The 72089-nt window shown below is 40.8% G+C and overlaps 1 long non-coding RNA gene across 1 annotated transcript; it reads right to left on the minus strand.

Annotated features, from left to right (window-relative positions):
- Positions 1-426: 426 nt before the first annotated feature.
- Positions 427-32202, minus strand: LOC143434310 (uncharacterized). The gene is made up of 3 exons (XR_013103719.1): positions 32045-32202; positions 5759-5956; positions 427-3724 (listed from the first exon to the last, which is right to left on the minus strand). It is a non-coding gene; the product is annotated as an uncharacterized LOC143434310 (long non-coding RNA).
- Between the last annotated feature and the right edge of the window lie 39887 nt (positions 32203-72089).

Consider the following 72089-nt stretch of genomic DNA (forward strand, 5'->3'; position numbering starts at 1 on the left):
CCATGATAGTTAAGAACATACTTAAAGGTCCTCATTAAAACCAACAAAGTTCACTGAGACTTCATTCCTCTCCTATTTTCTGCAGCTACCAGAGGAATAACTGCCAGACACTTTTTTGTACATGCATGGCTTTTCCCAGTTCTTCTTGATTACTGTTGTTACCCATGGGAAATATCTCTATATATTTTTGTTTGAAGGAAGCCATCAGCCATGGAGCTGATAGACTTGGGTATCTTATCTCTGAGAGGGAACAATTTGAAGTGGCCTCAGAGCCAACTAGCCATTCCTGTCAATATTTTCAATTGTGAAAATGTCACAATGTTTTGCTATGACTTTTTGGAAATTGCTAAGGTATATTAAGGACTGTTTTGTTTTTTTTTTTTTTTTTTTTTTTTTTTTTTCACATCCAGGTCCCTGTGCACACAAAAGGAAAATTTAAAAGAAGCTCATGACATTCGTCACATGAATGCTAGCAAAAGAATGTGGGTGTTTTCAATTAATTTTGTCTTTTTTTCAACTATCTTATGGGAAACAGATGAGAGACTCACACCTCACTACCATAGAAAGAACATTGGGTGTGAAGTCAAAAGATATTGGGCTTGTGGCAATTTTCTTGCTATGAGAATGTGGGCAAATAGTTTAAACCCTTTTTACATTTAATGAATAAGGTGAAAATAATGTGGTTATATTAATATCAGATTATTGTGAGAGTGAATGGGGGAACAAAGAAAAAAGAAATCCATCCTGAAATATTGGCCATTGTCTAAATATTGATGTGTATTCATTACATGCCTTTGATTACAAGCCAGATAAATAATAGATAGATAAATAATCTATGGCTAAGTAGAGCTAGAATGAGTTTATTAGAAGGATCTTATAGACTCATTGAATTTTTGACGTGGTTTGAAGATGCTATGGATACAACAGGAAATTAGATTTCTATGGGATGGCGAGATGGTTCAGTGTATAAAGGCTCTTGTATCTAATCTTCACAACCCGAGTTTGATCCCTGGGACCCACAATGGTAGAAGGAGAGAAGTGATTTCCTCAAGTTGTTCTCTGACTTTACAGGTACTCCAAGGCATTCATAAACCTCTCTACACAGAATAAATAAGTAAGTAAGTAAATAAGTAGCTAGATAGATAGATGATAAATACAAAGATACATACATACATACATACATAATACATAAACAAGCAATAAATAAATGTAATAAAATTAAACTACATAGAAAAAAATTAGATAGCTTCAGAGATGGAGAAGCAAGCCATGCCAGTGGCCTGAGCAGGAACCATCATGAAGATGCATTGAGTTCTACTTGCATCCAATATCTTTAATGGTCTGATCAGCTTTAAGTACCAGAAGAAATGGAATCTTATGCTTGTCCCTTGGGTGTGGAATGACATGGTCCTTAGTTAATACTACTTTAATATCTCTTGCGAGCGAGCAGTGAATTCTCAAAGAAAGAGTGGTGACAGAAAAAAGAATAGATTCTGGATAGTGGAAAATTCAAGCGAGATATTGACACTCTTGACTGCCCGCTTATGTTACAAAACTGTTTCAAAGTTAATGACTTTGAGCCTCACAAGTCTGTATTATGATCTCCATATACTGACATGTTAAAACTCTAATCTCTAGAATGGGGAGAGTAGGAAGGTGATTCAGTCATGATGCTGGTAGTGTGTAGGTAAGTGTGGCTGGAGAAGCAGGGTTCCTCACGCCAGGCTGTGGGTAGTTGGCTGGGAACACTCTGGGTTCCTCCAGGCTGAAAGTTAGGCATGGCTGCTGTGGCTCACTAAAGGTATCTCCATGGCGCCTCACGGAGGGGACCCAATCACACCAAAAAGTCCATGGATTTTTACAGGCTTTAATGTCATGGTGGGTGGTAGATGGATCTGGATTCACTCTCCCCTCCCCAACCCCCCCCCAAAAAAAGAACAACAACAACAACAACAACAAAAACAAAACAGGGCAGACCTGAGTTAAATAAGGAGGGTGAGAGAGGGGAGGGGATGGGGAAGAATGATTAATTGGCTCCACCCTCTGGCCTTCAGGTACCTCATTAGTATGTAAATCTCTCTAGAGCCCTAGGCACTGTTCCATAGACCTCTCTGTGGGAGTGGTTGTTGGAGGGCTGAAGCTAAATGAAAAGAACCAGGGCCTGGGAGCAGAGCTGAACTCCTGCCTTCCTATAAAGGTGATAAAGGTTCCAAGCCCATGCTCGGTGAAGCACCCAGCTGCTTCTCACAGCCCACCGCCCCACAGTAGTGCTCTCACCAGTGGGATCAATGCCCTTTTGAGAGACAGCCAAGGGTTGGTTGCTTCTTGTGCCCTGTGAACACATAGCAAGAAGGCACCTCCTGTCAACCTGGAAGCAGTTATCACACCAAATCTTCCAGTTCCTTAAGCTTAGACTTTCAAGCCTCCAGAACTTGAGAAAGAGGAAATGACTTTTTAAACTTTTGCTTAAACTATCTCAATACATATATACATTGTTATATATCAGCTCCAATATACTAAGACAGTATCCTGAAATCAATACTTTTTATTTTCTCTGTTTAGGATATAACATACAGTTTTTTTTTTTGTTTTGTTTTGTTTTTTTTTGTTCAAAGCCAATGATGCTGACCTCTGCTTCTTGTAACTAAGAGAATGCCCTATCTTTCTTCTCTGGGAAAGGAAAGGATCACCCCCCTCATTTGACAACTCCCACAAATAGCAGCAATTACGACTCAGACCAAACCTGGTCAATTCTAACTGTGATACCTCAAGCAGAGGTGAGAAAGATGGAGATCTGATTCAGTTTTCCAGGTATCCTTGCTTGGGATTGCTGATATTTTTGGCTGTAGTTACTCTTGAAATCCAGCTTTTCTGGACACTTTGGGAAGTGCTTGGGGTCAGCAGTTGTGTAGTGTCCAGTGTACCAGTGAGCATGGTCATTGTTAAAACATGGTGTCATTCATCCAAAGTGCCCATCTTGCCAGGTTTTTTCCATTTATAGTACTATAGTACTACTTTTTAAAACATTAAAAATTTATACACACACACACACACACACACACACACACACCACACACACACACACAACTATACAAATACAACCTGCTCAGTCTGTTTAGTGTTACTTGTATGATTTCAGGGCTGACTGCTTGGTATTAAATAACCAGTTAGAAAGCCAGTCCCTTGGGAAGACTATTTCTCCCACTGTCACATTCTTTAGTTGCACCCAGTTCTTTGTTTAGGAGTGAGGCCTCATGAGATTTCCTGCTTCCATGTTAGCACGAGTATTGGTATTATACTTCAAGATCTTGCGTAGGCAGCCATGTTGTTAAGGTATGTTAGATAAAGCTTTCCTGCCATTTTCAGGAGGCAGAAATTTACAGCAGATTTACTGTTCTTCTGATTCTCAAAATCTTTCTATACACTTTTTGCATGAGGTTCCCTGAGCCTTCGGTTGTGTTGTAGATGGATCCATTATGGTTAGGTCCCTCAGATCCTCCCAGTCACTGCTGCTCCTGCACTACTCCTTTCTCTTGAGCTTTGCGTTCTTGTCCTGCTGGCAGATGCATTTCTTCTAATTAAAGACACTCAGTGGATATAAACTTGAGGTATGGTGATGCCAGATCTTCCCATCATGTAGAACCACCCGGAAATCTTTCCAAGGATGCCACAAATGATTTGTTTGGGAAATTGCCTTCCCAAATGTCAACTGGATCAGTGTTCGCTGTGAAATCAGAACACATGAGAGTAATCAGATCTGCTGAGAAGAGGACAGTTTGGAATTCTTACTTTCCAAAACATTTCACAATTTCACATGTGGTTTTTCCTGAGAATGCTCTATCATATGGTATCCTGATCCAGTTATAAAAACCCCAGGTCATATGCTACAACTCAGTCAGCCTGCAGTCCAACAAAAATTGTGCTCATTTATAATATATCTAAATTGTTTGGCATTGGCTTATCAATATGCCTTGGCTTATCAAACAGAAAGATTAACATCTAGTTTGTGCATTTGCTTTTACTTGAACCCAGATGTACTTGAAAAAATAATCAAGACATCTTGTTCAAATATTTTTGTTCACTTTTGGGTTATATTCTGGAAAAGGTAGGATAAAATCCCTCTAAAATCTTTTTTTGGTTTGACCTAATGAGTCAAATAAAAAACAGTTTTTCAACACAGCAAAAATATTTTTGGAGCATTGAAGGAAACTTGAAACTCTTGTCTTTTTTTTGTTTGTTGGCGTATTTTGGCAATCACCACAACTGTTTACATGGGGAACATGAGTCAACCTAATTGAACATGATGTCAACGTGTTTTGGAACAAAATCGTGTGGAGAATATGATGAGATTATGCTCTGGCACCAGAAACAAATATGTCAGAGCTGAAAGAGCTGAAAGGGTATTCAACTTTATCCTCTCATTTAAGAAATGAGAGAATTGGGAGCAAGCTGTTGAAACAACATGCCTGAGCAGATAGCTTGTCATTTGCAGAACTCTCATGAATGTGACCTTGTAATTGTCTCCTTCTCTTTCCTACCTTTTCATAGAGATGGGGGCATGTTTTCTCTAGCATATTCTTACATTAATACTGAATATATAAGAAAACAGGCATCCTCAACTTACTACCTAGAAATAGCATCTTGGTAATATACATTAATGGTGTGTGTGTGTGTGTGTGTGTGTGTGTGTGTGTGTGTGTATACTAAATATGTTTGGTTTGGTATGGGTTTTAACTTTTATTTATTCTTGAATGGTTTCATACATGAATTCAACATATCTTGGCCATATCCACCCACAACTTCCCCCTCCCAATCCTAGTTTTAGATTGCTGATTTTTTTGGCCATGGTGACTCTTGAAATCTAGTTGGTCTAGTTTTTCTGGGAACTTTGAGAAGTTGGCAGTTGGTCACTGTCTACTGTATGTCAGTGGGCATAGACCCTGAGAAAACATGCTGCCCTTCTTCCAAAGAGCCTATCTTGCCCATTTTTTCTCCTTATATTACTGCTTTTAAAAGCATTCTAAAAATGTAAATATAATTGCATGTTTTACCCCCAATCCCTTTTCTCCTTACAACCCCTCCAATGTCTCTCCCTCTTGCTCCCTTTCAAGTTCATGTCCTCCCTTACATATGTGTGTGTGTGTGTGTGTGTGTGTGTATATATATATATATATATGAAGTATATATGTGTACATAAATATACAAACACAACCTGCTTAGTCTGTTTAGTGTTACTTGTACATATATGATAACAGGGCTGACTGCTTTGTGTTAAATAACCAATAACACTCTTTAAATAACCCTGGATACTCTTAATATGCAGTCAGTTAACAGCACTGAAGCCATAACATGTCCAGATGACAGAATTCCACAGTTCTCTTCCTCTGCATCGGGTTCTTACATATTTTTTTTGTTCCTCCTTTCGAGATGGTCTTAGAGACTTTAGGTGAAGGGGACATGGTGTGGATGTGTCATTTAGGGCAGACCACTCAACAGACACTTGCCATCACTTTGACCAGTTGGGCATGTCTACATTGACTTATGACTGTAGAGGAAGCTTCTCCCCTAACCTTCAAGTATAAACATAAATATTTAGAAGGCAGTTTGACGACATGTCTATTTAGCAAAATGCTAGTAGGAGGTTTCCCTCTAGGAATAGGGAGCTCTCTAGTAATGAATTTTTGAAAGTTTCCCAGTACCAGGAAGTCATTCCCTCCTGTGGAGCAAACCTCACACCCAATAGAAAGCAGTTGCTTACCTCCATAATCTCTATGTGACTATTTTACTAAGGGGTGTATCTTGTCTTGCAGGTTAGTATTCCAGAGTTCAGGATTCAGCACACATGACTGCTGGTGACCCTTCTCCCTCAGTGGCCTGCTTAGTACCTTCTAGCACCATGAAGCTAGACATCAGAAGGGAAGTTTTCATGTCAATTCCAGCTTGATTTCAGTATTTCCTGTAACCAAAGTGCATTGTGTCTTCAGTAATAAGGTTTTACCATCTATTTTCAGTAGGCAACCAAGAACAAAGACAATAGCCCATGCTGCTTTCTGAGCCTCTCTAGCACCCTTAACCAAGGAAACATCCCACACACCTTGATACTGAGATTTTCATCTAATAACTCTTGGTTCTGAGTAGAATCCATTTCTATGGGAGGGAAATAGACATTTATAGAAACTTGAGATCTGGGAGAAGACATTGAATTTTTCTAAAGGGAAAACTGGGTCTCTTGGATAAAGATAGGGCAACAAGGTAACAATTTTCTCCAGTCCTGACATATTGAGGACAGAGAACATGAATTTTTGTGTGGAGTTTTTGTTTGTTTTGCTTGTTTGTTTGGGGTGGGTTTTTTTTTTTTTTTTTTTTTTTGGTTTTTTGAGACAGGGTTTTTCTGTGTAGCTCTGACTGTCCTGGAACTCACTCTGTAGAGTGACCAGGCTGGCCTCAAACTTAGAAATCTGCCTGCCTCTGCCTCCCAAGTGCTGGGATTAAAGGCGTGTCCCACCACTGCCCAGCTTGTGTGGAGTTTTGATTTTAATAAAATTCAGATCTCCAGGGTCAATGAATAGCAGGTGTCACATGGACTTGTGTTCTAACCTGGGTGTCTGTCACCTAAACTGTGTTCTCAAGATTGTGTCTCCATGGCTTTATCATTGTCCTCTATCAGAGTCCTTTATCAAAGTTTAATTTGCTTGTCTATTCCCATTCTTTTTGAATTCTTTGAATTCTTCAGACATCTTTATAATCATTCTTTTGATTTCTGTGCTTTGACATTTACCTAAGTGTTTTGTTTGTTCCTCTACTTACGGAATTGGTGATCTCTGGGGGAGATATACTCTTGTTTTTTCACATTGCTTGTGTTTTTGTGATGTGCCCTGGGCATTAGGATTTGGTTGTAAATTTTGACATGTTTTCTAAACACACCAGTAGGCAGCATGGAGAAGTTTTGGGGGAGACAAAATGAAGGGAAATGGGCTTCTTATCAGAAGCTTGGGGAGCTGAAAAGTATTCTTTCAGGTGTTCTCCTTGATAGCTTTGAAAAGTCTGGATCCGTAGTCATGTGGGCTGGGTGCCTAGAGAAAGTCTCTAATACAGAGAGAATGGGCTTAAGAGTGAGACTGGGTCATGGGCTTGGCATGCCTGGAAAGACTGTGACATATTCCTGGAGTCTGGGTCCTTATAAAAAATAGGTAGAGTTTTATGCCACCTAGGAAATACTTGGGAGTAGATTGACATGGGCACAAAGCAGGAGAGGGGCCTATCTGGTGGTAAAGTTAGTGTGAAGTCTCCAAAAAGTGGGTAGGGGACTTGGGGTGCCTGTGAAGACAAAGGAGTGGGGTCTCATTTGTGATGGGGGCAATGTGCAATCTTAGGCCCATTGCCTTATCTACAATAGAGATAAAGCAATTGCTGGTCTCATAATGTTGCTGTAAAATTACAATATTTATTGTAAAAACACACCACACCCTAGTCTGTGAGATGGGTAAATAAATATCCCTTGTTCTATTGCATGCTATCAAGAGGTATAGTCTATCTCTTTACTTTACGGCATCTGGAATAATCTTTAACTTTAATGTGATGTGTGAGTTCTAAGGTGTCAGCCTTTGTTTTTGTGAAGCCTTTTTTCTGGGACCACCATAAATGGAAACCAAGCAAGACTATTGAAAGATGACTGGCCACATAGAGAAGTGATCTGCTCCAGCCTACACGTTGCTGAAATGGCAAATTAGAATGATGCTGTCTTGAACCTTCCAGCTGAGGCAAACTTCCATCTGAGTACAGACACATGCACAGCCCAGAATATAAATCATACATGCATGCATAGGCATCTGGTAAGACTCAGTCTTCCTGTGTCTGTGTCCGTTTTCAATTTGGTTTTCCCTGGGAATGATTTCCTTTGGTGGTCTGCCTCATTATAAGCCCCTGTGTCTGTCTACTCCTTTTCCAGCCACATAACTGGGTACACCAAGGACACTTTTCTGCAGTGCTGGTGACCTTTGGTATGCAGACATTAGCAAGCGTCTGTGCCCTTCCAGAGTTCTACCCAGGGCCACTGCCCCACGGATGCTTAGAGCGTGCAATATCCTAACTCTTGTCTTCACAATATTCTAATAAGGAAACTATTTTTTTTTCCTTTTGCCTTCCATTTTATAAAAATTGTAACCTGTGCTGGTGAGAAGGCTCAGTAGGTAAAGACACCAAAGCTACCAAACCTGATGACCCAAGTTGGATTCCTGGGACCCATATAGTGGACGGAGAGAACAGAGTACGACAAGCAGCCCTCGGACCTCTGCACATGCCATTGCATGTGTGGGAATGTTCATGCACATACATACAAATAAATAAGTGTACTTAAACATGTTAAAAGTCACCAGTTGCTAATGATTTTGGAAGACTTGGGTCGTGTTAGAGGCAGAGTCGCTGCTCTGTCTGGTAGGTGCTCTTTTGGACTTTGTGTACTCACTTCCATGATGAGTGATATAGGAGCGTTTGACAATCACAACAGATCGGGATGTCCTCACCTTAGAGTCCTTGTTTCAGGATGAAGCATCTCAACTCTTATTCTTTTTTCTCTATTGCAAAATGGAATGTTTCAGGCTTTCATTTGATCTGATCCCCAAAGCAGCATCTTGGGTTGGAAGAACTATATTAACTGAAGGTTGTGTATAAAGTGCAAAGTAGCCCAAATAAGATGCAGTAAGGATCGATGGTCAGTAGTGGAGGCCATGCCATGCTTTTGACATCAGACTAGGAGGACAGCTAACCATGAGGGAAGTGGAAATCAAAATTTCAAGAAATACCAAGTTCCACGTGGCATGGGCAACAGGAAAATTATAACACGTGTTGGTACATGTGGAGAACGTAACATCCTTATGTACTGCTAGTGGGGGCTTAAAATGTAACAGCCACATCTAAAAACAGGAAAGCAATGGCAGCAATGCCTGTGTTTTCAACACTTGGGAAGGAGAGGTTTAGAGGACCACGTGTTCCAGCCCAGCCTGGACTACATCACATGACACTCTAGAAACAAGCGAAAATCTCCAAATCAAAACTAACCAACAACCAAACAAACAAACAACTGGCTCTTCCCAGAGCTAAAAACAGAGCTGAGAGTACAAACCAGCAGTAGACTACGTTAAAAAGCTAAAAGTGCGATTTCCATGTAATTTAACAGTCTCTCCATTAAACAGTATAGAATAGAAATGAAATGTTTGTTCATGTAAAGCCTTGATAGGAGTGTGCTTAGTAGCATGTGCATAATATAGCAGAGGTGAAAAGAAGTCACATCTGATGGATAGATAAATAAACATGGGCTATCCATGTCAATGGAATATTATATAACCATAAAAGGAAATTAGGTACTGGCCCTTAGAGCATCATGCTAAGTGAAAGAAACCAGATGCCAAGTATCACATATTATATAATTCCATTTATATAAAATGTCCTTAATAGGTAAAACCACAGAGACAGTAAAAGATCCATGGCTGCCCAAGGCTGTAAGGAGACCCAAGGTAACGACTACACAATGTAACATTTCTTTCTGGAGTGGTAAAAGTGCTCTAAAATGGACTGATGATGAACATCCCCCTCTGTGAAAATACAGCCAATACATCACATTCTTAAAGCAGATGGATTATATGGTATGAGAGCCATGTTTCAACAAAGCTATTAAGAAAAAAAAAAAAAAAGGAAGGAGATGAAAGCCTTGACTGGATATATCAGCATGCCAAAAGCTGAGCTAGTGAGAATGATATTTATGTTGAGGGGGAGAAATAGCCAGAATATATATAAGATGCGAGAATGAAAGACCAGAACACCCAGGTTCATCTCCATTGTGAACCCTTGAAGCTGGAGCCTGGACTGAGGGCTCTGATTGCTAAACACTCGGGACAGTCTTCGTTTCAAACATTCATCTTAAAGGCCTGGATGCTGGCTCCCCAAATTGTAGAGCACAGAAAAAAAATGAGGCTGCCCAGGGCTGTAGGAAGACAGGAAGTAATGACGACACTATGTAACATTTCTTTCTGGAGTTGGAGGGGACTGATGATAACGATAGTGTGTTTCTCCACATTTATCAACATACAGTTACTTCCGGGTGCCAAGAGTGGGGAAAGAGAGAGGAGCTAGTCTTTATTCTGATCACCTTTCTGATCACTTAATATAGTTGAAGCACTAGCCAGTTAGGGTCTCTGTCATTTTCCCATGTGGGGGTATCCTGATTTTAAATCTTAAATTTTGAGCATATTGGGGCTGAAGGAACAGTGATCATTTGGTCATGTAGCACACAAATAGCAACATCAGCACAGAAAGCCCAAAGAGCCTCTCAGCATAGCATGACACACACATATTAGTGTAATTCAGAATCCCCAAATCTGACAACGCAGGGATCTGCCAAAGGGAGTTCGCGGCTTGCAGACTTAAGAACAGACAAAAGCCCAGAGCTGCAACCCCCGAGGCAACACAAATTGCGGCTCTCCAGGTCAAGTTTGATGAATGATATTTGGCGAAAGTAAGGGGAACAGGTCATGAGCCCTGCCACCCAGGGTCAGAACTCCAAGAGAGTCCTGCTGACTACTGGTGCCCCATCCAGTAGTCAGATAGGGACTATCCTTTCCCTTTTAGTCCTCCCAGCAAGCTGCGCTGCTGCCTCTGAGAGCCCCCTTGGCACTGGAGGATGGCTTTATGTAACAGGACTCCAAGCAGCTGCTGTGAGCTCGGAGGTCAGGCGAACGGTGGGCTGAGGATGTAAGGACACCTGCCTCTTGCAGGGAAAGATGAGCAAATAACAACATTTGTTGCCTTGAATGTGAGTGGCCCAGGCAGCATGTGTGAGGCCCTTGCAGATCTATTTGCTTCGTGAGCATGGGTCCCTCTTTTCATATCTGGAGCAGGGAACAGATGTTCCATCAAAAGACACATTTAAAATAAAGATAATTATGCAGTAAGAGGCTTAATTACATCAGCTTATTCAGGTCCACTTAATTGCCTGACAGCCCAAGTGCCTCCCACTTATTTGCGGCAGAGGCTCTCGTGTTTTGCTGGTTTATCAAACCCTTTGACGGCTGGAGGAAGATGTTATTGACTTAGCAATTCAGAAAATATCAATTCCTCATATACAGCTGGTAGAGGAAAATGTAAATATTTTTAACAAGCAATAAAGAATCATCGTTTTCCTAGTGCCGGCTTATGGTGTCCTATAAATGATTAATAACTGCAATGACTCACAAAGGTAAGACCCAAGTAGATATTTCATCTTTAGCTGTCTCTTGGTCATATTTGCAGCCTTCCTGTCATATTAAAATCCTGGGGAGAAGGTGATTTGGTAATTTAAAGAGGCCATTTGCCTTACGTGACAATCAGGCAATTGACCCCAAGAAAGCAGTTTTATGGATCTATTTTCAACTCTCCTTAACTTTAAAGGAATAGATTAGTTCTGTTCCAGACCGATGTCCTGCCTCTCTCTTTGGCCCTGTAAATTACCAGTCTTTTCAAAGCACTCATTTCACTTGCTATTTCTATTTTTCTCTCACTATTCATTTTTTTTCCTGCCAAAGCTTCCAAATGAACCCCTGCTCATCTCAGTTCTATGAAGGCAGAAAGAAAGGAAGAAAGAAAGAAAGAAAGAAAGAAAGAAAGAAAGAAAGAAAGAAAGAAAGAAAGAGAATAGAAACAGTTCTTAAAAGCCTCAAACAAATGAAATTCTGATTTTTGTTCCCCCCAAGTCAACATCCATTCTGTGGCCACAGCCCTTATGTACACACTTCTATCACCGATTCCAGGAAATGCTTCTGCCTGCATTTACCCTGAAGCCAGTAGGGATCCTAACGGGAGGCAGATGGTACATCCGTGCTCACTGATTGAAGGGAAGACAATGAAAAGATGAACACAGGCAGGATTCCCATGTCTGTTTCATAACAGAGAGGATGTGAAATTAACCTAGGTGTCTACAATGCATAGCGAAGATGTACTGCATAAATGCAATGGTATAATACTGACCTATAAAACAACGAAGCTTCCATTTGCCATAGCATGGATGAGCCTGGAGGACTCTATATAAACTGAAATAAGCCAGACACAGAAATACAGATACTGAATAGAAGTAGAAGTTTGGTTATCTGTGGCTAGAGGAAGAGGAGAGGGGAAGAGATGGTTAATGGGTACAAAATGAATACTTGGAAAGAAAAAATAGCTTTTAATAGCTATGTTGGATAATAGTCACTTCGGTTGACAATAATCAATTAAATATTTATAAACAGCTTGTAGAGAGGATTTTTACATATTATCAACAAAGACATATGACTTCTGATGACTATGTCAATTATTCTTATTTGATTATACATTATATATTCATTAAAACCAATATAGTGCATTCCATGAACATAAAAATCTGTCAATTAAAAAAAAAAACTTTAGAATAAAGAAGAGAAAGATGAGGTGAGGCACAGGGCAAGAAGAAGGAATGCTAAGCATTAGAGAAATGTGTCACTTCAGAGACAAAAGAGCATGAGGCACTGCCTGCCAGAAGCTGTGGGCTTCGGATAAGGGTGTGGAGAACCTGGGTCAATGCAGAAGGGAGGCATCCAGGGGAATCAATACGATGTCTTCACTCTACCCAGATCTCTACCCAGATCTGCACCGGATCTCCTTGCTGGTGACCTTAAACCCACTCTCAGAGACCAGAGCGTCATAGGTACTATTCATGTAAGTCCATCTCCCAGGTTACTGAGCACAGCAGGACTCCAGTGGAAAATGGGAAATCTGCATGTTATCACCACCTTCTTGATCTCATTCACTGGCATATCATCCGTGATTATCTCCTAAATATCTATTCCCAGAGGCTCTGCTGGACTTCTCTTCCACCTTAGACTGGATCATATGGTCCTCAGTTTTGGGGGCCACCTCAATATTGACTATATTTACTTCTTTCTTTCCTAAACCCCCCCCCCCCTTTGCTTGATGTTTTCATATTAAAAGAAGATCATGCATTCAGTTCTCCCAGAACTCATTCTGTGGCTTAATGTTCTCTTCCCAGTGTTAGGGTGGAATGATCATCTTCATTTCTTCAACTATATCCAGACCAGAGAGTTTTATGTTCTGTGGATCCCAACTCTGAATTCTGTACACTCTTCCTTCTCTTCCTTCACTCTATGGGCAAACAAAAGGCAGTGTCCTTTCTTGAGCCACTTCCTTTTTGTTTGTGTTCCTTTTGCTTCTATTATTTAACTGCGACACTATGTCATCTATGTGCTTCTGCATTTATCTTTCTGAAACAGATTGCATTTTGACAAACTTCCAGGTAAAGGTCTTAGCATTAACTAAACCCTACAGTTCCAAAGCCAAGGCTGGCTATTCCATACCACCTCCCCTCAGTTCCACCTTCTAACCTTATAGCATACTACAGAATTGCTCAAGGCATTTTGTACATGTCTGTGTTTATAATGTAAACAAATCCTACTCTCAGCTTCCAACAGGCTTTTAAACCCCACTGAATACAGGAATCATGGCTGCTCAAGATGCTGAGACTTAAATGGCTTCAGTGATTATGCCACTCCATCTAAGGCTCAGGGAAAATTCTAGAAGTGGGGTGGAAAGAACATAATAGTCTAAAGATAGGGAAAAAGGCAGCAAAATGTTGTCTATTTTTTAGGACCTGATATAACCAATGCAATCATGATCTCTTAGCAGCCAAAGTTGCCCGCACTGAGCCCGTGCCAGAGCAGACCTGTCCATAGTCAGCCATGGAACAGGGGGGTAGTGACAAGGGTTTATTCTTCCCTGCTAAATTATTGGGTACTGATAGATTCTAGGGAGGGGTAGAAATTGTTTATGCTTACATACTGACTGATATATAGTTCCAAACACAGGATCACAGAGATAGCCTTGGTGAAACTTATTGAGCCACAAAAGAAAGTTTAAAAAAAACCATCAATGTGTGAACAGGGGAGTGGTAAAGGAGGTTGGAAGGACTTAGAGAGAGCAGGGAGTGACAGTAATCAGAATATACTACATATATGTATGAAAATGTCAAAGACAAATTTAATAACAGTTGTTTTAAAGTGTTTTAAGTCATTCAAGTTCATATTTTACACTTCTCATCAGGGCAAGGGAGAGAGTATAGTGGGTAAAATAGCTTATCATACAAGTTGAGGACCAGGATTTGGACACCCAGGTCAATATAAATACCAGGTGGACAAGGTATTCTTCCTATAATCCCAGAATGTGGGAAACAGAGACAGGGGATCCCCAGAGCAAGCTGGCTGGCTAGATTGGTGAGTTCTGGGTTCACGAGATAGATCCTGCATCAATCCATGGTGGTGAAAAACTAAGGAAGAAATCTGACACCATCAGCCTCTGACCTGTGCGTGCGTGCGTGCACACACACACACACACACACACACACACACACACACATATAGAGACACACACACACAAGTGCACACATATACACCCACATGTAAGAACACTCACATATGTAGGTATACCACAAACACATATCTACACATAAAATCATACTTCTCTTCAATCACTCCACACCCTCCGACTTCTCTATTCCTTTAAAATACATTATTACAACTATAGAGGAAAGAGGTAATTCATATTACAGAAGAACTGACGGTACAGGTGTGTGAGCTCATTTCTGCACTCTTGAAAAACAATTGCATCATCAGGAAGGGCCAACAGTGCTAGTGGACTCTGTCGATCCAAGTGTCCTATCCTTGGATCATCAGTCTCTGGGGCAGCACACATGCCTAGAAAAGTAACCAAGGCCACTGGTAGAGACAGCTTCCTCTCCTAACTCCTGTAATCCATGACAGTCACATGTGGGGCTTTCTTTGATATTTCACATCCTCTCCTCCCACAGTCCTGATGGTGGATGAACATTTCCCACGAGATACGTGATGCTCAAAGCTTCATCATCCCTCCTTTCCTCTCAAATTGGTAATGGCTTCCACAACTTTTCTCAGGCACTCTTAGCTCTTTGGCTAACTGATATTTTGATATTTAGGTAGTTGTTCCAAGTTGATTACAAGGGTATGAGAACTTTGCTCAAATCCCTTCATTTCCACAAGCTTGCTTATCATCACTTGCCTCAGAACGAAGTTTCATGGGACAGTGTAACTGGCCCCACAGTATGTGGCTATGTACCTTGTATAACCTATAACTTTCCCAGACATCATCAAAACTACAGCTTCTGTATAGAGCAACTCATTCATCCCTCAGCTCTTCCTCCGCGTCAAGAAGGCAGTCCTCTAGGTGCTACAGACAACTCAAGTGGTCTTTTTAAATTCTTTAGGTATCCTCTGTGAGGGAGAGAAAACATGGTGGCAAACACTATAAAGACTTCACAGTGGAACAGGCTTTGTGCTGATAAGAAATTTCACTTAACACCCCTGCAGTGGGAGATAGTGCTGTTAGCACACACTGTTTTTAGGCAAGTAAACTGAAGTCCAGAGAACACATCACAATTTGCTTAAACTCATGTGGATATTAAAGGGCTGAGTGAGAATTCATAAGTGAGTTTCAGATTAAAACTCCACATGTCCCTCCACAGCAGGTCGGTTTAAATAACCCTCTAGTTGTTTACATCTGTTTAACAAACTCAGTTGTTGTTGTTGTTTTTTAAAGATAACTAACCATTTTTATTAATTCTTTAGAAATTTCACATAATGTAGTTTGGTCATATTTGGTCCCCAACTCCTTCTAGATCCATCCTCCTTTATCTAAACAATTTTGTGTCTTTATTTAAGTAGGTTTTTATTAAAAGTCATGGAATCCAATTTATGTTTCAAATACACTCTTGGGTATGTGGCCAGCCACTGGAGTGTGGTCAGGATACCAATGTCCACAACCTTTAAAAAACAACAACAACAACATAGTCCCTCTTTTCTAGAAGCTATCAATTTTCAATAATGCTTTAGGTAGGGGTGGGAACTCATCTTCCCTTCATCACATCAGGACTTTATTTGTCCTGAGCTTTCGTAGGTCCTGTGCTACCAGAACCACGTGAGTTCCTACATGCAACTACCCTGTTGTAGCCTGTCCACCTGGGGAGTGGCACTATTAGAAGGTGTGGCCCTGTTGAAGTAGGTGTAGCCCTATTGGGGTAGGTCTGTCATTGTGGGTGTGGGCTTTAAGACCCTCATCTTAGTTGCCTGAGAGTCAGTCTTTCATTAGCAGCCTTCAGATGAAGATGTAGAACTCTCAGCTCTGCCTGCACCATGCCTGGCTGGATGCTGCCATGCTCCCTATCTTGATGATAATGGACTGAATCTCTGAACCTGTAAGCCAGCCCCAATTAAATGTTGTCTTTATAAGAGCTGCCTTGAACATGGTGTCTGTTCACAGCAGTAAAATCTTAAGACATTACCCCCCCCCCCAAAAAAGGGGTTTTCTTGTGGTCACTCAGGAACTCTGCAACTTACAGTCTTATTCCTTCTCTTTCTGTGATGATCCTTGAACACTGCTGGGGAGGGAGGGTGTGATCCACTTGTCCTGCTTAGAACTGAGTATTCTGCACTCTCAGCTTTCTTTTATTTTTGAGATTATAATAAAATTACATCATCTCTTCCCTTTCCTCCCACTAAGCCCTCCCATACAACCCTCCTTGGTATTTTTCAGATCAATGGCCTCTCTTTTCATTAATTGTTGTGACATGTATATATGTATATATTTCTAAATGCAACCTGCTCAGTCTGTGCAATGTTGCTTGTATGTGTGACTTCAGGGCTGACTAGGTGGTGTTGTGTAGACAGCGTTTGTGCTCTTCCTTGGGGAAGACTATTTCTCCCATTCTGGGAATTCCCTTAGTTGGCAATACGGGCTTTCCCCTATCTACTACATCACGTCTACTGCAGTTTTCCTTGTTCTACTCATATTTAGGCAGTCATGTTGGTGATAATTTATGGGTGTAGCTTCTGACATTACTAGGGAACACAGAGCAAAGCCCCTGATACTGTGACTCTTACACTCTTTCTGCCCCCTTCCCTGAGCCTTAGGTGCAGGAGTGTTTTGTATGTGTCCATTACGGTTGTGCCCCAAAACTCCATTCTGCCGTCTCACAGTCTCACATAAGCCTACATTTTGATGAGTTGTGAATCTCTGTGTTAATCTCCTGATTAACTGAAGAAAGAAGCTTCTCTGGTAAAGGATGAGAGATTCACTAATCTACGAGGAGTGGTCTTGATATTGTTATCTACAATAGTAGTAGGTTCTCTTCTAGGGCCTAGGATCTGTCTCACCATGGATTCTTGATCCCATTAATGATACCAGGAATTGGTTTCATCTTGTAGAGGAGGCCTTAAATCCAGCCAGTAAGTGGTTGGTTATTACTGTGATGTTCTTACCACAAACACATCAGAAGATATCTCTTGTGAGTCTGGTTTTTATTGTAGTTTTTCAGATTGAAAGATGAGTAAGATTGATAATTACCTTTCTCCCCCAGTAGCATGCACCGTCCCTTCCAGCACCATGAAAGCTAGCCACTGGGAGAGACGTTTCGAGGTGCATGCTGGTCTGATTTTGCAATCGTCTATAACTCAGGAATGTGTTCATTCCAGCATTAGGGCCTTGCCATCCATTCACAGAAGCAATCGATTATGTTTGGAGATTTATGGAACCTCACTGATCAACAACATAAAAAGATATAAGCAATTCCTGGCACTGGCTTTTCTGAGTTAGCTTTTAGGGACATTTTCAACTGGTAAAAGATGAATTTCATTTTAACTTCTTTTAAAACTTTTTATTGATTCTTTTTGTGAGTTTCACACCATCCACCCAAGTCCTGTTCATCTCCCTGTCCCCTCATACCTTCCCTTCCCTCTTGCAACCCCCCGAAAATAAAACACACACACACACACACACACACACACACACACACACACACACACAGTTTGTGTGTACAAAGCATAGAAAACATCTCATTGTGAAACCTGTATTACGTTATAGTGTGTCCCACAGTATACCCCTGTCCATACATCTTCACTTGCAAATGTTCATTGCAATGAGTCTAGTTTGAGATCTCTGGCTTCTGTGACACCATCAATATTGGAACCTTACCGAAGCTCCTCCCAGTTACCCTGTGTCATGGAGATCCTGCAGCTCTGGATCAGCAGGATTGGCCTTGTCACATACCCCATATGTTCATAGATGATATAGATTTGGGGTTGGGCCAATTCAGGGCCCTGGACCTGGGTGCTAGCTGAGCTGATCAACATGCTGGCTCTCCCTTATCTATTCCACTGGGCAAGTTCTTCGGCACTGCTCTGGCTAGGCCACCCAGTGCTCCCCTGAGCAGGAGACAGGGTCAGCTTTCCTATTCTTGTGCCCTAGGCTGGCTCACCCATGCCCATGGCTCTAGAGCCAGCTCACTATGCAGCCCAGTCAGTCGCTAATGCTGAAGCCTGTGATGGGATGGGACGGCTCTCACAGTCCCACACCGTCAGGGCTGGCTTACCTGTGCCTTCCACATCAGGGTCAGCTCTACTGTGTTGCGCAGTCAAGGTTCAGGGCTTGCTTTTCTGAGTGCTGCAGCTCGTGAGGGACAGGGCCGGCTCATCTGTTCCCATGACCCTGGGGCCAGCTCTCCTGACTGCTTCAGGTGACAAGGTATGGGGTGGGGGTATCAACCCTGCACCCCCAGCACCTCTGGCAGACAAAGGGTTGGTCCAGCTCTCCTGCCCTTGGGGCTGGCTCATCTTTGCCGCTACCACCCAGGTCATCTCGGCTGTGCTGTCCCAGTAAGGTGCAGAACACATTCATTCTTTCCTGGTGCTGCAGCTGGTGAAGGACAGGGCTAGCTCTCCCGTGCACACTTGTGGGCATGATTCTCAACTGCTGGAGTCAGCTATCCACCGTCACAACCTCAGCCAGCTCACCCACACGCTTGCCACCAGAGCCAAGGCGCAGGGTCCATTCACCCTAGTGCCGCTGCGGGTGATGGGTGAGAGGTTGGGTTAGCTCTCCAGAGAGCTACAGCCAGTGAGGGGTGGGGCCAGCTCTGCACAGCATCCATCATCCCTGGTGGCTTCGCAAATCAGGGAAATCACCATGTTCTCTAGTGGTAATATGAGCCATGGACATTGATGCTGTCACGGATTCAGATATAAACTTAAGCTGCTGCTCAGGCTGAGACCCCAGTGTGACCTCAGGTGATAAGGCTGGCCACTTACGATAGGCTACTTCTCTCTACCCTCCAGTCTCCCGTTGAGTCTCTTCATAGTGTTCAAGCTGCTTCACGTCTCCTTCTCTCCCATCTGTCCACCACACACGTGCACATTCTGGTTGTTCCTGCTGCAGGCTGGCTAATCAGCTGGCAGTCCCTGGCTGACACTGATGCATGGCATGGCAATGAATAAGTGTCTATGGTGTGCCTGTTATGTGCACCAGAGAGCAAGTCTGTGGGTGGCATGGTGGTTGCAGGTCTTTGTCTGTCTTCTTTCTTCCTTGCTGGGCTGTGTGGTAGTAGACAGAGTTCTGTGTGTCTATGGCCCACCTGTGCCATGAGTTGGAGGGAAGGTTTGTGGGCATCCTGCTTCATATGAGCTGTGTGACATGGCAAAATCCAGGTCTCTGTCTGTCTTCCACCTCCCGCGCTTCACTGCCTGAATCTGATTTGATTTTTATATGTCCTAGGCATAAAACAGCTTTGGCTACTGTCATGGTTTGAATATGCTTGGGAGTGGTACTATTAGGAGGTGTGGCCTTGTTGGAGTAAGTGTGTCACTGTGGGTGTGGGCTTTAAGACCCTCATCCTAGATGCCTAGAAGTCAGTATTCTGCTAACAGCCTTCAGATGAAGATGTAGAACTCTCAGCTCCTCCTGAATCATGCCTGCCTGGATACTGCCATGTTTCCACCTTGATGATAATGAACTGAACCCCTGAACATGAAAGCTAGCCCCCGTTAAATGCTGTCCTTGTAAGAGCTGCCTTGGTCATGGTCTCTGATCACAGCAGTAAAACCCTAACTAAGACAGCCACCAAGCCAGTCTTCAACCTAGGATGATCAAAGGACTGCCAACTGCTCTGCCACTGATTGATATAAGAACAACACTGATGGGCAGTGGTGGTGCATGCCTTTAATCCCAGCACTTGAGAGGCAGAGGCAGGCGGATTTCTGAGTTCGAGGCCAGCCTGGTCTACAGAATGAGTTCCAGTCCAGCCAGCCAGAGCTACACAAAGAAACCCTGTCTTGAAAAACAAAACAAAACAAACAAACAAACAAACAAAAACACCACCACTAACAAGACAGGGGGTACCATTTTAACTCTTTTAGGTATATGCACCTATATGTTTTAGGAAGCTTCTATAATAGTAAGTTTCCATATGACTTTTTCAAAAGGTTTTCAGCGTTAGTTATCCCTCCAGGGACTCCCTTTCTATCATGCCTTCCCTCCTCTACCCCTTTTAATCCTTCCTGTTTATTATTTCCTTCATTGCTTAATACTACTGCATCATATTAACCCCCCCCCCCCCACAGCTTTTTATTAACTTCCTGGCTTCTATGGATCTTCCAAATGAAACACAGATCTAAGATTCAAAGCTAATATCCACAAATGAGAGAAAATGTGACATTTGTCTTTCTGGATCTGGGTTGCCTCATGCATAATAATTGTTTTCCATTCCATTCATTTAGGTGAAAACTTCATAGTTTAGCTTTTCTTAACAGCCGCATACTATTCCACTATGTAAATGTAACACATTTTCATTATCTGTTCATCAATTGAGGAACATCTAGGTTGTCTCCATTTCTTGGCTGAAAACTCATTTTTTTTTTTTTTTTTAACATTCAGAGTTGTATAAAAGTGGGAAGTAATTAAATATAGGTCAAAAACATGAGCGGAGAATAAATGGCCAACTCAGAACTCAAGTTACAAACTCAGGAAACAAAAAAAAAAAAAAAGAAAAATGAGCAAGGGTATTAACTGCCTACAGTTTACAGATACTGGTGAAGCACCTGATCATATGACAAAAACACATGCTGTTGTCACACTGGACCTGAATGATACTTATTTTAACCAATTCTATGCGAACTATCCGTGACCTCTTTAGAAAGTAAAGATGACCAATAGGCACACATTTAATTAAATTAAAAATATAAAATCTGCTTTGTTCTTCAAAGTATTAATTTTTCTATAGAGTCTTTCCATAACAATATAAAAGTATTATAATGGTTGGCTAAAACACTGCCATTTTTTTTTCACCACTCCTCCTTCTAGAATTTGGACATGAGATATGAGACATCAAAGCCAGAGATTCTGGTCTGATTCTTGTCACTGTCCTTTAAAAATCATCAGACAGAGGCACTGTTTCCAAGAGGCTCAAAAGACTGGTCTGCTCAAAGGGACACAGTGGTTTTACCACTGAGAAATATTTCATTTAGTACCTACGAACTCCATTTGAAATGAGTGCATTATACAAGGAGGGCTCAAATGAGCCTCAGGAATGCCCCATGAACATGCCCCTGGTAACAATGGCTCCCTCGAGGCCCGCAGTCTCTAGGCTGCCCACTCCCACAGCTGCTAGTACATTAATCTAATTGGCCTCTAGGAGAAACTCTGTCATGTAGTCTTCAAAATACAGAAAATAAAAGAGAATTGTTTCAATGAAGTCATAACACAAAAATATTGTCAATTATTGTTGGTTTCCTGTCAAGGAAGATTTGTAGATAATCTTACTTATAAAAATTATAAAAGCCTCTCAGTTACACATAAGCAGCTAGCCCCACACAATGGATAAAAGATTATACCCCTATTGGAGGATGTCATACTGTTGTAGATTTTGTGTGTACTTACACACATTCATTTTCTCTGGGTGAGGTTTTATTTTGTCCTTAACGTAGCAAGTCCTGCTTAAGATAAAGTTATCAAATTTGTCATAAAGACTTTTTGTTTTTACATTAAAATCTAAAATGTTATTTATTAGTGTGTATGTGTTTATATGCAGTGTGGGCATGTTTATGTCATGGCATACATGCAGAGGTGAGGGGAAAACTTTTTGATAGTCGGCTCTCCTCCCATCTTGAGGTAAGGGCTTTCATTTGTTTCTGCAGCTGCCCTGCTCCTGTGAACATCCAGGTGATTCTCCTAGCTCCACCTTCTATCTCCTAATAGGAGTCCTAGGAATACAGATGTATATCACATATCTAGCTTTTTACTTAGGTTCCAGGGATTGACTTGGGTTGTAGGGCTTGCACAGAAAGCATTTTATCTGATAAGCCATCTCTCCAGCCCCAGGAAACATTTCTAAAAAGATTTATTTTTATTTTTTGATGTGCTGGTACTGGGGTGTGTGTATGTGAGTGTGTATGTGTATGTGTGCATGTGTGTGTGTGTGCATGTATGTGTAAATGTCCAAGGTTAGAAGTGAGTATCATACCCATGGTACTGGAGTTATAAGCAGTTGTGAGCTTCCCAATGTGAGTGCTGATAACCAAAGGGTCCACTCAAAGAGTAGCAAGCGCTCCTAACCTCTGTGTCATCTCACCAGCCCCAGAACATTTTAAGTCATTAAAAGTAGTAACTTCAATCCTATGTTCATGCCTCAGCCCCTGCAAGGAAATGCTAATGAATTTTGGAAGTCTTCCCAACAAAATTCAAGGTTCCAAATTCCTTCTCACTCTATATTACACTAGCTCCTCTTTTAAAGACAGCCATGAAGGTTGACCATCTGTAATTAGAAATCATAAAACCGCTTTCTCTATATTTAGTTGAGTGGAATTAGCACATGTTTCCAATTAAGCTGTGTATTACTTTGCTGAGATTTCTTCAAATAAGGTTCTTTTTGACAAAAACAGCATAATATACTATTTGGGATAACAAAAATTTAACAATGACTGCACAGTTGTATATCCCTGCCTTTAGGCTTACACATTGGGGTTCCTCTGGAAGTTGAACATCGGAGTCAGTTTTCTCTAGCTTTTTGAGGTGTATTGAAGTTCCTTGAAGTTCCGTTGATCTTTGGGTTTTACTTCCCAACCCCTCAGACTGTTTTCTTCACCTTAAACGTGTATGTCTCCCCACCCTGTTCCCTTTTCTCACACCACATGTTTGTATTGCTAAATAAATGTTTAGCATTGATGCTATTATGTCTATACAAATATATAAATAGGTAAATTAATCAACACGACTGCATTTCATCAAATTCATGTCCTACCACATTTACTGTATTTGAAGTGCTCCTAGTTTCCCCAATGCTATTAGTCCCAATGCTTGTATGCATTCACCAACTCGTCTCTCACTGACTCACAATTTGGATACTTAACATAATTATGTATCCAGCATTCCATTGAATGAGTCTTTTTCTCTAATTCATAGTCTGTGTTTATACTGCCTGAGAGAACTCTTAAAAACTCCTTTTAGGGTGGTCCCACGTGTTAAGATATCAGTTCAGTTCTCACTCTTAGAAATTTCCTTTAGGAACCTTCTACCTCTTGACTTCAGTGTGGTTTTATTGCAAACTCATTGCTCTTAACTTGGAATCTCTTCTCTAGAAAATGGTAGATTACAAAAAAATGCCCAATATTTTTTATTCTTTCTGTAGTTTTTATCCTTTACAAAGTGACTTTGCCCCCTCTCTTATATACCGGTCTGTCTGCGTGTCTTTTTGTCTATTGGTGGATCATTATTAACCTATCAACATATTATCTATATTCTACCTGTCATTGTACACCTATGTATTATCTATCTATCTATCTATCTATCTATCTATCTATCTATCTATCTTAGTCAGGGTTCTCTAGGGTCACAGAAGTTATGGAATATTGTAATGACTTATAGTCTGCAGTCCAACTAACCCAACAATGGGCAGCTGTGAATGGGAAGTCCAAAAATCTAGTAGTTTCTTAGTCCCATGAGGCTAGTTGTTTCAGCTGGTCTTCTGTATAAACTGGAATCCTGAAGAACTAGGTTCCAACAGATGTGTTGGCAAGTAAGTGCAAGTAAGTAAGTAAGGTGAAGAAGAGTGAATCTTCCTTTTTCCAATATCCTTATGTAGGGCTCCAGCAGAAGGTGTGACCTAGATTAAAGGTGTGTACCACAACACCTGGATCTGGAACTTGCTTTGTCCCAGGCTGACCTTGAACTCAGAGATCTGCTTGCCTCAGTCTCCTGAGATTAAGGGCATGTACTACCTTGCCTGGGCCTAAGCTTTTCATGGCCACTATGCCTCAAGATCTTCATGTCAAGATCCAGTTCAGAAACCTGTGTCTTCCGGCCTCAATATCTGGATCACAGGTATACCCTGAATTTCTGAATTGTAGTTCATTCCAGATGTAGTCAAGTTGACAGTCAGGAATAGCCATCACTCTATCTATCTATCTGTCTGTCTGCCTATCTATCTATCTATCTATCTATCTACTGTTTATCAATATATCTATAGCCTATCCCTGTCTAATATTTATCTATTAATTTATTATTTATCTATCTATATCATTTATCACTGTCTGTCTGTCTGTCTATCTGTCTAGCTACTTAACAGCCCTAGTACCCCCAATGACTGGAGGATGGGTGAATATGTGGATTCCCTGCCCTGGCTGAGGCTCTTCTATACAGGTCATCTTATAACTGACCCAGAAGTCATCTGCAGTCACATATGACCATCCAAGATGGGTAAACTTCAAAGTTGAGTCTTTTTTTTTTTTTTTTCCAACATGACATCCTACTTTAAGCTGGCAAATGTTTAGTTTGGAGTCATTTTGCAAAATATGGAAAACTGGTTACAAGAAAACATGCTGGTGGATTATTTGTGGGAAGAGGAAGGCTAGTGTCCTGAGGTCATGGTAATGATGCTGGTCCTCATTAGACCCTGTGGATAGAGGATTTTGAAGTGGCAGTGGCAACTGTGGGAGTTTCCTCCCCCCACCTTTAAAATATGTCATTGTAGTTTCAAATTTATGTATTTATTTACTAAAATATAAACTAACGAAATAATAGACATCTATGTGACGTTTCATATTTACTTCATTTTGGTTGATTTTTCTCTTCCCTCCCCCACTCCTTATTCATTTCCCTACCCGTGCCCCACTTCTTACTGTATTGTTTTGTCCCCAGTATCAGACATATAGAATAAGAGAATGTAATCAAATATGTAGAGGTAAACCTACATAGCTTTAGATACATGAGTTTTGGCAAGGGTGTCAAAAACATACACCAGAACAAAATGGACACTTTTTTCAACAGGTGGTGCTTCTTAACATGGATATACACCTGTGGAAGAAAATTTAAATTTATATAATTTACTCTGAACAAAATACAAAACAGATCGAAGGCTTTACTTTAAAACTGTAAACACTTAGGCTAGAGAGATAGCTCAGAGTTTAAAAGTGCTTCCTGCCTTTCCAGAAGACACAAGTTTAGTTCCTAGCAACCACATAGGGCTCCTCACAACTGCCTGTTATTCTGGCTATAGGGGAGCCAACACCTTTTCCTGACTTCAGTGGGCACCTAAACATACATGGCCATGCACACTTTCTTAGGACCACTACCATCATCACTACCAACAACAAAAACAAACAAACAAAAAATGGAAATATTGAAACTACTAAGGGGAGACACTCCAGTGTATCATAGATTTAGGAAACACATTTATGACTAGAACCCCAACAGAGCAGGAAATAGTCCCCCAAATTGACAGGTATAGTTACATAGAATTAAAAAGCCTCAGCACAGCAAGACAAATTGTCAGCTTAACGAACAGACAGCAAAGAGAACAGGAACAAACATTTGTCGGCCATACTTCTGGCTAGGAGTTAGTATCTAAAATATATAAAGAACTTCAAAAATGCAACACAGAATAATCCAAAACTGCTAAGCAATGCATAAGTCAATGATCTGAACAAACAGTTCTACGGTTCCTAACAGAAGAGAAAGAGATACAAGTGGCCAACAGATATTTTATATATTTTATATATTTTACAATGGTCAACATCTCAGGGCACCAGGGAGATACAAATTAAACTGCTTTGATATTGCATCTCACCCTGGTCAAAATGACCACTACCAAGAAACAAATGAGAGCAGATGGTGTCAAGGTTTGGGGGAAAGAGGACCCTTACGGAAATGAGTATGCCAGAGTGGAGAACTGGTACTATTGGATTGCAAGGACCCATCAGTATACCCAGGTTCTTACTGGCATTGAACTTAACCTGCAAAATCTTGTAAGGGCAAAAATCACTCAGGTTAGACTTACATGCAGAGTGTTATATTATTTTGATGTACTGGGAAGGCATTCACATCAAATTCTGAGCTACTTTTGGGTTATTGACATCTCAGGATAGGAGATTATTCATCTTTATTGCATATTTTAATTTTAGCAATAATGCCACTTCTGATGTGTTCACGTATCCATATACTCATGGCAGACAACATGCCTGGGTGTTATTTAGGGTACAAAATAGGACAGTATGAATTCTCATCCTTGAACACAGAGGGGCCCTGAAATAGTTTTTTAATTACATTGCACATATTTATTCTTTAGTAGCCTGGTGCTGGGGATTACATTTCTCACTAATGGTCCTGGAAAACACCCAAATGAGAGTGGTATGATAAGAATAATGTCCTGACATACCACTATTTTAACCTCTCCTTCTCTCTCATCCCCTTCTATAACTGACCATGTATTTCATGATTAAGTCCAAAATGGTAAGAAAAATAAAATCATCCAGTAATCAAGGAACATTCCAGAAGATGGAACAGAAAGGATGCTGCGTGTCTGTCATGTTTTCTTCTACCTGTTACTTTCAATGTGTTCACACTTCATTACTAAATAATATTTATTATAAGTAGTACAAAGTCTTGTTTTAAAACTCAAGATGACACCTGTCTTTTAATACATTCCCTGCTCATTTACATTTAATGTAATGCAAGAGAGCACCATTGGAACACTGACTTCTGGACATGACATGGCTGTTGAACTCTTGAACTCATAGCCCATGAAGCCCATGCTGCTCTGAGGATTTATAGATAATTAGCTGTTAATGAGGCAGAAAGAGACATTTTCTTCAGTGATATAGCTAATGGTAATGTGCCTATGCTTCTATAAATAACTCAAGTGACGATCATGGGGTCACATACACACACACACACACACACACACACTCACACACACACGAAAGTATGTCTGCATACACACAAAAATAAAAACTTCCAAGGGGGACTAGATAAGAAGAGGAAATGGGTTTCACAAGGATGGAAAGGAGACAAGAAAATGTCATGATGAAACCTATGCTATATAACTAGTCTATTCTAATAAAACATTTTAAAAACAAAACAGATTCAAAGGGAAATTTATGAAGGAATATTCCTATTTGAAATGTTTCTATCCATGTGGAGGGATCCCATCTTAGTATCATTTTTGCCTCAGTCCTCTGAGTGGCTCACTTCACAAAGACCTCGGCATCTCACAACATGGCAGTAGGTTTTTCAAAGGGAGCAACCAAAGAGCAAACGTTCTAAAATCTCAGTCCAACTCTGCAATGTGTATGGTAAAAACCTTCAGAAGTTCTGCATAAGCATGTATGATAGACTGCATTCACTATACTAGTCTCCAAAGGTAGTTCAGGTCCAAAGGGATGGGCAGTAAATTAGACCTGTGGGCATGAAGGGCAAGATGCTGTCCAGGCATGGCAAGAAGCCGTAGCATCTTTCTCCAGGGATCATCCACCACTCATGGCATACATACTTTCATGCTTTTACTTTCAAGTTGTATGTGCTTCATTACTAATTTGTATATTTATTATAAGTCTTAGCATTAGTCTTTATTTTAACATTTAAACTAATTTCTGCTTTTTAATACATGATTAAAAGTTTAGCTCAGCTACATTTAGTGTAATTATTGATTTAGTGGCATTTAAGTGTCCCATGCTCATGCCTATTATGTTGAATGCATTTGTTCTTTCTTCTTTCCCTCATTTTCAGTCTTTTCTCAAGGGAATTCCATTTTTTAAAAAATATTTTATTGGTGTTACATCTTGTCTTTATACATCATGTGTTAACGTTTTTCTTAATAATTGCTTTAGAGTTTATAGTATAAACTATTATCTATTTTAATGAGCTTCAAAAAATTTACAATAAAATAGTAGTCTCAATGTCTCTACTTTTTGAGTCCTTGATATTTTATGTTACTACTACTACTACTAATATATTTTAAATTAATATTTATTTTTATTGTCCTTATTTTTCCACTAAGTTTTTAATAGATCATGTACTTTTACATGTTGTATATGGAAATATACTAAATTATATGGTAACATAGCCATATTATATATAATACTATGTAATATAAATTAATAATATGTACCATAAAGTATAAAGAGATAATATATAAGGCATATGTATATAATATATGTCATATATGTAATTTATAGATGTGTGAGTCCCAAGTACTGTTCAAGTATTCTCTTGTCCTACCCACTTATTTATTTTCAGTAGAAAAGATTTAATTTATTAATTTTTAAGGCAGGGCTTCACTATCAATTCAACCATATTAAAACCAAGACCTTCTGTTTAGCCACAAATAATCCACAAGAAAGTGAAAGCACAAGCCACAGAATGGGAAATGTATTGTTAGCAATGGCCACTACAAAAGACTTCTGTCCTTATGTTCTCAAACCAAGAATAGGACAATTCAAGAGGAAAATAATTTGTAAAAGATTTGAACCCACTCTTCATAAAAATAAAACACAAATGGTGCATCGTTGAATGAAAAGGGGCTAAGCCTCATTAGTCATCAAGGAAATGCAAATAAACCACCAAGGACATCATTACAAGCTTAGTACTTATAAAGTACACTGTTCCCGGGCACTCGGTAAAGACTCACGGGATCCACACAATGAGTGTTTGATACTTGCTTCATTCGAAAGCTCCTGCAGATTAGAATTTGTTCCATGCACCACATGCAGCTATTTAAACGTATCAAACTTTTGCTACTAAGACTTCAACGGCTTCTCTTCAACCTTGGACTGCTGGGCTGAAAGCAGTGATAAGCTCTTCCTCACTGTAAATAGCATTTTTTACCCCCTGAACTTCAGAGCATTTGAGTTTGAATCTTTTTCTGATCCCATCTTTTAAACATCTATTCTCTAATCTTTCAGCTCTGTTGATAGGATTTGTATGTGTGTGTGTGTATGTGTGTGTGTGTGTGTCTTGCCCTTTTCTTTAAAAAAATCATTCCATCCATATTATTAAAAATTACTTTTTAATTGGATATTGTTGTTCACAAATTAAAGCACAATTTCTTATACTACTAGAGTTAAGAGGCTCTGTTTCAATATTCCTTCAACTTCTGACTCTATTTCTGTTACTTCTCATTTATATATAAATGTCGTATTAAATAAGACCAATCCCTCTTGTTCTCTTATTCCAATCCCCTAGTCTTGTCATCTGAATTGTAGCAGACTACTTGAAGTTGACCACACTGTATCCCCCCACCCCCAGCACCCCACCACTTGCCCCCATCTCCAGTAGATCACACAGATCTCCCCCCCCCCAACCTTCTTTCCCCAACTCATCCCATTATTGGGCCTCCAACACCAGCAGGCATTCCTGGGAACACAGCAGCCACACAGGCAGGAAAGCAGAGGCCAGACTGCAGATCTTCCTCTCTTCCTCCTTTCCTCCAAATCCAATGCCCTAATTTCATCCCCAGGCTTCACCTGCCTCCCTGCCCCCATCTCCCATGGATCACACAGATCCTCCCCTCTGATCTTTCTTTCTCACGTTCACTCACATTACTTTATTCCAGCCTCCAACTCCAGCAGGCGGTGCCTGGTAACTTACAGGCCACTCCAACAAGAGAAGCAAGTAGCCTAGCCTAACTGCTGATTTCACCCCTTTATCCTCTCCTCCAACCCTCAGTCTTACACACAAATCTGTAACCGACCACTGACCACCGACCACCAACCACCAACCACCCACCACAGACCACCGACCACCGACCCCATTATAATGGATCATGGAAATCTCCTCCTACCTTCCTCCTCACTAAACCCGTTATCCCAGCCTCCAAATTCCAGCAAATATTTCCCCGGAAAACTTGCAGTCCTGCTAGAGAAGCAGGTAGGCTGAAGAAGCAAGTAAACAGACTTCAACTCTTCATTCTCTCTCCTCTCTTCATCTCCAACCCCCCATCTCATCCAACCTCTGTGGCAGACCTGTTGTGGCCTCTCTTCCCTTTTTGCAACTGTTCTCAAGAGACTAAGCAGATCCTGGTTGAACACCATGCCTCTCTCTTCCTGTGGACCCTCACAGCCAATTCCTTATTCCCAAGAGTCATCTTTCAATACTTAGAATACATTTTAACCAGAACCCTGACTGAACAAATCTATCAAGGTCCCAAATTTTTTTTCTACCAACCAACATACAACCACCACAATATTCTAATAACCAAATAGGAAACAGTAACCAAGGAACAAAACACCCACCCAACAAAGACAAGGCCAGATAGTAGCACCTAGAACTACAATCTTCCCAAATCTAGATACCTAAAAATCAATGTAAACACAATCAATAACAGTCAAGATAACATGTCTCCACTAGAACCCAGCAATCCTACCACAGTAAGCCCTGAGTTTGGAGCATAGCTGAGGCACAAGACAAAGGCCTGAATGGCTTTCATGGATATGATAGAGGTCCTTAAAGAGGAAATTAATGAGTCCGTTAAAGAAATCTATGAAAACACAAACAGTGGGGGTTGGGAAGGAGGATGAAGAAAGCAGCTCAAGGCCCAAAAGTGGAAATGGAACCAATAAAGAAATCCCAATCTGACTGAAATCTTGAGATACAAAAAAATTAGGAAGTTGAACCAGAGCCTCAGAGGCAAGCCTCATCAACAGACTACAAGAAATGGAAGAGAAAGTCTTAGACATTGAAGATACAATAAAAGAAATGGATAACAGTGTTAAAGAAAATGACAAATCTAAAGAAGCCCTGGTATAAAATACCCAGGAAATGTGGGACACTATGAAAACACCTAATCTAAGAACAATAGGAATAGAGGAAGGAGAATAAACTCAGGTTGAAGGTATAGCAAACACTTAAGGGTAGGGACCAACAGGGAACAAATTCCACAGCATCAAAAGGAGATTCCTCATTTCATGACATGTAGGAACTTTTATTATTATTATTATTTTTTTTAAATCTCATCTTACTTTTTTTTTTTTTTTGGTTGTGAGCCTAATCATTAACAATTGTGCCATCACTACAGAACTGTTTTAAACTTTCTTTTATTTATATATTTTTTTCTTCTGCCTTTTTATCTTAAAAGTCCTTTGCATATTTTTATGACTGCCAGTTCACTGGTTTTACAGGATTTCTGAGTATTTATTTTGTATTTTATTATTTTATATTGTATTTTATTATTATCCCTTAGAAGCCTGTTTGTTTGCTAATAAAAGACAAAAAAGGGATGGGCAATACAGGTGGGAGGTAAGGTGGAGAAGAATGAGGAGAAGTAGAGGGGGGGAAATCACAATCTATTATGTGAGGATAAAAGCCTACTTTTAATAAAATGTAGAGAAAGTGAATGTAGAGCAGAGGACTAAGAGAGACTTCAAAGTCTGTGTGTTGTGTTCACATATTGCAATATCATTAATGTGTATAGTTAGGCATGCTAATAAATCAGAGCAATAAAAAGTAGTACTTCCTCGTGTGTGAGGCTGTTAGCTTGCCCGTGGGTGTGGGTCCTGTTGGGCTGTGTTGTGGATCCCAAGGCTCCAGGGAGCAGAAGTTCGGGAATTTGATTGAGTTCACTCCACGTAGTGCTGGGCAGACACTGGGCTATAAGAAGCCTCCGGAGCTCTGCCTAGGTGTGGAGAAGTCTCAGTGTGAAGTCCCGCGGGGGCAGGGCTCCTGAGTGGGGGGTCTCCGGCCGATGCGGCTGACACCAGAGACTGATGGTCTCTGTCTTTGGGCCCCCAGACACCACTGGGAGCCGCAGAAGAACTGAGACTTGAGGGGTATGGGCTGGACCTTCCCGCAGCCAAAAGAGACAGAGGGGGAGAGAAGCCCTGGCAGCACCTCGCAGGTAGAGACTATTGGTTACAATACTCACTTGGCTGGCTCGGCTAGCTTGCTTGAATTGGCGGCCTCTGCGGTGGGAATGTAGAGAAGTCCTCATTGGGAGCTTAAAGTAAGTAGTCAAAGGCCTCCTCTATGGTTCCTCACGGAAGTCCATGGCTATAAAAGGTTTATTGTCATGGCGGAAAGTGAATCTGGTTGCACCCCCATACTTACAGGGTGGGCCTTTGGTTAAATACTGTTTGTAAGAAGGAGGGTCTGGGAAGGAATGCTTAATTGGCTACGCCCTCTGGCCTTCAGGTATTTCATTAATATGGAAATTTCTTGAGGCCCTGAGGCCTGCAGTCACGCCCTCTATTTGTGATAGGTGACACAAACCTCTCTTGGGGGGGGGGCTGTAGGGGCATTGCCCTACATGACTGAAAGGCCCGGATCAATGGAGGGTTTTGGCCCCATGTCAGGAGCCTGGAATCTGGGAGTGTGGTGAAATGTATGCTGTCCCTTGCAAGGTCTCCGGCCATCTCTAGCCAGTGCTCCACCAAGCTATCCTTTCACGGTCCCACACTCATGAGAACTTTTTTCCTAGTAATCTTTTAACTTATTCTCTAATGATCAATAACTCTTTATGAGATTCTAAGTAGTTGTCATAGTGATAGAAACAATACTCTGTGATTAACACACCCCACAGATGGCAAGCACAGTTTGAGAAAGGAGTTTTGGAATGGTAGTTGTATGTGTTTGCCTTACTGTTCTTTGGTTGTCTTTGTCAGTGGCTGATAACCCTGGGGAAGTGTCTCTCCTTGGCCTCTTCAGTGCCTCTACCAGCAACTCAAATGGATCTAGGCACAAGACCTTACTCCTGTCAGAAATAACAAAAATACTGAGTTCTCCTCAGTTGCAGGTGACAGCGTTCCAACCTAGCATAAAGAAAATGGGGCTGTTCTTTTGTTTATATGACTGATAAGTAAAAAGACTGAGCTTCAAGCATTTTTTCTAGAATATTAATTTCCACTTAATTATAAAGTTGGTGGCCTTATGTTAGCCTTTTGTTTTTTCCTATCTTCCACCCTATCAAAGAGGATCTGTGGGGTCTGATTTGATTACTGTCATTAAACAGATATATAGCTGCATTTGAAGATATAAGCCCATATGCTAGATGGAAGTGCCAAAACACTGAGGTGTATAAACAAAAAATCAGATTATTATGGAGGAGGTATGTCTATGGTAATATTATTTTTTTCAAAGTTTGAAATAGTCTAGTTTGAAGGATACAGCATAAACAGAATACATCTTACACAGACTAACATCCCTTAAATAAAATCTGAAATCTAACCAAAATTACTTGAGTAATAACATGTTACCATATATAAATAATTCAACCCATGACCTTGGAAAAACCTAAGTAAAAACAGGAGAGCACCAAAATATTGTATGAAATTAAGCCAGGGCTGTGTGTATTTGGGTATATAGAACATAAGTGATTTTCATGACAGGGTTTCCACCCTCAAGCTGTCTTCCTTGGGTGCATGCAAGGATTCAGAAATCTGAGCCAGGGAGATGGCCTAGAGTGCTTCCCCTATAAGTACAAAGAGCTGAGTTCAAGTCCCCAGAGTTCACTTAAGAGAACTAGATATGGTAGTTGAGGTCTATAATCATAGTGCCCTTAAGCCAGGGTGGGAGATGGAGACTAACTAGCCTCTAAGTGCAACCAACATACACAATAACAAACAACCAAAAGAGAGACACTGTCTCAAACAGAGTTGAAGGTGAGAACAGAGGACCTGAGGCTGTCCTCTGACCTCCATACACAAGGCACAAAATAGGTATAGCTACACTCATAAACAAGTGTGCATGCACACTCACATGCACATGCATTGTATATTTACCACATGTGTTACACATGTCATGTACGTGTACACATAAAACTTTCAAAATTAAAAAAAAAAAAAAATTGAAACCTAAAGCCTTGAAATCAGGTCTTGTTTACCTACTCTTGTTATTTTTCCTTGCTTCTCCATCCTTGATCAAAATTCATAGAAAAGCATTTATTTGAAAGCATATAAAGGAGACAGTAAAACTCAATGAAATGGCAATTTATTAGAACAGTATAGGCTAACGAAGGGTTCCTGAAATGTTACATTCACTTCTGAGGTTGGACCAGTTTGTATCAAAGCCATTTAGTGGATGAGGAACTGGCTAAGCCTGATAGGCTGTGGGTCAGGGTTGCTACCTCTCCAGGGCTCTTCACTCGGTGGGTTGTGATGATAACACCCGCTCTGAGTACAGGAGATTTTCATTTGATGAGTGGTCTGAACATCTACTTAGTGGTTATAAAATATCTACTGCTGAAAGCCACAGAGCATTGATAAACAGGTCCTGGACAGCTGAGTTATTGCAATCTACTTAACATGAGGCGAACAAATTATGAGTCAAATGTTCCCGTTTAATAACCTTACTGAGGGCAGAGAGCCGCTCCAGGCTGGTGTTAACCCTGCGTGCACTGAGCCTGGCCACAATCCCAGAAAGGTAATGCAGGCACTCAAGCGGTTCAGGGGGATTTTCCATTAGGACTAAGGTACACAGAGAGGAAAATTTAAAAGGTCCATCTGGTAAAGGAAATAAACAATTTGTAAAACTGCTATACGGTCCTGGAAACACTACCTGGATTCCCTCTGTGACTTACATTTCATTTTTTTTACATTACACATGTTTAAGCTTATTAAATCTTGTCTTCAGCATAAGACTGCATTCTTTTATGGCACTAGGGGAACGGAAGGACTATTTGTCTGTTCTTCATTAGTCGTTTGAACCTAGGTCAATCCTCTCAGCCCAAGGACTATAAATACTTTTGTTGAAAACTGACTCCTTTCCCTACTTCCAAGGACCATGCTTTTCTTTAACATGTGCAAAAAGGGCTGGCTTCATCTTCTCATGGGAAACACATTACCAATATATTTCCTGGGCACTGAAAAAAAAATGAAATAAATTTAAAATGGTGGGGTTTTTTTTCCTTAATCTGCTCCTCTATGTGCTTTTTTTTTTGGGGGGGGGAGGTATGTTTGTAGGGCATGTTTGAGAAGGAGTCAAATAATTTCTAGCAGGTAATGGAAGCACAGTGCATGTGTTTCTCATGAGCAGAAAATTGCACTTAGTTAGGGCTAGGAAGGGAAGCTGGCAGTGAGTGTTAGCTTCATTGGGATGCTATGTTTTTGTTCCACAGTCCCATTTCATTCTCCAGAGCCCTACTGCATCCTATCTGTCAGCCACATTGAGGACCCACATATTCACATGCATTTGCTGTAGACCTATTTTGATGCCTTTACTCCTATAGAACACACTTCTTTATTTAAACCCAATGCTGGTGTGGCTACTAGAAACTTCCCTGCAAAATCAACTCTAGAGACATAAAACTGGAAAATAAAAGTATATAAAAATGTCTGTTTAAAAAAAAAAAAAAAAACAGATTTGAATGAAGGCCACACAGTAATTCTTTTCTTTCTTGCTTGCTGCTTTTTTTTTTTTTTTTTTTTTTTTCCTTATTGGCACACTCCCAATAGCATCAAATTGGTTTTCCCGAGCCAAAAATTTCCTTAAGCGAAAAGCACTGTGTTAGGAAGGCTTTTAAAACCTCTTCACCTTAAAGTGCAAACCTCAGAATGGGGCCCTAGAAAGCAAAGTCTAGTTTTGGCATGCCACTTAAACCGTGATTAGTGGAGAGCATCAGCACGCTAGAAATAACTGTATTTGCGAGCCTCCTGTTCTGCAGCTCTTGACTGCCAGCCAAGCCCCAGATCAATCCCAGAGAATGAAAACTAAGATAATGAGAAAATGGGCTTTTTGTGCCAAGACTCAGGAAAGCGGCTCATTCTCCACATGCTGCCTCTGGATCCCAAGAAACAAGGGACAACAGCTCTGGCCTGCTGGACCTATCTTCAAAGAACCTATGCTGTACCATCATAGCCAGAACCTCCGTGTCCTTAGCAGGAAACTCAGATCCAAATTGTAGTATGCCTTTTTTACTTTTATATGTGGCATTCTCAAGCAGCTAGTCTGCTGGGGGAAGAGGAGAGAAGTGGGGGAGAGGGGGGAACGAGGAGGAGCGGGGAGGGGGGAGGACGCGGGCGGTGGGGGGGGCACGGTTGGTAGTGTCAGATATCAAGCTCAACTCCTGCTCTGAGTTAGCATGAAGCAGATTTGATTCTTGTCGTTCTCTTGAAGTAAGGCTTTGTGCCTGACTTGACAAGCTGTTGTAAAAATACTTAGAAAGCTCTCCTGCTCCCCAGCTGAGTCGGCTTGGGTCTGTTTCTGAGCCAGAAGGGGAATGGACACATTCTCGGTTTTTTCCCCTCTATAGCTGGCTAGCATTTACTTATTGGAGCTATTTGTTATGAAGAATCAGCCATAAATCAGTACTCATTTCCCATTTTCTTCTTATTGATGGAATTGCTGGAGGAAAACAGCTTGTCTTCCAAGCTCCCAGAGCCCTGCAGGACTGAGAGCCTCATACAATAAAAGTTATTTTGACAGAACACTGACCAAACGTGACAATGGACAGAAGAGGAAGGCAGAGGGAGGGAAGGGAGGGGAGGGGAGAGAGGGAGGGAGGGAGAGTATACACGCTTGTCTGTTTTTGAACCGAGGCCCCCCCCTCTTTTTTTCTTTGTTAAATTACTTTTTCATATGAAGGACACAAAGGGAACGGCCCCTACTGGCAGCCAGAAGGCAGAAAACAAACCCTTTGAAATTCCTAATTTGTTTATAGATGGTCCTCCAGGAGCCGGCTGGAAAATAATTTTGTCTGCCAGAGACAGCGAACAGCTACCCGAGGGTGTTGTGGGGGAAAAATGACTCTCCAGTTTGGGTCCTTGAATGTCTTATTGTTCAGCACTCAGCAGTTCTTCTGAAATTACTCATCTGACAGTGAAGAAAAAAAAATGAAAAAAAAAAAAAACTCCCTCCTCCATTCTCTGGCCTGAGTTTCTGGGGAGGGTACTCTAAAAACCAAAACAAAACAATTTTGGTTTGGCTTTAAACTGTGCCACAATCAGCTTTAGCCTCACACAAAGGGTTGCACCTCTTCTCTCCTAATCTCAATCAATCTCTCTCTCTCTCTCTCTCTCTCTCTCTCTCTCTCTCTCTCTCTCCCTCCCTCACTCCCTCCCTCCCTCCCTCCCTCCCTCCCTCTGATGTGCTGTGTATTATGAATGTTTGCAGATTGGTCCCCTCACAGGGGTTAGCTGGGGGAGGGGGAGATTTTGTCATCTCTTTGAGATGTGCTAAGAGGAGGAGGGGCTTCTTTGTGTCTGAGATCTCCATCTATGAGAGACCTTAGCTGAGGCGTTCAGAATGCTATGGTACGGTATGGTATGGTATGGTATGGTATGGTATGGTATGGTATGGTATGGTATGGTATGGTATAGCATAGTGGTATGAGCTGAGAAAGATCATGAGAGCAACTCTATCCTCTGATGCTCAGGGCTCCTGTCTCCAGCTGAAGCTGGTTTCTGCAAGCTTAACCCCGGGGCTTTGTCAAACTTGAATTGTTTTCTCAAACTTTCAGTAATGTGAAAATGCTCTCACAAGTGACAGAACTGGACTGCAAGGTGTACATTGAAACTTAGGTGGTCAATTTGAAGGCGACCATCTTATCCAGGCCTTTTACTGAATAGAACAGGTAACTGAGCCCCAGAGTGTGATGAAGGAGGCATAGTGTCAAGTCTGTCCTGGAAGTCCATTGCTGCCAATAATTTGACTCCCCATCTTTATGGCATTGAAGGTGGTATGTTTGTGTACCACATCAACTTTACCTGCGTCTCTTTCAACACATAGGCAGATTCTTCCTCATAGGCCCAGGCAAAGACTTCCTCATCTCTTTCTGAGTTGAGAAGAGTCACCTGAGTGTTCCATCCTACCACCTGAGAGTCTGATTCTGGAGCTAGTGCTAACCACTGTCAGACAGACACACACCTGAGAAGATATAGCTGTCGCTCTATCCACTCTGTAGTAAGGAGTATCTACCAGGCTCCACCTTGCTACCTGTCCATCCTCAGCTTTCCTACAGTGTAGTTCTGAGTCGTTTCTCCCCACCCCCTCCAGACTCCTATTCACCTTGACTTCTGGCCCCAACACCTACTGGTTAACTTTTGATAGATGAGTTCACGCTCTATGCTGAAGAGACAATAGAAGGCATTGGCCAAGTTTATCTTCAGAGGTCTCTTTACACTCACTATTTCCCACCTCAGCCTTCCTACTCTCCTGGAACTCTGTGGAACGTAAATCTCTTCCCCTAAATAGCTGTTCTCTCTCTGCAGCCGTGTACCTCTTCTGAGACCTCCTGCTTTCTCCTCTTTCATTTTGTTCTTTCCAGTAATTCTTCACACCTTATGCTTAAGGTGACCCCGTTGGCCCAGACCTCCCTTTATCCACACTAGTTTTCTCACAGCAAACCCTTCCGAAATAAGAAGTCTGAACACGCTGTTTTCACGTTTTCAGCTTGCATACTTCAACCCCAGAGGAATCTGGATTTTGCTATCACTGCCCTTGCAAACCTACCTCTCATCTCACCACCCTTGGCTCATGTAACCTCTCTTTGTGAATGACATCCCCATATGCCAGAATCCAAAGATTTCTCCTTAACTCCACTCACTCACCAATATCCCATTGTCTCTGGGTATGTATCCCCCCCTCCCCCAACACTGCAACCCACAACCCTAATCATCTTTTAAAACTATGCAATGTTGTGTCCCATCTTTATCCCAGTCATGCCTCTTGTCTGCTTAGATTATCCTACAGGCTCACAAGTCCTCTCTTTAACTCTTCTATGGGCTCCCAATCCACTTCTGCACCACTGTAAGAGTCTTTTTACAATGGAAATGTGTCCACGATGTTGCGGGGTTTTTTTTTTTTGTTGTTGTTGTTTTGTTTTGTTTGCTTTGGTTTTTTTGTTTTTTTGTTTGTTTTTTACAAACCCCTCAAAGGCTTTTCATTGTCCAAACAAGCTAAGGTTTTGGACTCCTTTCCTGGGCCATGTGATCTGGCTTCTCCTTTTCCACTCTGCTTCATCTTGCATGGTTTTCTGACTGGTACACTTTATTCTCACCAAAGCTAATTTCCACTAATCCGTTCTCTCTGTGGGCAGTTAGGACCATCTGTGATTACATTCCGACATTGGTCAAGATGCTTGTAGCCCTTTGTGTCCCCACAAGGTTCTCTTCCTTCCTCTTTTGCTCACTCTCTTTTTAAATCACATTTTGATCCTATGAAAGTCTCATAGGTTTATAGAGTGTATGCCAAGCACATCCATCCATTACTGCCTCAGTCCAACTGTCCTAGTCCTCTGCTGGCTGGCCAGTGAACCTCAGGGATCTGCACATCCATGCCTCCCCGGTCTTAGGAATACATATACACACGCCACCATGCCCAGCTTTAAATGAAAGCTCTAGAGTATAAAATTACCTAAAGGAACCAAAATAAAGAGCGGAAGCAAATGACTTTCTATCTGTACAGAGTTAATGAGCACAAGTAAGTATAAAAGGCCTTGGGCTAGAAGGCAAAGCTCAATATTTGTGTAAAAGATGGCATAGCGGCCATTAATAAGACTAATAATGCATCATTAATGGGATCAAAGATAGCAAAGCATCAGAGAGTCCAAAATGGCTGTTCTGTTAGTTTACTTACATCTGCCTGACTATACTGTGAAATACCACGCACAAGTATTCACACTTTAAACCCCACAGACGGTCAGGGTTAGGCATATACTGTTTTTTGGGCCCTGTCATATGTCACAGGCTGCTCAGACCTTACAAACATTTCTGGGTTTAGTCTTTATATCAAAATAAACTAGATGCTATTATTCTCACTTCAAACTGATGTAGGCCATATGTATTTCAGTCAGGGTTATGTTCCAGTGACTAGATAAGGAGACTCCTTGGAAGCTGATAGATCAGCTGGCCTAAGGTGCATGGAAGAAAACAAAAATGAACAAACAACAATAACAATAACAAAAACAAAAAAAATCATGATCTCAAATGAGGCAGAAGGCCACAACAGCACCTGAAGTTGTTCTCTGACAACAATACAAATGCTGTGGTACACACACACACACACAGAGAGAGAGAGAGAGAGAGAGAGAGAGAGAGAGAGAGAGAGAGAGCGCATTCTCAGAGCATATAATACCACCCACAAGAGACTTCAGGCACAGTTCTCAAAGTGTGGGGTAGCCAGAGAATGGTCTAAATATCACTGAGAATTGGGAGAAATGACATTGTTAGGAAAGGAACTTCAAAGTCCTATAAATAATGTAGAAATTTTGCCTAGAAATGGCCTTGATTATTTCAAATCAGTGGAAGTTGGAAGGCTAATAACCTTCATTGAAACAGCAGACAGGTGTCTGAAGGAAGCCCAAGCAACAATTCTGAGAGCAAAGGCCAGATGGCTCAGTTAACATCACGGTGAGAAGTTCCACAGGATCTTTAATCATCATACAGCCAGGTTTCCATTGGGTTCCTTATAACCCTGAGTCTATATCAGCTCCAGGGCAGGCAAAGCCCAAAGCTGCAATCCTGGCTTAAGGCAAAGTCTTAGCTTAAGTTCAATTGATCTACAGGGAGGGAGGGAGTAAGGGAAGGAAGGAGCATGTGCACACTGGAAATGAGGACATGAGGAGAGTTGGGTGGCTCACACGGTGAGCATGGACGACTTAGTGCAGGCATACTACTTATGCCCTGAGACCATTCCATACTCTTCCAGAGAACATGCTAGGAGCTGGGAGAAAGCAAACAACTCTTCATTTGTGCCTGTCTTCTGTGCTGCTCTTATCTCAATCTTTATATGTAGAATATATGTATTTTTATTATTATATGTATATTATATGTAGAATATATACCTTTATGTATAGAATAAACATATTTGCATTATAATATATGAAAATGTCAAAATGTAGTAATAAACCAACCTTCACTTGACTTGGTATTGGCTGCACATCTGGAGCTGTGTCATATTCCTTAGATACCTACTGGAGCCTTTTTTAAACATTAGGGCCAGAGAGATGGCTCAGATGTTAAAGGAGCTTGTGGCCAAGCCTGAAGACCTGAGCTCACTCCTGGGAACTGACATGATAGAAGGAAGGGACCAACTCTCAGAAGTTGTCCTCTGACCTCCACATGCATGTCATGGCATGTGCCAATGCCTCTACTCTCCTACATAAATAAATATCAATTTAAAGAAATAAAAGAACAGAAAAACAAAACAACAACAACAACAAAAATAAATAAATAAAAACTCATCTGGCTATAGCCTTACGTGAATACTTTCAGGTAAATGTTTGTATCTGAGTTCACATTTGATACCAGATGCTTTGAAGATCGAGTTGTTCTGCTCTGTAACATCTGAAGTATTTAAGGTAGTGTCTGAAAACATAACATCTCAGTGAATATAAATAAACTAGACACTGTTTCAGCTTAAAATATCATAGAAACTCAAGAGGAAAGGCAGTAGATTGGATGAAAGGGCTTTGGATGGTTTCTCTGTGGGCTGGGATGCTGGGTAGGCCACTTTCATAAACCTTGGTTTCCTCATGTATGACAATGGCATTGACTCCTCAGGCCCCCAACCCAGTAAAATCAGTGGGATGCATACAAGGGACGTGAGTTAAGTGCTTATCATGTGCTGCATCAGAGAAAACAAAATAAAAAAAAACAAACCAAAACCCTCTTTTACCAGTACAAATATTGAATTATAAGGGAAGCAATTGTGAGATGACAACATTTTGTAAGTGGAAGAAGTTATGTGTATTTATGTGTGTATATCGTACATTAGCCAGTAGACCCACACAGGTATTATACAATGATGAATAAGTATGCACATAGATGTATACATACACATATATAAATGATTACTATTAAGGATCCATGAGTTGCTATTAAGGACTTCTGGGTTCCCTTGTGCATCCCTGCAAAATGTTGAGATTCAGCCTCCCAGTATTTGGAGTATGATCTTATTTGAAGTAGAATTAGTCATGGACTAAGTTAGATGAGGTCATAATGGAGACAGGTTGGTTCCTAATCCAGAATACTTTGTTCCTAGTGGGTGGTCCCCACAGTCATAGTGACAGAGGGCACATGTGAAAATGGAGGAAAGGATTCGGGTCATACCTCTATAAGCAGAGGGATGCTCTGAATTGTGAGTTGTAGGCAGAGTACAAGAGAGATCGGAACAGTCACACAATGCATGGAAGGAACCAACTGACACCTGGATTCTAGCCACCAGTGTTGTTATCCTCATGAGACTGACTTACATCCTAGAAGATAGATTAAAGGTCAAGATGACATATTGGGGGTTTTCAGAAATAATCCAATAGTGAGACTTTCTTGTACATTATTAGTACATCATTGCAAGCACTTTATCCCACGTAATCACCCCAACAATCATACATTGTTTTTTTAATTTTAGTTTATTTAATTTATGATGATGATGTGTGTGTGTCTCTGTGTGTCTGTGTGTGTCTCTCTGTGTGTGTGATATGTTTGTGGGTGCATCTGCCTCAATGCTTGTACAGAGGACACCTCTGTGAAATTGATTTCTCTCACACAATCGATCAGTGCTTTGGCATTATTAACGGCAGGGGCAGGGTATCTGATCAGCTTGTCAGACTTTACTGCTGGGTAGCAAGTACCTTTACCAGCTTTGCCAAATTGATGGCCTGGCTAGAGAAGATTATTATTCATATTTTATACTCTAGAACATTGAACCACAAAGGAATTATTAGCATATGGTCATGCAAATACTCAGGACAGTATTTTTGTAAAAGTGGAGAAAATCGCAGGGCCTCCCAGCCAAGACAGTGAGAGCTGAAAGCATCACCCATCTGAGGCTCACGGCCAAGACCCTGTCACAAAAGTATAGTGAAATGAAAAATGTGAAGCAGTGGTTTGTAGGCATTTCATGTGTCCTGAAAGCCTTCAGAAAGAAGTGAAGAGCTGCAGACAGTTAAATATACTTCTATGTATAAACCCTTGATGAAGAGTTTATAAAAATCATGGGACCGCGAGGTGGTAGTTAAAGGTAATCATCTGGGAAACCTAGGCTGCTTGAGTCTTTGGTTTGTTTTTCCTTTCTTTTCTTTCTTTCTTTTTAAAATTTATATCTTCTTGGTATTTTGCTTGTGCTCTCTCTCTCTCTCTCTCTCTCTCTCTCTCTCTCTCTCTCTCTCTCCTCCCTCCCTTCTCCCTTATTTTCTCTGCCATCCCAGTTACTTGTTCTATTCTCTGTGACCTTTTCCCTTTGGAGAGAAAACAGTCTTTTCCTTCATATGGAAGGGTCATCTTTTTCATGTGGTCACATGACTGACTCCGGGACCTCTGGTATTGATATAAGGTTCTGCTGTCACTGATTTCTCAGATGTCACAAGTGTTGCCTTCTGTGTCATTTCCTGAACACGCCAACAGGAAGTGTGAGGAAATGGATTGTCACCAAGGCACACTGTACAAAGAGGAGCCTGAAAGTCTCACTTCCCCAGAAGGGCCTGACTGTACCTAAGAGGAGGCAGATGACCCTCTAGGACTCTCAGATTTGCAATGAGGAAGAGTCAATCTTGATTTGGAGTTGCACAACCCATCTAGTGAGTATAAAGGACAATCACCACAGGCCATGAGAATCACACACCTCTGATAAAGAAGGTTTCGTCAATAGATAGGGCACATTTACCCAGGAAGCTTGTGTGTCACTGGCTGATGGCCCTGAAGACCAATGACTGAATGAGGAGAAAGGTAACTTCTTCAGTGGGTAATCTGGTGAGAAGGTAGCTGAAGGGGGTTGATCGGAGTTGGAAGAAGTAAGTTCCTGAAGACATATTTTGAAGGGTGTGTCATCTCCATGGCCTTTTTTCCTTTCTGCCTTTGTTTCTTGGCTGCTGTGAGTTGAACAGACTGCTTCCATCCAAACCAGGCAATAGCGCCATCTGACTACAGATCAAAATCTAGGAACATGTGTGTCTAAACCAGTCTCCTGCCATTACATTGTTCATTGTGGATATTTGATCACACTGACAAAAATCACCATTTAGCACAGAAGGGATTATTTGCCCTGGGTGAACTGATCTTAGAAACTCTTTCTGCAAGCTCAGCTTGGAGAAGATATTGAGAAAAAAAAAAAGGTATGAGTTGTAAAAAGTTCTGGATCTCTCTATCTGGAAGTATCTAGAAGGATTAAGCTGTGTCTGACTTGTAAAGTTATGTAGAGTACTTAACTTTATCCATACCTTCAATCTGAGTACTTGGGAGGCAGAGGCAGACTGGTCTCTGTGGGTGGGTCTGAGGCCAGCCTGGTCTACCGAATGAGATCTGTGACTGCCAGAGCTACACAGAAAAACCCTGTCTCAAAAAATCAAGAAGAAGAAGAAGAAGCAGGAGGAGGAGAAAGAGAGGGAGAGGGAAAGGAAGAAGGCAAAGGAGAAAAGGAGGAGAAGGAGGAAGAAAAGAAGGAAGGAAAGAGAAGAAAAGCAGACATGACTTAAATTTCTATTTTTGCCTACATGAGTGTATGATGATAAAATCTGTTTCTGCCAAACAAAACTCAGTGTTTTATTTGAGCCTGGATTTGTTCATAAAAGTACACAGTTGACTTCCCTACAGCTGAGATTAACTAAAGGAAATCCATCTCTCCAGTGTAATAGAACATTTCTGCTCTCTCCTCATGATAGATAATTCTAAGCTATCATCAGCCTAGGAGAGCCTTAGGGAGGCAGGTATCTGTGTTCCTCTCAGCCACCTCATGTTCACCACACCTATCTCATAAGCTCCCACTTCCTCTGGGTGTTCTATCTTCCCCCATAGTGTGTTTAAATGTGTACAGCAGTTCATGAACATGGGTCATATTCTCTCTCTTCAGGACTTCTGGGTTGATTAAAACCCAATGGCTAAAAATATAAATAAATAAATAAATAAATAAATAAATAAATAAATAAGCAAACTGATGAGACAGCTCTATTGATAAAGGCATTTGGTACCAATCCCAAGGACATGAGTTCAATCCTTGTATTCACATGGTAGGAGAGAAAAAATGTCCAAAGATTATCCTTTGATCACTAAATGCAAACTGTGACAGGTGTGTGATCATACACAAACACACACACACACACACACAAACATTCTCTCCCTCCTCTCTCTGACACACACACACACACACACACACACACACACATATATGTATATATATATATTACATATTTAAAAGAAAATTAAGAAAATTAGAATTCTGCCTAGTCATCATTTTTCCCTCAGGAATAAGTGTTTTTAGGTCACATATTTTTGCCTGCAATTTTTTTTACAAGAGCATCTTCCTTGCATAATTAAAGAGTGGTATACCCTTTGAAGAGTCAGATGGAGGCTCTAAAATGTATCTTAAATTCTTGCTAGCAGCAAATTCTTCTCTGCCTACTCCTCAAGTGAAAGCCATTCACGCATAATTTGTTCCCAGTAATGGTGCTTCTCTGGTTCTGGACTGAACGACTCTCAGGACCCGGTATTCTTTTCTGAATTGCTTCTGGTGATTGCCTTGGTTCGACTCTCACTGCTGCCCTGCATGATCTTTCCTTTTGAAATACATAAAGCAGAGTGTACCTGCTCATTAGTTCTTAGAGCTAAAACAAAAGCCCATTTCTATTGTCTGCACAAGGAGGTGTCCCCCACCCTGGAGAATTTGCGAAGTTCCTTTGCTCTGTGGGACCATTGATGTTACCTGTACACAGTGTGTGAAGTTACAGATTTTGTAGTGTCTATGCCTTTGCTTTCTCCTGATAGTGCTTTATAAATCACTAGCTTTCAAAAGGACTTCAAGTGTGGAGGTCAAAATAACTGTGTGTAACAACAGAAAACACATCTAACAAGAAGAACTGACTCCCCAGTTTGTCAAGCAGAGAACAACACTTGTGATAAATCAAAATAATTATGTAATTGATGTTTTCTCTAACATTAAAACCAATGATACATTTTAGTCCTGGAATAGTCAATGGTATTTATTGAATAATATTATATACAGATGATTTACCTAAACTAATTTGATCTGCACAACTGTTTGAAGTGGAAGAGAATATTATATCCATTCTACCAGTGGCATAAACAGAGGTTAAATCTTCTCATTGTCCAAGTTCTTAGAGTAAGTGAAAAGTTAGGTTTGAAGGCGGCAGACTGACCCCAATGTAGACACTGACAACACCGTTGTTAACTGTAAACCCCGAAACTCTGTAAACTGCTTCTCAGAAGCCTTGGGGCGGGTATTGGACATCGCAGGAGACTTTTCAAGTTTAGATTCTCTCTGAAGCCATCTCTGCTTGTCATTGATTTCTGATGCGCCACCTCGAGCTCTGTGAAACTTTTCAATTGAATTGTGCATTAGTTTGCTTTCTATTGCCCTGATAAAGACCACGACTAAAAGCAACTTGAAAAGGAAAGGATTTATTTGGCTTATACATATTGATCACACAGTTCATCATGAAGAGATGCCAAAGTAGGAACTCAAGCAGGGCTGGAATCTGGAGACAGGAGCTGAAGCAGAGGCCACAGAGAAATGCCTTTCTGGCTTGCTCTTTGTGGCTTCCTCAGTCTGCTTTCTTATACCATCTAGGACTGACCTCCTAGACTAATACCATACACAGTGGCCTTGACCTTCTTTCATCAACCATCAATTAAGAAAAAATTTCACATGTGGGCTCACAGGCCAGTCTGATGGAGACAATTCCTCAACTGATGTTTCTTCTTCCCAGATGACTAAAAATTTGATACAAAAATATTTGTATCAAGTTGACAAAAACAAGCCTGCACAGGTTGACTTGAAATTAAAGTCTACACACTTCAGAGAAGTCCAGACACCAGTATACTTTAAGTAGGAACAATTTTAGAATTTTGTTTCTAGCTCACAGAATAAAATTAGTTTTGATTCAAATGCCAACTCTTTCTGAACAGATTGTGGATAGCCTTCTCTGCACACTTTATCCATCATTACTCTTACTGATAAGAAGGGGCAGAACCAACCACAAGAAACCCACCCATGTCCAAATGCAACAAGCTCTCTCTAGCAAGATGTCAACTAAAAAGATTTGACAGTTAGTGCCTCAAAAAATAATATTCAGTTTTCAAAATCGTGTTTTCCAAAATTTTTAAACAAGAGAAGTATATATCACCAATGAAGAAAAGAACGTATTAAGCATATTTCTTTTCTATTTCAATTCTAACTATTAAAGCTCAAAGAAAAGGTTAACTTAAGCTATAAGTTTAAGATGAGAAATGCACAAGAAGCGGCAGGAAGAAGAATGCACGTTTATGGTCTTCTAGCTGGGTTTAAGCAATGATCCTTTGGAACAGCGGGCCTTATACTTCTTAATGCTGCAATGCTTTAACACAGTTCCTGGTGTTGTGGTGACTCCCAACCATAAAATTATTTCATTGCTACTTCATAACTGTAATTTTGCTACTGTTATGAATCATAGTGTAAATATCTGATACTCAAGATATCTGATATGCAACCCTAGGGAAAGGGTTGTTTGAGGACTATTTCATTAGAAAAACCATGTATAACAGAGGAAAACTGCTTGGATTTGAGGCAAGGCACAAGCTTGCTACTGAGGCAACAGGCTTGTTACTGGCTGTGACGCTTAATTTCATGTTTGAACTTGCCTGGGCTCTGGGATGCCCAGGTGTTTCAGAATGAGTCTGAGACAGTATTTCTGGGAAAAGTTTAGCACTTGATCATCTGAATAAAAGGAGCACACCTTCTCCAGCTAGGAAAGCTTTACCTATATGCTAATAGATCCAAACAGATCTCAAAGGTGGAGGAAGGTCTAGTTCTCCTCTGCTGGGTGCTTGGGCTGAGAACTTGGTCTTCTATTCTTGTGTTGAGACTTACCCTAGTTGATACTCTTGCTCCTTGGAATGTGTCACACTAGCTTCCCCTACTTTCCAATGTATAGATAGATACATTGTATAGATAGATACACAGGGCTGCTTAGCCTTTACAATAACATAAGCAAATACCTTAAAATAAATGTCATCATGTATATGGCACACACATACCTTCCTGATTCTCTCTCTCTCTCTCTCTCTTTTTTTTCTAGAGAACACAGATACTCTATCATATCATACCCAAAGAGAAATCACACGAAATGTGACAAGTACTTCAAAACAAAGTCAACTTTCACCTTTCAAACATCTGTCTGGAAATCTGACAGGATGGATGAAAGAAAGGACACAATGAATGGACCCAGAGCTTTGCCTGCTTTTATCACCTTTAGCTGATCAAAGTAAGACCTTTAGGATTCTAGTCTGGGAGTTGAATACTGTGAGTTAAATACTGGAAGTATATCTCTAGTTCCTTTGGTGTGAGAGACGCACATATATAAAATTATATACAATGAAGCAAATGTAGATATGTGTATACCTATATACATATATGCAATTTCAGTAATATCTTTAAAACATTTTTAAGACTTGTTTTTATTTTCAATTATGTGTGTGCATTCGTGTCTGAGTGTGAGTATGTGTATGAGAGTACAATTGTCTTCAGAAACCAGTAACAGACATTGGATTCATGAACGCTGGAGTTACATACAATTGTGAGCTGCCCAGTGTGGGGGCTGGGAACTTAACTCAGGTTCTCTGCAAGAGCAGCACATGTGCTTAACCACCGAGACATCTTTCCAGCACATTAAAAATAATTTTTTTCACCTGCCCTTTGGTTTCCCTATATATACATGTTCCTGCCCTCTCCAACACATATGCACTACGGAGTCAAAGAGAAATATAGCCAAAGATTTACTAGCAATTTCTACAAAATAGGAGAATAATTGAGACTTTCAATTCAGGCCGGGGGGGGGGGGCGGCGGGGGGAGGGGCGTGTATAAACATATACATGTGTGTCTAATAGTGGAGACAGTAGATGTAAATTAAATTGAAAAACTGTCAATGAGAAACCCAACGCTTTAGAAGTTATGGTGTCAACAAGAATGTAGCTTTTAAAACATTCTTGCTGCCTGGCTGCACCACAACAGTGAGTCACTTTAGAGTCACTGGGGCAAATCACATCATGTCATTATGTCATGGATCATAATGGAGCACGGGGACTGAATGAGGCACAGTACTCAGGGCTAATCTCCGCACCAGACTGCAGGCTTGAGAAGTTTTCTGATGGGGATAAAGAGGAAGAGATTGAAAGCCGCGCTTAATGATTAGAGTAAAATGAACCCCATAGGTAAAATTATTTCAATAGCAACCTGTCTCATAGCCAAAGTTTTCATGATTAATAAAACGAAAAGAGCAGGTCAGAAATTCACAGAAAACCACTGCAGGTCACTAAGTAGACGGGTCAATCTGTGCACAGCAGGGCTGCCTGCAGTTTAGTTGCTGGGCCAGGCCTGCATGGGGGTGTGTTGTGGGGGTTATTGCAAAGGAAATTGTTGTTTTTCACCTCATAAAACAAGAAAAATATGTTCTTCATTTTCTACTATGTTTTTAAATTTAAGAAGCACATCAGAGGGCATGCTCCCTATTAAGACTCATGAAAAGAGGGGGGTTTTGGTTTGCGTTCTTTTTTTTTTCAAAGAAAGATAAATAAGGGTGTAGAAGTCCATATACTCGCCCCAAATTTCATTAGCAGATTGCCATAAACATACAGCTTAAGGGACTGGGTTTGGTTCTATTTTTTAATATAAAATTAATATACCCCATTGTAGAAAATTTGAAACATATCAAAAAACATATGGAGGGAAAGAAACAACCATATGCCCACTTTCAGTAACTATTGTTCATATCATGTGTATTTTCTTTCTATTGTTTCACATAAAACTGTAGACACACTGTTTCATTATGACTTATTTATCTTACTGTTATATGTGTTTTGTCATTAAAATTAAATATAATTATTTTAACGACATCATTCTTTGTCACTATGTTGCCCAACCACATGCATAGAATATAACACAGGCTGTTACTCACAAGAACATAATGCAGAGAACCTAACACATAGCACATAGAATGTCATTCACAGAACATAATACATGATGTCATTTGAGACACATTTATTTTTCTCCCTTTCTTACTTAGTTCTCTGATGGAATAAGAAGAATTGTTTATATTTCTGATAATCTTTGAATGGTTTATAATAAAAATTACTTAATAAAACTTGCTTTTTTAAAAAAACATTTCATACCTATATATGTTGCATATTGGTCCTTCTCATCTCCACAAAGTCCCATGTTCCTGCTAATGTCTACTTACCCTCTTCCCAACAAATCTTTCATATATATATATATATATATATATATATATATATATATATATATATCCCTCTTCCCAACAAATCTTTCATATATATATATATATATATATATATATATATATATATATATATATCCATTTTGTTTTGTGACCTACAGAGTTTAACCAGGGCCATCTGTGTAAGAAATTTAACTTGCTTAAAAAAAAACAGAAAGAGTTTTCATATCGGCATATACAATATTCTCAAAGGTATAAGCCATACATGGAAAAATTCTTGACCCTATTTCTTAGTTTAACTGAACTCACCAGTGAATGTATCAGATTACAAATCTGGACATTCACAGAAAACATTCCTGCTAACTTAAGCCACCACCCAGGTGAGGCCCAGAGCTCACTGAAGGTCTTTGTGAAATTTCATACACCTATCAATACTGGGGTCAGAAAACCCTTGCTTTAGGCATTAAAATCATCTTTAAGGCTGAGTAACTCACTCCACAGACACTCTAAATGCTAGATAAATGATACCTTGGAAAACTTAAAGATTTCTGTCACTTGATTTCAACTGAGATATGGGGTGTCATCATGCTGACCCATCCCCCCACTGGGATCACAAACCATGATAGACTTTGCATTTGATTTGACATGGCAGCTGAATCAACTGTGCCCATTTCTGAGTCTGCACGACTGTCACTTTCGCCACTGAATAATATAGGACCTACATTTGCCAAGTCTCTTGCTGACAATACCAGATGGGAAAGAACTACCACCATATCCAACATGTAAGCTTGAGTCTATCTCTGATCAGAAGGCAAAAAATATATCTTGTCCTTGTGGCCAAGAATGGAAAGAGCTATGAGGCTTATTTGGGAATGATGGATGCAGGAGGAAACAAAGAAAGGAATGTGTAGGGTAGCTGGGCAGTCTACCTATAGCTGCATGTGGTTAATTCTGATCACAATGTATATACCCAAATGCACATCTGATAAAAAAGCTCTGTGTGCTCTAGTACTTTTTAACTTTGCAAAATTGCAAGAGTCTTAATGCCCCTTGATAAATGAGCTTTCCAAAGGTGTGCCAAACAGTGGGTCAGGGAGAAGCTAATATACTGTAGGTGAGGGAATTAACTTGATCGAGGCATAAATATTTTAAGATGTAAATGTGCACAGGTAAGCACTGCACTTATTTTCATCTCTCCGTTTAGACCCGAAAATAGACTTGTCGGTTTTCAGGTACTGTATTTACTGTGTGGTAATAGTGACTGGAGTCGGAGCAATCAGATTATGGTGTCCTGTAATAATGAAATGCCCATATCCATTATTTTACTTGGAAACACACACACATACACACAGACACACAAGCACACACACACACAAACTCACACGCACTGTCACACATGTGCACATGCACACGCACAAGAGACAGAGAGACAGAGACAGAAACATACAGAGAGAGACAAAAAGACAGAGAGAGAGACAGAGAGAACAAGAGAGGTGCCAGACAGGTAAGTATGGTGCTCATATACTACAAAAGGAAAGTAAGACTCTGATACAATTCAGAGCTAGTATCTCACTGTCAGTAAGAAAGGGACTCATGTGTTTCATTTCACAAAAATTTGCCACAGTCATGGAAAACCCTAACTCTAATCTTAGAGGTTACATTTGGAAGTATCTTGAAAGGTGAAATAATGACAAAGCTCTCTTGATCAGGGATTGGTGTGCTGAGTAACAGAATGGCCATAATGTTCAGCTACAGATGCTTCAAATTAATTAATAATTAAACGATCAGAATGGAAGCTTATCAGCAGAATAACGAATTCTAAAATGGTTGCAAAAAGAGTCTTGTGGATTGGTGCTATCATTCTTTTTGACTACTGTCTCTTTGACTGCTACAGCATTGTTTAACAGTTAGTGTGCTTTTAGATAAGTACAAAGTCCTTGAACATGTCACCTAATGTCAGAGCTTCAGGTTGGGGCAGAAACAAAATAGACTAGTACTAGTGCACATGACTTAGTGTTTATGAATTACCGTCTCATGTCTTTATGGTGCTCAATATTGAACCCAGGACCCTCATGCATTGTACACAAGCTTCATCCATTCAGGACCTTTCAGGACACTTCCACTGACCTGCAAGCCAACCCTATGATGCTATGTATAATTTGTTTGATTCTTCTTCTTCTTCTTCTTCTTCTTCTTCTTCTTCTTCTTCTTCTTCTTCTTCTTCTTCTTCTTCTTCTTCTTCTTCTTCTTCTTCTTCTTCTTCCTCTTCTTCCTCCTCCTCCTCCTCCTCACTTCCTCCTCCTTTTCCTTCTCCTCTTCCTCCTCCTCCTTCTTCTCCTTCTCCTCTTCCTCCTCCTCCTTCTTCTCCTTCTCCTCCTCCTCATTGTCATCATCATCATCATCCTTCATCTTTTTGATTTGTTTGTTGAGACTAGGTCTCATGATATAATTTTGACCATTCTGGTCTTGAACTCTCAATTCTCTCACCTCAGCCTTCTAAGTGCTGGAATTATAAGCATTATAAGAATGTGCCATAACACCGACTCCAGTGATAACATTTTCTTTTTCTTTTTTTTCTTTCTTTTTTTTCGAGACAGGGTTTCTCTGTGTAGCTCTGGCTGTCCTGGAACTCACTCTGTAGACCAGGCTAGCCTCAAACTCAGAAATCCGCCTGCCTCTGCCTCCCAAGTGCTGGGATTAAAGGCGTGCGCCACCACCGCCTGGCGTGATAACATTTTCAAATAATCTTTCTGTATGGATGAGTATAACTTGGGCTTATATGTATTGTGATATATGTATACTAACACATGTATGTGGGATATTTATGCCCTATAGCAAAATATTTCCATAGTCAGTTAGGGTTGTGAGCTGCTGCGATAAAGTGATCTCATAAAACATCTTTCATGTCTCTACAACATTTGACTGTGTGCATTGAATTAACATTTTCACATGAACTAAAATAAATTATGGATAATTTCCCGAAGCTTTTTCTCTGTTGCCAAGCCTCTGCCTCCATGGGCTTAAGGATTATAGATAACAGTCTTAGATTTGAGAGTGGTCTCAGGGTGGTCACACACAGCTCCTCTGAGTGTGTGCTTTCTATGTTAAGGTCCCCTTGTACTATTGAAAATCCACTTTGCTATTCCATCACAAGAGGTCTCATGATTTATTGTCATATTTTACTAGTCATTTCCTTGCATCATAAGAGCAAGGACTGTCAAATTTCTCCTAGTTCACAGTAGAGCCCACACTTCATCCCTGGCCTAGAGGCACCAAGAAATCAATAGCAGACAAGGAGGAGGCTCCCAGCATCTGATGCAAACACTGTAAGAAGGACTCCTGGGGAGGTGAATCCTTCCTCTATGCTGACTTGCTATAGAAGTCTTGTTTTTAAATGACTACAGCAGCAGAAATAATGTGAACGGCAGAGAAGCGGGGCATTGTGCTTAAGGCAAAACATAAAATCCATCTGCCTCTTCTCTGGCTGTGAAATTCCAGGTTACTTTGCTGAATATAAAATCTCTTTATATATTTTACATAAAGAAAGGCAGAGAGCTTTACTATCTGGGCTGAGGCACAAGGATTCTGTACAGGAAGTGTTTTAAAAGTCTAATGGGTGCACAGAACTATATAATTGGGAATAAAATGGCCCCCAAAAGGAAAGGAAGCGGGCAGCAAAAGGCCCTCTTATTTGTATCAATAAAATATAAATACATGGTATTTCCTTATGAACAGCATCATGCTGGATTTGTAAAGTGTGACTTTCCAAAACTTAAAATGCGATACTCTAGAGAGAAAGCTATTCCTCTTGCAACCAAACCCCAGGAGTCTATTTGCGTATGTCAGGATTAAAAGCAAATACATATAAACAGAAATGCTTGCTCTCATCACATTCTTGAAATGAAACTAATTTTCCTTTATATATTAACAAAAACTGCTCTGTCCGTGTACCACCTGCATTAGCCCAATAACTTATAATTAGAACTCAACAGCATGTATTGATTTCCAATTGATGGATATCAGCTGTGCCCTAATAGACCGACAGACCTTCAGAAATCTATCCAGGGAGACCTTTAGAGTACACGACATGAGTTAAACATATTTTATTTAATGCCAGAAGAAATTTGCATTTCATCTCTAAGGCTTTGGCGAAACCGCTCTCAATGATTTAGCTTAGCTTTTACATTTCAGAGTCATTTCATTTCAATTTGGGCACACTCCTGTATAATTCTCAGCCTTTGTTCCACCGAATATAGACTCCTGACATTCAGCGTGTGGAATAACATGTCAAAAATATGGGATGCTTAAATTCACGGGTTGTGGATTTAGTAAAGATGTGAAATAAAGCCTTTGATGCGTGTAAAAATCACAGGAAAATGTAAGTGAGACCTAATTGTAAAATGTAAATGAGGCCTAATTGTTTACCATGCTCTTGTAACTGGAACCCTGCTGGCTAATATGCCATAGCATCCCTCAGGACCAGGATGCCACATTCAGCAAAGTCAGAGGAGGCCGAGCTCCCATGCAGGCCATCATTGTTTACGAGCAGATGAGTAGAGTGTTCCTTCTAGAAGCAAGAGAGGCTATTTTATGTGCTTGGCAGCATGCTAAGTGTAACAACTCTGAGGACAGAGACAGGTACATAGACAGGAAGCAAAGAGGTGTGTCTTGAAGAGAATGACTGAGCAGAGGTGTAGACTCATGCATGTTCATTCTTTTTCTAAACTAAGAATAAAATAGAATGGAGAAGTCTCCTCATTAGGAACCTATTCATAATCTGTCCATTTATCACAACTTCCGTAGCAGAACCAAGGAGTTTCAAACATTGCCTACCAGCTTTCTCTCTCTCTCTCTCTCTCTCTCTCTCTCTCTCTCTCTCTCTCTCTTTCTTTCTTTCTTTCTTTTTCTCATCCTGATTTTTAATGAAGACAGTCATTGCCATGGGTTTAACATAAAGTGGAGACTCTTGGGCATTTCCATGTGGATTTTGTTTATTTTGTTTCTGTAGGGGGGAAATAATGGGATCCTATTAGCAGGTTCATTTGTATAATAATCATTCATTAAAATAGAATCCATGGCAATGAAATACTGTACTTGAATTCCAGCACAAAGCCTTTAAAAAGCTCAAATGTCAAAACAATAAAACTAATTAAGGCAACAAAATAGCTTTTTCCAGCTTAATGACAAGCTGGTCCAAAAACACACTCCAATGATTTTTCTTTCCTCTGGAGACGCTTTAAGGAAAGCAGAATAGAATTTTACACAATCATTACCCATTCCAGCGTCGTCTAGGAACCTAGCCCAACTGAACTGCCTGGCACACGGGTCACATGTCGACTTTGGCTGACTGCCTCTCTCCCTGGTTCCTTCCTCCCGCCTTCCACTATCAGTTAGGAGGGTTCCCTGTGCCCTGCGCCCTCAGAAATGCTAGCAACCGAAGGGAGCTGAGGATGCTGAAGTCAGAATAGCTGATGGATTAGAGGGACAGACACCACAAATATCTCTACTCCAGCCAGGGGGAAGTGGCAGAGAAGATCATAAAAGGCACACAGGACTCCTATGCTGCGTTTTCCCCAGAGGCTACGTTCTAAGTTCAAATCCTATGCAGGGTCCTTGGGAGCAAAGTGTCCAGTCCAGGGCCACGGGTTAGTCCCACCTTTCATCATGAGTTTCTAACATGGGTCAGTTTCTTAGGGTGTTTGTTTGTTTTTAGGATTTTATTATTCGTGAGAATCCTTAGGACTAGTTTTGATAGGAGGAACTGTAACCTATCTGTAACCACGACTGTCTTCCCATCTATTTCCTCAAGACTGAATTCTGGTACAGGCTGAGCAACTCTAATGTAAAAATTCAAAACCTCAAATGTTCTAATACCTAAGATTGATGCCATAGTGAAAAGTCCCACGCACATCTCCGGTGACTGGTCAGAGACGAGATACAACTGTGTTCAATCCATACGTTTGCCTCAGTCCCTGTGAGTTAAGGCTCTCTAGAATATAAGTAGATTTTATATTTAGACTTGGGTTCCTTTCCTGAATATGTCTTATCATGTATATGAAAATATTCCAAAATCTGAAAAAATTAAGACATCAAAGCACGTCTGAACCTAAAATTTCCAGAAAAAAGAATACTCAATCTGCAATATATTTCTTTATTTTTTATTTTATGAAATTAAAATATAGGACTGGAGAGATGGCTCAGTTGGTAAGAGCACTGACTGGTCTCAGTTCTAACAGCTATGGGCATTTTTTCTTTTTCTTTTTTTTTTTTGCCTAAAATAAATACTGTTATACCTATTGTCAAAGTAGGTATCTACTTTCTACTTACTACATGCTTTCATTGACCTAACTTTCTATTATCTGAAAAGTTTCCTCAGCCCATGTGTATCAAGGGATGAAACAGAGTCTACTTCTTTTTATTTTTCCTTTCGTATTTTTATTTATGTCAGGATTGATTTATAGATTCTTAGTATTTAAATGGTGCTACTATTTAAGGAGTTATAATCCACTGGGTTACAACATTGGGTTATAGTTAATAGGTTATCATAGTCCAGTGAGATAAAACCTATTCTTATTATTTATTCTGATGTTCATGTATCCAAACATGTTGAATTTTAAAGGCTTCAGCATCTGCGATTTCAACTCCACTAGGTTCATAATTTGATGGGCTATTAGGAGATGCTGCAAACACCATGGGAACCAGTTAATGGAACAGATCCTTTAAGGAGTGCCTATAAAGGGCCATGTCTTGTTCCTACCCCCTTCTTCTCTTCTCTGCTCCATGCCTGGCATAAGATGAACAGAACCATCTCTTATGTGCTCTGGCCACCATGATGTCCTGTATTACCACAGGCCCAGAAACAATAGAGCCAAATAAATAAAACGCAGAGCCAAAACTAGTCTTTCCCTCTTTAAGGTGATCTTCCCAGGTACTTTTGTCACACTGATGGGCAGATGAATAGCAGGTCACCCATATAACTCACAAAGGGTATTAATTTGTAACAGCATCACCTACTCCACTGGTCGTCAAGAAGTACACAAGTTACCTACTCGAAATAACTCAGGAGCCTTCTTACCCTGGTGAAGATCCCACCAGAGGAATCAATGTGCTAAATCCCAGGACCAAAACTTACCGTGCTTTGTTTTCCCCAGTCTAGCTTTCCCTGATTTACCCTCTGGAAGCCAAGTTTTTTTTCTTTTGTTTCATTTCCTTCTTATAAATCTAGTATTCTTTTGTTAAGATGGATACAAGACCAACTACCTGATTACTCCCATGTTGAAGTGGAAAAAAAAAAACAGGATCCTTTTAGCAGGTTCTATTGTATAATAATCATTCGTTGAAAGAGACTCGCTCAAGCTTACCTTGTCTTTTGGTGAATTCTCATTGGTCCTGAGCATTTTCTTGCTTTCTAATACTACAAAAGATTCCAAGATCTTCTGGTGCCATTGTCCTTATTTTAAAGTTCTATGGATCATCTAGAGAGGTAATTGAAAGCCAGGGCTTGGGTTTCCGGAGTATCAGTGTTCTCCCAGACTCCCAGTGGGAAGAGTTAAGAGATGTGTGCAAATATTATACACACATGCACATACACACACAAACACACTCATATGTGCATACCTACACGTTGTGGTAAATAGTATTAGGAGTTTCTACCCCACCTCTGACCATTTAGTTCCTAAATAATAGACACAAAACTTTTATATTTACAATAAACCTTAACAGCACTAGAGCTGAGGAGATATCAACCCTCGATGCTATTTTGTCTACTTCCCTGTCAATAACCCCGAGATACAGCTTGCCATGTTCTCCTTGGTCTGCTCCTATTCCAATTGGCCAGCCATCATGTCCATGCTCTCATGATCCACCTACCCCATGGAGTCTTTCTCCTCACCTCACCTCTCCTCTCTTCTCCTCTCCTCTCCTCTCCTCTCCTCTCCTCTCCTCTCCTCTCCTCTCCTCTCTTCTCCTCTCCTCTCCTCTGTCTTCTTTCCTCCTTTGTCCTGCCTGTGACCCAAAGCCCCAGGAAACAAAGCAACGCCTACCTCTCTTCCACCCAGCTACAGGCTGTAGGTATTTTTATTCAACCAATAATTTTGTTTTGTTTTTTCTAGTTTGCCCTAGCCTCTCCATTCCTCTGAGTACTCCCTCAGAATCCTCTATCCCCTTCCCCTATGAGAATGGGGAGTCTCTACCCACTACCCCTGAAGGCATATCAGGTCACTACAGTGCTAAACTCATCCTCTCCCATAAAGTGTTCCAGTTAGGAGAAAGAGAACCACAGGCAGGCAAGCAACAGATTCAGTAACAACCCCCACTCTAGTTGTTAGGGGACCAGCATGAAGACCAAGCTATATATCTGTTACATATGTGCATGGGGCCTAGGTCCAGCCCATGCTCGCTCTTTGGGTCAACCAATAGTTTTAAATTAAGGAGCAAGGTTCCATAGCATCTTTGGTGTATGTGAAGATCTCCTTGTCCCTGGGGGCAATCAGACCTTGGAGGCCAGTATTTAGCATTACAGTATATAGCAACAGAGCAAACCTCAGCACCTACAAATATATTGATTTTATATTAAATGAAAGAAAAGACCTTTTTCTCCTTTGTCCATCTTACCTTCTCTGATCATTGTTTTATATATTTCTTAACAAAGATAGATTAACAAGAGAAATACGAATAAAAATCTAAAAACATGCGGCCCACCCAATCACATCTCCCTAGTTCTCCTCTGACACTGTGCTGTGGACCAAGGCTTCATCATACAAAGACATTGCGTATCCAAAGCAGAAGAACTGAAAAACACATCTTCCTGGTGTACTTGTTTTATATCATCTGCCTTCGGCTTAAAATAAGTCTTAAGCCAAATTGGCATATTTTGAGATAGAACAGATTCCAGTACTTTGCAGTGTGTGTGTGTGTATGTGTGCATGTATGTATATGTGTGTGTATATGTGTATGCGCTTGCACATGTCTGTGTTCGTGTATATGTATGCATGTGTGTATATGTTTACGTGTATGTATATGTGTGTATGTATATGATGTTTATGTATTTATGTATGTATTAAATTCACATCAATGCTTCTAATTTCCAGAAAATACCACAGCATTTATTCTATAAATGCTTTCACCAATAACTGTATTTCTTTTTTCTCAAAGAGGGGAAACCTTGTTCCCCTGATTTTTCTTTCTTTTCTTTTTTTTTTTTTTCCAGTGCTAGGGTTATGACCAAGATCTTAATCTCCACACATGCTAGGAAAGCATTTTAGTACTGAGCTATATCACAGTTTTGTATTATTTTAATTTCTTCATGTTTATTTTGTTGATCTGATAACCTACGGTGCTATTCCTAGCACACCCCAACCGGCTGATATAAGTATACTCTAAGCTATACCCATGTTCAGGTTTAATGCCTTTTTGATGAAGGGAGGATACAAGGATACAAGAAAGGGGGTAGGGAAAGAAATACCTCTAAAAAGTGGATTTGTACTTTTTGGTGTTTGTCAGATCTGCATTTGATACTCGAATGCTTAGTATGTACCTGCACTTTCATTTATGAATAGAATGGATTTTGATTTGCTGCTCTGGTGTTTATTCAAGACCAGTGTTGATTTATGGGACAATCACTTGATAATTCTCCCCATGTATTCCCATAATATGTAGCAAATGCTCTCTGAGGCATCTGATTTTTCTCTTTATGTTATACCCTGTAATATCAATTACATTTATAAGGCATAAAATGACTAATCTTGTTTTTCTAATATTACTCATGAACTCAATCTTTAAACTTAAAATAAAATCTATTATTATTATTATCATCATCATTATTATTATCATTATTATGAAATTCCCATAAATCAGCAGTTCCCAATGTCAGGAGTGAAGGGAATGCCACTAATGGAGCTGATATGCTGTGCTCTGAGTTTGGACAGTCAGTCTTGATAATAAGCAACTTTACCCACTGAGCCATCTTGCCTGCCCTCTTCATCTGTGTTTTCTATTCTGATCCTCACTCCTGCTATTATAATGTGTATGTTGGTTTTTTGTTATAATAAATAGTCCCCTTCTTCTCTTATACCCAGCCCAAAGATAAGCAGAGATACTTAAAGACATAAATTTATTGAGCATTTTTACTAATACTGAAAGATCCACCTCATTTTTCCACTCAGAGATTGGCATTGGATTGAACACAGAGCAAGGATGGAAAGAAATGGATGTGTTCAGAAGAAATGAAACGAGACAGCAGAGCTGGAAAGACAAAAGGGCCCTCTTCCATCCACCTTAAACTACTGTCTTTGTGCAAAATGTGCTTAGAAGTAGCAAAACCCTCATAACCATCGACTAGGTCAGAGAAAGGGAGTGCTTGTCGGACCCAGAGGGGAACAGGAGGCATCATCTGTGAATTCAGGAGAAATCTTCCCATTTTCAAAGGCACTGTAACACTTGTAGTGTCCAGCCAGGGCTTGGGGCTCCAGGTGGGGATGGGACAAGGGACAAGGGGCTCTGCTTTCCAGAAAAAGGCAGCTGGATAAATCCAGCTTTGTAAATGAGCTTCCTCTAAGACTTCCAATGGAGGTGGACATAGTCACTGGTGTTAATTACCCAACCAGATACTACAGCTGTGGAGATTTTTCTCTGCTGTATTTACTATTAAAACCACAGTGCTGTGTTTGGGACCCAGAGTTAGAGTTCAACATATGATTTAATGAATGGAAGTGTTCACGTTTGACTTCAACTCTCCGAAAGAGACAGGCAGATAATGTAAATTGGATGCACGAGAAAGAAGGCCTGGAGTCAAAGCACGATCTTATACCCCATAAATATATGTATTTATTATATGTCAGTTCCAAGAAAAAAAATGAAATAAAAAGAGAGCTGTGTCTTGTTGCAAATCGGACACTTACAAGGTTAATGCATTTCGAACCGACATGCTGTGTTAGCCAGACAAAACAGAGAAAACCAATTTGCTGTAAACTTGCCTGTTTGTAATTTCTGTACCTACTCCCTGTAGTACTTTCTTAATTTTCTTGAGCTTAGCTTTTAGCACAACTGAGTCCCTTTGAGTACTCTTATTTCTCAGTGCTATGAGGATTTCCAGTACTTGCTTTGATCATGAAGCCCAGCATCTCAAAGCTGGATGAGGTCTTAAGGGTGATGGGTGCAATTTCATTTTTGTATCCTTAGGAAGCTCTTGTCCTGAGAGGTAAAGAGGGAGGTGAGCCTGGGGAAAGAGACATCTCTGTGGGACCAGTGGCGTCTCCATCTTACATAGCTGCTCCAGTGCCACACTGGCTCTGTAGTTCGCAGGGAAAGCTTTATTACATTAATTCTCTAAATGATTGTTGCTTAACTGGAACCATGCCTGTTTTTATTTTAATTGAGATTTTATTTTCGCTTGCCTGGAGCAAGGCGAGCATGATGGTATTTTAAACGGAGAAGCAAGGAATTACCTGCACTTCAAATATTAGCAGTTACATTCTGCTGAGGACACACACAGACTCTCTATTAGAAACATGTCGCAGGTAAACCAGAAACATTTCATGCTAATTGTTATAAGCGTGTTATCCATCAAAATGTAAATTTCCCAAAGTAGGCTTTATGTGGACCATAATTTCCTTTATTACCAAATGGCCTTGGAAGCTCTGGCTGGCTCCTCGTCCTTATGTAAAACCTCCGTTTCCTGTGGCGCCTCCAATTTATTATTTTTTTCACAGCCTTAACAGCTTTTCACACTGTGATTTTCTATATCTGTTGCAAATGTTCAACAATTTGCAGGGAAAATTTTCTTCCCTGGCTTTCTGCTTTTAGCTTTTCATGTATAAAGATTAAAGAATGAATGGGCAATCAGGAGACATATAGAAAATATCTTCCGCTAGAATCAAATGGACGGTTCAACTTCTGAAACCCAGATGGAATTTATAATGCCCACCTACAGCACTTCCACCCTCTTGTATCTCACCTTCTGATAAACAGGTTCCCAGAAGAGACAATTTGTGAATCCAGAGAATACTTTATTTTGCTCCATGACATGGCTCAACCCTTGCAGGTGGAAGAGACATCGGAAGCACAGAGGCAGACAGGGACATAGGGCGATGCCGACTGACAAATCAAAAGAAACTTTACGCCACCTAACACGACCTTAAAGGCTAATGTTCTTTTGAAAAACAGCACGGAATCTGAGATACATCTAGAATATTGATTATCAACTGTTACTATCTCAAGATCCAAGAATACAGCAATGTACTCCATCAGGCCACCATAGTGCATCAATTAGACTATATATATACGAAAGAGAGAGACCGAGAAGCATACATTTCTACAGCACTAGCATTTGTTAAAATGTCTTTTTTTTTTTCCTGAGGTCAGATCTATAAAAGCAGGGGGGAGGAAGGGTCGGCTTTCTCTTTGATTTATCAATGTGGGGATTACGAGTGCTTCTCAGGCTGTAGAGGCATGGTTTATTCCAAATCTCAAAATCTAATCCTGAGGCTCTTTGGGTAATAGAACCTGGAATTTCAGAAACATGGGAATATAAAACCTTTTTGTTTATGTCTTTACCTTGCCTCTGTTTTGATGGGTGGGGGTGGCTGATGAAAAGATATGAACCACTTCAGGAGAGCCTACCCAGCAACTCTGGCCTAGAATTCATATGTAAAGGCATGTCTTTACCAGCATGCACTTCTCTCTCTCTCTCTCTCTCTCTCTCTCTCTCTCTCTCTCTCTCTCTCTTTCTCTCTCTCTCTCTGTGAGTGTGTGTGTGTCTGTGTGTGTCTGTTGTGCGTACAGATATTCATGTAGGTACGTGCAGTGGGAGAGAATGAAGCATGAATGCAAAATCTGTGGCTCCTCAAATTCATACATGGGTGTTCTCATACTGAGTATTTTAGAAAGTGGTTATGCTGGGACTCAGCCTTTAGAAGTGTATATCAAAGTGATATCATGTAAGTGGGCTTTACATCAGTGAGATGTGTTCTTGTAAGAAGAGATTAGGACAGAAACACAGAAGAAAGAGCATGTGGATGCAGAAAGGGGAAGTCTGTGGTCATGCACAAGCCAAAGATAAAGGTCTCATCAGAAAACCCTAGCTGACACCTGGATCTGAGCCTTGCCACTCTTGAGACCACAAGAGAAGGAGGCCCTCTTGTTCAAGTGCCCCATGTGCCATCTTCTGTCATGGCAGTTCTAGAAATTAGACTCACACGGTTTCAACAGATAATATCCTAGTTTATATGAGAGAGAGAGAAAGAGAGAGAAAGAGAGAGAGAGAAGAGAGAGAGAGAAGAGAGAGAGAGAGAGAGAGAGAGAGAGAGAGAGAGAGAGAGAGAGAGCATGCTGGTAAAGACATGCCTTTACATATGAATTCTAGGCCAGAGTTGCTGGGTAGGTTCTCCTGAAGTGATTCATATCTTTTCATCAGCCACCCCCACCTATCAAAACAGACACAAGGTAAAGACATAAACAAAAAGAGGCTGGGAGAAAAGTTCAGTCAATAAAGTGCATGTTATGCGAGCATGAGTACCTGAGTTTGATCCCCACAGCCTACTATTTTTTTTAAGCTAGATACTTTTTTGGGGGGGTCATTCTCAAGAGTTTGATGATGGGACCTATTGCTGAAGGCACCACATATTTAAATTCCAAGGCAACGAGAAATCAAGCCGGTACCAACCTGGAAGCGTCATCTGTATCAAGAAGCTTTTATAGTGTTGGAAGATGCTGGGTACACTCCTGGGAGAGAGAGAAACATGATAAGCAATATTACCTAGTTGTGAACACTATGAACTAATAAACACTGGCCCAGCAAGATCTGCTCATTTGTACAATAGTGGTACTAACACTATGGAAATAACTAAGTATTTCTTGATTAGATTTAAAACCCGCTCCATGAGATGGAACTCCTGGTACTGTTAACAGGGGGCAAATAAAACAACAAAACAAAATAAAAACAAAAATACCATGGTGGGCTAGATTATGGGTCTTACTAGAAAATCTAATGTTATCACTCAGCAAAATGGGCATAGCAATAAACTATTTCTTAAGTTCTCTCCATACCCATGGATGAGTGCATCTGCCAACCTTCAACAGAGAAGCTTCTTTTTACCGTACATAGCAATTAATGCAGAGACCCAGAACTAATCAATGTGCAGCGAACAAAGAGACTGTGACTGCTCAGCTCTAAATGGGACAGCTGAGCCACACTCTCTGTCCACAAGGCCCAATGATCAAAGCAGAAGAAGGCATGGGAAGGCTCTAAGAGCCAGCAATAGTGGACGCTTTAAGCTAAAGGGTATGTGCTGGACATGGCAACATAGTTACACATGGACACTCACAGTAGCTGTGACTGTTTATGCTCCCATGCTGGGAAGACTATGCCATTTTAATCTGAGTCTGTCATGTGCCCGTTGGCTTATCTGTATGACTTCTCATTATTGCAACAATCCCATGAAAGCTGTGGTCTTCTCCTGGGACCTGACAGGCAAAGAGAGATGAAAAAGGAGAACACTAGTGTTAGAATTGAGATTCTGCTAGGCGGCAGAGTCCACAGCCTGTGATCTGTCTCCTGAGCCAGGGTTCTGTTCATATAAGACTTTCTCTCTCTTCCTTTATAATGTTGTTATAGCTTAAATGTGCCGTGTCCATCCCCACCTCACCCTGGCTCATGTATTACAAGTTTATTTAGCAGCTAATAGGCTTTAAGAAGGAAGGGTGACCTAATCAGAGACTTAGTCTATTGACAGGTTCATAGTCAGTTGCACTGTTGGGAGGTGATGTGGAACAGGAGGCTGAACCTAGCCACAAAAATAAGCCACTGGGGACTTGTTGATTGATGGTGGCTACATCTTGCCACCATCTGAATCCTTTGATGTTCACCTTTCTCACTGCTTCCTTCCTGCTATTAGGAAAATGGCTTCCTTTGATACTTGTTCTTCTGCTGTTTTGACACTCAGTTTCACCAGAGATCCAAAAGCATATTGCCAAGGACAATGGACTAAAAACTCTCAGACTACGAGTCAAAAGTAAGCAGTTCCTCCCTTTAGTTGGTCTTTTCAGACTTGTTTGGTCATAGACCAAACACAAACACATACCTGACCCACCCCGACAGCATGCATAGGAAGGATGGCTGCTTCTTCCGCAACCTCAGTTTTCTCATCTGTAGACTCATCATGTTGTGGTGGATCCTCTTGGAGCTAGCAACTAGGTCCGTGTTTCTATTGTCTACTAAGAAGAAACCCCTGAGGGAAGATGTCTGCACACTAACTCCAAACTGTGCCTAGATAATTGTTCCACAGAAGGAACAAGCATATCAGTGCAACAGCACCAGGCATGCACAGCACCTGATGTGACTCCTGTTGTAGGATCTCCATCTAGTCCCAGGTGCTTTATCTCTCCTTGGTGCATTGAGGTCAGAAGGACCAACTAGGGAGGAACAGGCTTAAGAGGCAAGTTGGCAGGAAGTACAAAGATATTTGGAGAGGAAGGTGTTCACAGCAAAAATGAAGGCGATAACATGTACTAAGGTGGATACTACCTTTTTCCTTTTTTAAAATGGCTTAAAAGAAAATGAAAGCAAGGGGCTGGGGTGAGGTTGGGATGGCTCCACAGATAAAGTTCTTGCTTTGTGAGCATTGACCCTCTGAGTTCAGTTTTTAAGACACAAAACTTGGCACAGTGGCATGCATTTGTAATCTCAGTGCTGGCTGAGATATAAATTATTATAGAGAGTGAGTCCTGGGGCTCGATGGCTAGCCAGCCTAGCTTATTTGGTGAGCTCAGGCTATGCGAGACCTTGTCCCCCCACCCCTCAAAAAACCCAAGGTGGGCTCTAATTGAATAAGGAAGACAGAGGTTGTCTTCTGGCCTCCATAATCTAAAGTATCTCGAATACACACACACACACACACACACACACACACACACACGCAGGCGCGCGCACACATACATATTGCCAATACAAGCTTATCAATAAGACATTTTCTGAAACTAAGAAAAAAATGAAACAGTAAGAGCCAGGTATGAGGAGCAGAGAAATGGCCCAAAACGGACATTTCCAGTGTCACAATTTCATTTCCCAGTGAGACAAAAACCAATCCTACATTGTCGGCATTGGCATCATATCATATCATCATCATCATTACTTCTAGCACTAAGAATCAATCTCTCTCTCTCTCTCTCTCTCTCTCTCTCTCTCTCTCTTTCTCTCTCTCTCCCCTCTCCCTCTCTCCCCCCTTTCTCTCTTTGCCAAGAATCGACTAACAAGTGAAGATGAATTTTCTTTTTGAGATAGTATTTATCTGTATAGACTGTCACTGAATTAGCTCTGTAGACCAGGCTGGCCTAAAAAAAGAAAATGAACTGTAAAACTACCACCCAGCAATATCTATATATAATATATCAATATATCAATCATCAATCAATATATCAATATATATCAATCTATCAATCTATTAATCTATCTATCTATCTATCTATCTATCTATCTATCTGTTGTCATCAAACTGTAAACTGTAGTGGTGATAGAGGACTATTAAAACACACATGCACATTTCATTCTAAATGCTATATTCTAAAGTGCTAAGGGCTGAGAAAGTTAACATCATGTCCTTAACATTTAAACAAGGCAGAACCGAGAGATCTGCAAGTCATATATAATAGTGTGCATCAATGTCTTCTAATAATATATTGACTTACAGAGCGTTTGATTCTCCAAGTGAAACAGCAAGCCTTTTGGAAGTGCAATATATCATGTAAGCAGCAATGCAAATAGAGCCTATATTGAATCAGATAAGAGACGCTGTCTCTCTTTCTAATGAGAAGCCAGAGTACAATTAATGAAACCTGTGTAAATGTGCTTCAGGCTGTTAAGATTACAGAGAGTTCAGGGCTGTGGATAAAGAATTAGGGAAAAGGATCCACAATCAATTACAAAGTAGGTCCTCCTATCTTGGACAGGCACACACACGTTCTGATATCTCATCAGGGAACCAATTGCATCCAAGCATCCTTTGGAAGAGAGATGTAGGAACATGTTCCTTCCTATTTGGGGAACGATACAAGGGGGCTATTTTTGAATGATTAATTAAAGGGAATCAATCTTCATTGCTTTGCTACTGACGTGAATAGCGCCATGCCTGTGCAATAATCGCATGCAATTATTCAACTACCCCTTTGGCAAGGACAACGTAATTAGTCCTGGTGGTGTCGAGAGATTCTCTTTATTCCCAACAAATTGGCAGTTTTAATCAAGTGTTGCTGGAAATTTATCATAACACAGGGAAAACAATAGGTGAAGGTACAGGGCCCCAAGCTGTGTGACTTCTATCTACAATGGTACAAATTTACAATGCTAACAACATGATAAATACCGCCATTCCATGAATGTGTTGATTATAATTTCATATCAGCACCAAGCCTTGGCAGGGTTTATTTGTTTAGAAACGTGGCTGTAACCCTTCTTGTGCTGCCTTACATCTGCTTGCTGAGAAGGTTAGGTGGGCCCTGAGCACCATAGCAGGGAGTTTGGAAGGTTTCAAAGTTTAAAGGGGCTGGGGCAGGAGCACCCCTAGTAATGCCCTCTCCCTCTAACTGCAGGAAGCTGGGGATGCTGAGAGAAACACAGAATAGGTGAACAGCAAGTTCCCGCGGCTTATTCTGAGTATTGGCATTAGGCAGACTCTCTCCACCCCTTCACCTTTCACCTTTCACCTTTCACCTTTCACCTTTCACCTTTGTTCGTGTGTTCTCATATCTTTTCAAATCTTTGCTTATAATATAATAATGCCCAATGTTACAAGGTTAATTTCTTAGTAATATACCATGTGCTGGGCCAAACTATGTGTGTGTGGTCCGACTTTATCTTTTGTGATACTTTATTTAAAGGAATGACTGTTGTTTTCATCATTTCCCATTTTACAGGTGAGGAGAAAACACAGTTCAGCAAAGAACTGTGACCTCACTGTGGATTTAGAGCCTAGTGACCACCCGGTACTGCATCTTCCTTGTGATGTGACCAGTGAGTGTGCAGGATTCTTCCACTGACAGTTAGATCTACTGCACTCTCCGCTGAGAGCTAGTTAGACCTACTATATGTGGTTTGGTTTCATGCAGCATTTCATTCTTTTACATTCCCTGCTTTCTTCTCAGAAGAAGGGTTTGGCTGTTGTATTATTGAGACGGCATTTCCCTATGTACTCCAGGCTGGCCTTGAACTTGTATGGTCTCCTGCCTCAGATTGGCAATAGTTAAAGATTTCTGGATGTGCAATGGCCAGAGACTAATTCAAAATCCAATGTGTCTCTGGCAGTGCCTGTCCATGTTGCATGCTGTTGCAATTGCTATGAGTCCATAGGTGCAGCTGCCTTCTGTGTCCAGATGTGTGCATGTAGTCATCTCCACCTCTGGCTCTTAAACCCTTTCAACCCTCTCTTGAGCACTCACCCCTGAACCTTGAAAGGGGCATGTACCATGTGTTCCCTTTATGGCTGAGCATTCTGTAGTCTCTTAATCGGTACTTCGAATATCTTACTGCAGTCATTTTCGACCTTTCTAATACTAATGATCCTTTGATATAGTTCATCATGTTGTGGTGACCCCAGGCATAAAACAATTTTTGTTGCTACTTCATAACTGTTATTTGCTACTGTTATGAATCGAAATGTAAATGTCTGTGTTTTCCAATGGCCATAGGTGGGCCCGTGTAAAATGGTTATTGGACTTTCAAAGGGGTAGCATCCTACAGGTTGAGAAATACTGTCTTAATAAAGTAAACAAGCAAACAATAAAATAAAACAAAAAACCATGAAGGGACATTGAGAAATTAAGAAGGAACTCTAGTATTCAAGCGTTGTTCTAAACTTCTTTGGCCATGGGCTACTTTCTTTAAGTTGTGTAACTGAGACTGATCCCATCCCGTCAGACCCAGTTCCAAAGGACAAGAGTCTCCATGGAAACCTCAAATACCAGATTGGATGGTGTAATATTTCTAAGTCCCCCTCTCCTAGAATTTCTAGAAGAAACTTTTAAAGAAACAGTATTTACCTTGTCAGGAAACTAGTTTGCACACTGAATTTACTTATTCAGATAAGCTTGACAATTCATACTCTATCTATATTGGAATGGTCCCTTGGCAATAAAAACCAGGGCCAATTTTTCTCTTTCTACCCCTGCCATCATCGTAGCAGCCAAGGTTAAGGGATGAGGATGATTGTTTAAAGACTGTTTCTGGCATTTAGAAGGCAGCTGTGAGACTACGCTGGGATGTGTTGAGAAGCTTGGTCCATTCCTCAAAAGCTGCACATCTAAATCCCAACATTTAACAAGGTGCCTTCTCCCAAACAAAACCTACAAGCACTTGAAGGCAAGATCAGCCCAGTCAGCACCAAAGCAGTCAGCGGCTGGTCTGTAAAGAAAAAAAGAAAGACCCACAGCACAGTGGATGTGTAAAAGCAGCCTCCCAGGGAAGAACACGCAAGAGCTAACTCTGTAACCTTAACTGGCAAGCTCATCTGTAGACAAGGTCTGGACAATTGCTGCTCCCCCACCCCAACTGGCTCACTTTCACCCTCTTTGTCCTCCTTACTGCCAGAAGGAACATCTGGCTTCAGGCCTTGAAAGCAGACTCCTTCTCCACTTGCACCTGTCCCAGGAGGAGAAAGGAGAAAGGCTTTCCTGACAAAAGGTAGGATTTTTCAGAGCTGCGTTGCCGCCCATTAAAGCAGCTTGTTTGATCCCTTCAAAGCTCAAGATCAAAGAGAGGCTTTTCGGAGCTGCCAACTCATAAAGCTACAGGCCCGGGAGAAGGACCGCTTTGTTTTCACACAGCCAGGTGGACTCTCCTGTTTGGCTCCCCTGCCAGAGGCTGGGCTTGAGTAGGTTGAAGGGTGTTCTCACATCTGGCTGATGTCTGGATGTTGAACCTTCCCAGGAAGTGAGGAAGGCACATCAGCAAGTTCATACTTGACATTCTGGGGAAAAAAAAATCTCATACCAACACCGTCCTGGCCCCAACCAAGGGACCCCATTTCCAGCATTCATTTTATTTCCTAAAAAGGATAGCTATCACCACACATCCATGCCCAGTGAATGCACCTCTATCAATAACCTTTCATCCTTGTCAGCTTGCTGGGTTCCACCATCAGAAAACAATGCTGTCTTTTTAAGTATCTTTAAAATCCCCGTCTTGTGCGGATTCGTTGGCGCTAATGAAACGTATGGAGCAGAGAGATGGAATAGGACTTGGTTTCCTGAGAAAAAGCAACAAGGAAAGGTTGGGGGTTTTCCTCAGCTGACTCAGTCTGTCACCATCTCCTTTGCATTAGTTGGGTCCTGTTGGATCAGGTCAGTGACACATTCTGGGCCTGACTTCTGTACAAGGATAAATGGTTTATTTTCTAGTAGAAAGGCAGCCACTTGTGACTTCTGACAGAAGCTCCATGGAGCTATAGAATGTTTTCTCTTTAGAAATAATGGCGGCCACTTCCCCCCTCCCTAAAACACAGATAAACATCTCCAGATAAACTACATACATACATACATACATACATACATACACATACATATAAATAAACCTCCCAGTCACCAGAATGGCCAGGGATGTGTAGAGAGTAACTCTGAGGGGTATGTCACATGTGACACATTTTAATCTGAAATACTACAGTTGGAGACATGAGGGAGGAATTCAAGCCAACAACACAGGAGAGGAGAAAAGAGAAAAACATCTCCTTAGAGGAAAGAAAATAAAGTTAGAAATCAAGAATACAACGGCTGAGAGAGCGCAAGCACAAGTTTCTGGAGGCATGACGGGCCAGAATGTAATATAGTGTGCTGACTGTTGGCTAGAATGTAATATCACATGCTGACTGTTGGTTGAAGGTGTTGCTGTGCTTTGGGCCAACAATCTTCCTAAAGAAAAGAATCTTCGTGAACACAAAACGTTGCATTTTTCAGGGGTGACGTGCAGAAGTCTGCAAAAGCATGAGATTTGTTTTAGCTGTTCCACTTTTCAGGTTCTAAGTTGGAGAAAGGAAGGATTGAGCTGACCTCAAGGCTAAGCTTCTTCTAAAAGGAAAGAACTGAGTTTTTACTCAGAAATCGAGTGGATCTACTCAGCAGAAAACAGAAGAGTTACCTTCATGCAAGAGCAGGGGTTCTCAACCTTCCTCATTGTGCGATCCTTAAACACAGTCCCTCATGTTGTGGTGAACCCAAGCATAAAATAACTTCATAACTGTAACTTTACTATGGTAATGAATTATAAAGTAAAATATCTGATACGTGGGATATCTGGTATGTATCATAGGGGTTGAGACCCACATGTTGAGAACCTTTGTCCAAGAGGGTCAGCTGAGGTTAGACATCATGAACTTGGACAGGAGAGAAAAAAGCTTGAGCAGAGACAAGGATACAGCTGTGGGTGGGTAGGGGGGTGATGCTGCTGTGCTAAGGCGGGCAGTGGGGAGACAGGAAGGAGGCAGAGGAAACCAGTCAATTCTGAATATCTCTAACCTGTAGAATAACCACAGAGCATTGGATATCCCTGAACCCTCGCCTTTTCTTGGGATCTATTTGGTCATTTGTTTTTTCTGTTCTCTTTCCCCCAGATTGACTTTAGGAAAGTTATTGCTATGGTTTGATATAAATCATTGTCTACTTCTTACCCCACTCCCCAAAAGAAAGCTCATGTATTGAAAGCTTGGTCCTTCTGATGGGTTAAATGAGATATGCCCCCCCCGCCCCCCGTAGGCTCCGGTATTTGAACACTTGATCTACAGTTGGTAGTGCTGATTGAAGAATGTCATGGAAACTTTAGGCGCTGGAAGAAGTGTGGCCCTG

This window comes from Arvicanthis niloticus, chromosome 14, assembly GCF_011762505.2.
Source record: "Arvicanthis niloticus isolate mArvNil1 chromosome 14, mArvNil1.pat.X, whole genome shotgun sequence".
In the NCBI taxonomy this organism is placed as follows: domain Eukaryota; kingdom Metazoa; phylum Chordata; class Mammalia; order Rodentia; family Muridae; genus Arvicanthis; species Arvicanthis niloticus.